Raw genomic sequence first — 69,755 nt, forward strand, 5'->3', positions numbered from 1 at the left:
TCGGAGAAAGGGAGGAAAGTGGCTTCAAATAAGAGTTGGTTGAACCGACTAGTAGTAGCAGGTCTCATCAGAAATCGCACAAAATAACCATATAAAAGAAAGGTTCAACTATGGACATTCAAGAAGAGGTCTTTATTCCATAATTGTATGATAATATTTTAATTGCAAGCAAGGACTGGGATACACAGTTTCTATAGTGGAATATTTTAATAATTAACATGGTGTCATATTAACCCTTGTATCATGTTCACTTCTTGGACTCTGGTACTGTTTGAGTCAAATTTACCCGGGACTTTATAAAAGTACTACAGAAATGTAAAAATAAATACGTACAATTCCTGAACATACTGTATATTGCCTTTTTCTCAATTCTAAACAATATAGATGATATAGATAATATTAATAATAATATTGATTGGTTATTGAAGCGGATTAGCTAAAGATAGCCTGCTAGCTAGGTAATTTGATGGTAACTTGTACTCTTTAAGTAAGCTACTACTATCATCTGTATAGCCTACGCCTATGAGGCTGCTGATAACATTATTATAATATATTTAAATGAGAAGCATTGTGCATTCCGATTCACAGCTGAAACTAGCAGCTTTTAGTTGTTGGTTAATGCAGCTTTGGAAAAGCCCTGATAACACTTTGGTCAAGTTTCCCTCTGATTGGCAAAGCCAGGGGGTAAAATCCTTTAAAGTGACCATTGGTCATCTTATCCAACCGATGGAGACACCATCTGTTTAAGCTGCTGGGTAAGTGAACGCTCTTAGCAGAAGCCACAGACATCCTCAGATCCAAATTTTTGACACAGACGGTTGTGGAGAACGCTTGGGCGGAAATGACTGCTGCTAACTGTTTGTCAGGCTCAAAAAAGTAATTTCAAGCCCATTTTCAAGGATTATATCAAGATTGTTGTCTCCAAACGACTATAATTCTGGTAAATCTGGAGCTAAAGCCATGTGTGTGACCACTGACCAGTTATGCTTTTAGTGTGTCTCTTATATTCCTTCTCATGAAAGCTTTGGCCTCTGCACCACTCTCACAACTAACATCACCTTGGAAAACAGAACTTTCTCTATAGATGAGTCATATTGATTAGTCATGCTGTACCAACATTTTTCACCGACCATGAACCCACGCAAACAAATTTTGACTTTGTGCCCAGCATTACAGCATCACTTTGTTTAAGGGTTGTTGTCTATTGATGTACGTGTATCTCCAGTCCAACATCTAGAGTTGACTATGGTCCTAGGCCTACTATAGGTGCGGTGCCCTGACTGCCTGGTTTCTTACTCAAACTTTATTGGAGTAAGCTCATTCAGTGGGGTCCAGCTCCTGTATATGACTTCAAATGTCCGGAATAATAAAATGAATGTCTGAGAAATGGTGTCACCTTTACATAATTTTTTTTTTATTTTTTTTTACAAATTGCACCCTGCAGAAATGGTATGTGGGTAATGACAATGTTTTAGACGTCAGTAGTTCTAGACTTTAGTAATAAGGTAACTATAAAAGTTTCATGCCAATCTAAGATCAAACCTAAATCAAGAACATCAACAGCAACTAGATTTGCTTTTTGTTTGCCTTGATTATTATTTTGTAGCAAAGCTATCCCAGCAGCATCGTTCTGGGGATGGTATCATCTGTCAGTCAGTCAATCACTTTGGTAGGTAGGTAGGTAGGTAGGTACTGGTAGGTAGGAGGTAGATAGATAGATAGATAGATAGATAGATAGATAGATAGATAGATAGATAGATAGATAGATAGATAGATAGATAGATAGATAGATAGATAGATAGAGAGATCCTAAAAACACTAACACACATGTCAAATGTTTTCAAACTTGTATATAATTGTTCAAAAAAACAATCAAAAAACCTTGATCATAGAAATTTTACTTTTAAAGGCAAAACAAATATGTGGTCACATATCCAATTTCTTCTATGGTTTTCTAGAAAGAAAAAAAAGGTGTGAATATATCAGACATTTTTTGTACCTTGAATAATATAATAGCTGAATCAATTCTGTATTTGTGGTCATTTAACAATCCGGAGTAGAACCATGTTAAATCTAAAGGAATGTGCATTCACTAATTCATGTGTGCCACAACCTTTTCTTGTGAAATTGACCCACGGGATTCCCTTCCTTACAGGTCTTTGCCCAGAGCCTCAAGCAGCAGACATTATAGATTACACATGTTTTCTTTCCACTGGAGACGTATCTGAGATCAAACCCATTATTGAGAAAATAATTGAAACTTCAGGTGCAGTGGAACACTTAACTAGAATCGCCCCTGAGGTGCTTTCAGAACAGGACAAACTGAACCCAGACGATATCTGAGAAAGAAAATCAATAAAAAGATACTAAATCAATGTATGACCTGCTTCAGCATGTAGAAATGTCCTCCCTTCAACAAACAACTAGCTGCTGCTCATTTTGTCTGGCAGAGCAAACTTCACTCAGTTCTCACAACATAATTTCTCGTACAAAATCAACCAATGTCTGTGATGCATATACTGTATGTAAGCGGCATTACAGATAGGCAGGGTGCCAAATGCTGCCAATAGTCCATCGTTTCCACGCTCCGAGTGTCAACAGCCGAGTGTGAAAGAGGATTCATAGCTATGAACCTTGTTGTCACAGACGATAAATCTGTCCAAGAGCAGATTAAAGCAAAAGATAGATAGCAGTGTTCTAAAAGTAATAATAGAGATACATAAAATTAAATAAAAGCTAAATGACTTCCTGTACCAGTCCTTTTTACAGCCGAGCTCAATGAGCCTCTGACTGAAAACACTCAGTTGTCTGACCAGTAGGCTCATTCACATGCGTAGATTTCCCTCCTTTGTTCATGGATGGATGTTGCAGTTTAACATATAGATTATTTAAAAAAAAATCCTATATATCTTTACTATGCCACATTTGTGCATTGCTGTCAAATGCTGTTATATATGACAGTTCCTTTTTCCACCAATGTAGGCAAAATATATTGATCGTAGGACTTGTTTTGGGCTATTCATTGAAGATGAATTGGGATTTCATCATGAGAACTGCCCACCAGTCCCTTGAGCTGATTAAGCCTGTGGTGAACACATCTAACACAGCAAATCCAGTTGCCTTTAACTTTGTGCTTCCAGATATCCTGTGGCCTCCAATGACAGAACATAAGCAGGAAATCTGAACATATGTAAAAATATATCTTAAAAATCATACCGATTACAGAGGGGGATGCCCATAGCCGTCTTTATTGGTAGTTTATTACTGTACATACACCTGCTCATGAGTCATATGTACATATATCTTTCTCTCTCCCCCATACATACATACACACACACACACACACACACACACACACACAACAATCCAGATTATATTAAAAAAAAAAACTTTGTAGGCTCAATCACAGTCTGATATCTACGAAGAACATTTGCATCTGGATACAACCTGTGCACGCACACACACACACACACCACAAATATCTGCATATAGTCTTGATTTACATAGAAGAGACCACGATCAAAAATATTTAAAAAAAGTAACTGATGAATCAATAGGCAACCCAGTGATAATCAAGTGAATTTGGGTATTTTAACATATAATCCAACAGAATGTCTGAGCTGTGTGAGTCTGTAGAATACGTGATTCCTTTACCATCTAAACAAGACGACCACAGATTGGTTATTTTCTTTTAATTTGGGGCATTTTTTAATTTCAAAACTAATTCTTAATAGATTTTACAATTATTGCAGTAAAGTGTGATCTGGGTGGTATGCTTGACCCCCTGGTTTAACTTTGAAACATACCTGACTGTTAGATTTCCCATTGCTACATTTTGTGTTTATCTGGTTTAATCCCCTGAGTGTGACCCATGCGATCACTGGAGCCAAGTGACCTAAAACTGAGTAGCTTTGTTCTATCTCAGTCCCAGGTCGTATACCCAGTAGAAAAAGCTTGTCTTCTACTTGCTGGCAAATGGTTGCATGTTTCATTACATTGAGATGCGCTTCATTATGTATATATATAACATGTCAGCTTTCAAAATAGTCTTTGGGCATTTATCGCAAAGCAGGACTGTATGCTGGATAACTGATCTAAATTATTTTAACGTAGACCTGCATTTCCTGACATTTTATCAATGTATCAAGCTGGTATTAAACAAAAACATGGTTGCCTATTTGAACATCTAGATTCTAGAAGAAACAGAGGGACGATATTAATCATTTGAATTCACTTTTGGACACTTGATTGCAATTTCCACATTTCAACTTCCTGTCTATTTAACTGCTACTCTGTATACCAGCTAGTCTCCACCTTCATCTGTCTGCCGTTTGGTGTAGTGGGGCAGGTAGCATGCAGTGGGTTTATCAGCTAAAAGACGCCGGAATGCTAGGTTGGCTTATTCTCTATAGGCACATCATCAAGAGTAACCCCTTTCACCTTAAACAGTAATTTTGCATTGATAATATAAAAATACTGATCAGTGCAGCTTTGAGTCTGGTTTTTACTCAGTGCACTTATCAAGGTAGCTTCAGTAATCCTGCTTGATGATACATAACCCTGGTATTACCCAATACTTTACCACAGAACTCTAAACACAAAAGTCAGACTAAATCAAAAACAGAAGAGCCACACCCTTAACATGAACACTTGTATAAGTGAGCCAATGTCAGCAGATAAAAAAAGAACGCCATGTAAAGGTGTTAAGGACAAAGCAATTGTGTGCTTTAGTGTTGGAACATAACCATAAAGACAAAAAGTAAACAACCATGGCATTCCTTTACAAAAACACCCAGAACAACTGAGGCGTATTTCATTGAATGCACATCGTATATGCACACTCACGCATTTATAAATTACAACAAAAGTAACAAACATTGGCTATGGCAAAGAAATGCATCAAATACAGAGCCCTGCTTCACGGAGAGTATTTCTTCAGGTCCGATTTGTCTCTCTTTTTTTTTTGCTTATGTCCCGCCCTCTCAGACACATAAAAAACACAGTGAACAAGCATCGACTGCCTCTCTTATACCAAAACAATTAACAAAACTTGAGATACTAAAAAAAATTGTTTCCTTTCTTCATAACTAGTGGCTTTCTTTTCAGCTTGACTTTTTCCCACTGCCATTCAGAAGCAGTTGCTAACCTGGACAAGCATAACATTGATATCAAATTGTTCCAGGTAAACCTTGTAGCATAAAGACCCATTCATACTAGTATGCGGTGTAAAGTCAGAGTGTGTGATTGTCACTTGGTTTGAGTGATGCACAGTGAAGTGTGCAGATATGAAAGGAGGCGAGGAGAAGGATGTCTGGGAATTGATGACAACAGTGACATTACTTAGCTAAGCAGTTCTGGCCACTGGCCCGACATGTTCCTTTATGACTATTCTGTCCGCTGTGGAGTTAATATGGATGGGGGTTCCTTTGGAGTTCCATGTTACGTTGCCTCCACAGCCTTTGAGTAATGTTCTAGAGCACCAAACCAACTGTTACAAAAGCACTGGGGTGTATTTTTTCAAGTGCCACAATTCCAGTTGAAGCTCAAGGAAAACTCAATTTGAGAGTCCAGTCACTAGCTTTAGTTCCAAAAATTCTTAGTGCTGCCCGTGGCTGGATCTCCCCTGACAACCAACAGATTGGTGCCGATTAAGATGGCTAAACAGTGTGCCAGCTCGCCCAATAGGTCACGGTTCAATGGTGAATTCCCTCCAAAAAACAAGTGGTGGGATGCTGGATTTGTAAACAAGGATATATAGAAACTATGTGTGGGACAGCAGGGGGAGGATCAATGCTACCCCGTAAACAAAAATATCAAGAGTATTTGGGGAAGGGTAGATATTCAGGAGCCTTGACAGCCATTGTTGTTCTGTGACAAAGCTGGGCAGCAGTGGAGATTTAAGTTCAGCAGCAGTCCTGCTAGTCCGGTCTGAAGATCGGGATCTTAGGTAAGAACTCTATTAGGATAACCTGCAGGGGATAAGAGACACAATCTGTTAGTGTAAGACCAACGACAACAAAGTAGTATCATTTTACTAACTCAGGATTGTATCCCTGCCTTTTGGCAATATCAACGTTACTCAATTTATGCGTCAATGTGATCAAGTACATTGTCGAGTCAGGTATCAAATCCACTGAGTTATGGATCAAACAAAAAAAATCCATAAGCTGTTTCTCATTGAAATCTAGACAGTATGTACTCTGGCACAATGTATATTACTGTCTGGAAATAAAAACACGTATGCTGTAATAATTAATTAAACTATGTTGAGTGCATCAGGGGTGAGAATTAACTTGTTTAAGAACTTTCAAATTAACATTAGAACTGTGAAAACAACACAGACCCATCATTCATTCTTAATGAAACTACTACTTTGACAATGTGGGGGTCCTGATGCAGAGGGCTCCAGCAAGAAAGTTTTACCTATGCTTAACTTTTGCTACTACGCAATGTGAGACACTGCATTGAATAATCGAATGCATTCAGTCACACATTCAATTGTGTATTGCTTAGCAAAATAGTAATTTCATTAATAAACTTTCCATGTTTACACATTTAATTTTAAACCTTGCAAATTTTGTGAGGGGGAGAAAATGACTGCAGCCATTAATATATTTCTAGTAGGGCTGTCAAATTAATGCGTTAATCTAGATTAATTAATCACAGAAAAATTAACGCAGAATAACCGCACTTCTATATTGCCCTTTGACCCGGTGCAAAAGAGGTGAGACGATAGCGGAGCTGCACGGACACGGCCCGCACAGGATTAAAGAGTAAAGAAAGAAGCAGGGGAAAGGGGCCGAGGGCTCTATGGATGTGTATGGGCTGCTCCGGGCAAATAAGCATGAAGGTAGGAAGTTATCTTATGTTATTCTCCGCAGTGTCTGTGCATTATTGATTTAGTGGGTGCCTAATTAACAATGTAGGTTCAAAACAGTATCTCTCAATCTTCCTCTGTGTCTCACTTCTGTTTGCTAGCTGCGATCGTCTCCTGCTAACGGGCACCCGCCCCCTCTCACTCTTCCTAGCATATGCCTGTCTTTTTTCCTTCTTTGTGTGTGTGTGTGTTTGTCAATATTTTTGGCTATGAGTAGGACGATGTTGAATGTGTGCAGCGCTGTCTGTTGTGGGAGATAGACAGTTGTCATTTAGCCTGATTGTTTTAGTAGTTCGCTAGTAGTAGTTAGCTAGTAGTTCCTACATTTATTTAATGTAGAAACCTGGCTGAGGTGAGGAGACAGAAGTTACGAGAGACGGGGGGGGGGGGAGAGAGAGAGAGAGAGAGAGAGAGAGAGAGAGAGAGAGAGAGAGACGAACGGTAGCCTATACAGTTTGTTTATAAACAGGCATAAAAGTGTCATATAAGTATGCGATTAATTTAGATTAATTAATCACAGAGCCTGTAATTAATTAGATTATTTTTTTTAATCGCTTGACAGCCCTAATTTCTAGTTGAAAAACATTTATCATTGTATTATAAAACCGCTGCCAGGACAACAGATACTCACATATTCCATCATGTTGTTCGTTTCACACTTCCTTTTGCTTAGTCTCCAATGCAAACACAACTGCAAACAATGAACGAGAAGTTGATCAATAACATCTCCTATCAAGGCACACTATTAATTATTAGACACATTTCTTCATGCCTTAACTGCTCACCTTGTGGTAAAGTCTGGTGTTCTCCCACTCCAGAAGCTTCTCTAAAGATCTTCTTGTCTGGAAGGCCACAGTGACATTAAGATCATATTCCTTTCAGCCACCCCTGCCCCCCAATATTAAATAAAAACACATATGCAGTTGATATGGATGGATTTACTTTGATGTTGTCACATATGCAGCACTATCTTACCCTCTTGCTGAGGCAAATAACGGGCCACAAACTGAAGCCCAATGTGCAACAGCAGCAAAGGCATCCACATAGGAGCCACCGCACATTCACTGGCAGCGTCTTCTTTAGGCAGCTGTTTACCCGGTTGATACTGGCTTTGAATTCCTCTGGTGCCACCTGAGAAAGGGCACTGAGAGTATAGTTAATCTGGTAAAATGTATTGTTCTTAGATGGCAGGTTGAAATACTTTATGTAGTGTTAACACCTAATAAGTAAAAATGTTGTATTGGTGAGCAGATAGATGAATGCATCTAGACAACATACTGCATAACAGAATATGTATTGAAATACACATAAGTAAAACGTATGCATCACATTTCCTGGTGGCTAGAATATAATGTACAAATGTGAGAGGTCATATTGCTAGCCTCATCAGAGACTCTGCTTGCGTTACACAAAGGAGAGTCTCAGAGCTGTACATCCGGAAATCTTTAGTGGACTATTTTTTAAATAGCTCCTGCTCTTCCCTATGTGCAGTAATCGCAATAAAACAATACGTATCGGGTAGCCAAAGTTGTTGTCTGTATAGACAGGGGTTTGCCTGTTATTTAATATTGCATAGTTCCCAATTACAGCATTTTTTTCTCCGCAAGAGCCTGAAATTCCTCTCAAATGAAAAGCTGTTGCTGACCATAGGTCTGCTATATTCGGGGGAAAAAATTCCATCCTTTTTTTGCGACACTGTGCCTGAGGTGGGCATGGACCAATTAAAATAGGTTTAGTGTCAATAAAGCTAATACCTGGCTTACAGTGTATCAAAAAAAGGGAACGGAAGTTATGGCCATGAGCATGGCAGACCCATGGGCCAGCGTCATCTTTGATTTGAGAGGAATTTCAGGCTCTTGTGGACAAAAATCCGTTGTTATTGGAAACTACGCAAAATCAAATAAAAGGCAAACCCCGGTCTACAGACAACAACCATGGCGACCTGGCAAGTAAGTAGTACCGTTTTATTGTGATTACCGCACGTATGGGGTAGAGCAGGAGCTGTGAGAAAAAGTTCACTAAAGATTTTCAATGTATAGTTCTGAGACTTGGCTATGTGTAATGCAAGCAGAGTCTCTGATGAGGCTGTCATTTTGCCATAGTTACGATGTATAAATGAACAACAAGACACTCACCTTTCCCGTTAGTGCTGAAGGAAATTCTGACTCAAATTTGTTACTAAGCCCAAACCTGCAGGGGAGAGGGGGAGAAGCAAAGTGTTATAGACAAACAGTATGTGGTATCAGGTCTACCACATGTGCTACCCAACTTTACATGCCACTGAGTAGTAGAAGGAGTGCTGACCGACTAGTATGTAATATGCAAACTCTGTAAGAAGGAAAAATGAGGGGAATCATCAATGCGATACCATAACACTGTTGATTGGGGTGAATTGTGAGGCCACAGTAACACACCGCTGCTAGTCTGGAGCTAACACTGCTTGTGTTTACCTGACTGGATTAGAAACAACATCCAGTTACTTCAGTTCCTACTGCTACAGCAAAATGTATCAGTAAAGTCCAACTACGCATAATAATTAATATCTCATTAATGTACAAGAGTTTTTTTAATTACCCGGTAGAAACACCCATTTCTAGAGATCAGGCTCACTACAAAACACCACAAGGTGTCTAATACCGTGTTGAAGTTAACAGTGATAAAGTGTCCGATCGCTTTAACGTATATCAAATATGACATTACGTGGTAAATACAGATGAAGTAGAGGCATATGTGTTGGGTCATGACGTGGTTCATCTAAAACGAAAGCTAAATCTAAGGCTAATCAGCCACTCCTCGCAGACTTAGCTCTACGCTAACTTTAGCAGCTAGCTGGCTACGCTAGGTCACCAGCTAACTCAGCTAGCAGACAGGTATCCACGGAGCCCAGGACAGCTAGTCATTACACGGCGTCGGTAAACTCCTCTATCTCTCGGTGCCCGCAAGCGTCGCCGGTAGCTTACACAGTGACGTGGCCGGACCCTCGCACCACCACCGGGTCCGGAGCGTACTTGAGGAGCTGCTCCTCCGCGGCCCTGTCCTCGTCCTCCTCTTCTTCTTCCTCCTCCTCTTCGTAGATCTCATCAAAGTCCTCCATCATCGCACGACTCGGCCTCGCGCTTCCCTGGAGAGACTCCGGGACAGACACGATGCCGACGAACAGATAGACCTTGCTGATGAAAGAGCAAAGAGAGAAACGCAAGAGAAAAAAATACGCAAAAATATCAACCAACCCGTTACGGAGACGATATAGTTCACATAGTCCAGCGAGCTCAGAAACAAAACATCAACATCCGCCGCAGTGACCGTACGACACCGGAAGAGTGGTAGACGTGCTTACGTCAGAGGAGTTTTTTCGTCCTAAGATAAAGTTTAGAAAAATGCATTGAAACCTTATCTATGATTGAAACATACTGTTTTTGTAATGTTTCCCACTTAAATGGGAAAATACATAGTGTTTATAAAAAAAGGAAAAAATAGAAAAACTATTAAACCGGCAGTTTAGCAGATTCTCCTTCAATAAGACATGAACGATATAAGAATACGTCTTTAGTCATATCTGAGTGAGTTTTCCGGTCCCTACTGACAAATACAGCCGAGATGAACTAATTAAAACGTTAAGAGTATCTGTTCTAATTTGAAGGGTTATCACCGGAAGTGTTCCATTAGCATTGAAGCCAACCTGTAGCTACTTATCGGAAGTGCTGTTGAACTACAGTCGTGTAAGTGTTGCCTTCAGGTTTTATTCTTTATCGATAACTTTAAACATTAAGTCCTGAGATATTTGGCACTATGACACACACTGAGAAATTTAAAATTATTTCCCAAGTGTTTAAAGACGTACTTCCTGTCCTCACAAGTGGGATTCTTACTGTGGTGCTTTTATCTAGCGTTTTGTTTGGTATCCAAACATATTTCGACTTCACTTCAGGGGTCTTAAGTGTTGGTGCCACTGTTTTTCAGAGTGGACACCTCCACATACTCTTGTTGTACCCTTTTTACCACCGAACCTTTGCTCAGCTCCTCGTGAACATCACAACCCTGGTGTTTCTCAGCGGCAGCTTGGAGAAAGGTTTCGGTACCGTCCGTTTCCTGTACCTGTTTCTACTGCTGTCCATCACCACAGGCTTGTTGTACAGCTTCGTTGATCTTATGCAGACTGACGACAGCCGGAGTCACACCGAGGGGCTTCTTCCTGTGGCCCTGGCGTGTGTAGCTGTAACCACCATGCACACCAAAACGACTAAAGGATTCCTGTGTGGAGTCAGTTTCCCCACCATGGCTCTCCCTTGGGTGCTCCTCCTAGTCACCACTGCCCTGGTTCCTCACAGTGTGCTCCCCTGTAACATCATCGCCGTCCTGGTTGGGTGGATGTGTGGGAAAGGATGGTTCTCCCTTCTGGACTTGTCTGAGGCCAGGGCTGGCGTTCTGGAGAAGATGATGCCTTTCAGGTTGTTGAGGAGCATCAGCGGAGACATGTTTGTCCCTGCTTCCACCGAAGAGCGGAGGAAGACCCTCCTTCCACAAATTAATCCCACACCTGGGTCATACCCAACCCAGGCTTATGCTCCGATGCCCAGCATTAACACTGCTCATAGTCATACCGCTACCAACTCCTATGAAGGCTGGCCAAGTTCGACCAGTGCTCTTTCAGGTCCTGTGCCTCCTCTCCATTCTCATGGACATGGCGTTGGGCAAAGCCACGGACACACTTGCAGCCACAACCACAGTCATGCACATTAATTTGATTGCCTTACAGCAACTGTACAGATGAGCCATATTCCATACTTTTTTTTACACTGGCAGCATCTTTTTTTCCATTGGATTTCATTTCGTTGTATAGTATCAAATGCATTGGACACATTGTGAACCTGATTTAACAGTATGTGGACTGTCTTCCCAACTGTGACATGACTCTGACTGTGTGAATATTATGGGTGACGCTTGAACATACATTTGTACAATTACTGCTTTTGTAACGTTTATTTACTAATTTCTATAATAAACAAATGTGTAAAAATAAAAAAGTCTCTAGGAAGAAGACTCATGAAATACATAATAAACATAAAAATATAAGCACAAAACCTCAAATAAGTTACATAAGGCAAGAAGCTATGAGTGTCGGTAATACTTTTCAAAGAGGAGGAACAGCATAACATGACAACTCGACACACACCAGTCGTTTCTTATAAGTATTCCAAGTATTACATCTATTTAGTTTGATCATTTGGCTTTGACGTCAAAAGGGTGTGATCCGTTTCTGTGTCTTTATGTTTAGTCTTGTTAAGTTGCCTGATGAAGACAACAAAACATTGACGTTTTTTCCCCTGTCTCACTTTAAAACCTTACATTTTTCCAGTTCAACATCTATAAATCCAGTTGGTATACATGCCCCTAAAACAAATGCTTCACTTGCAAAATAATAACTGTTCAAAAACTCATGCTTAACAAGCATCAGTGTACAACTTATTGAACTTGGATCATGGTGTGGTTAACACCCATGTTTTTCAAGCAGGGCTGCTTGTGAACCTACAATCTTGCCTGTGTTCAAATTGTGCTCTAATAGTAAAATGTAGCTTTAATATTAATTTTGACATTTAATTGTGTATTAGTGAAGATGAAAAGGACACACAAAGACAGTTACAATTTGGTTTAATGGACTCACTTGAAACACTTGTATTGACCAGAGACTACCAAATATTCACAACACCTGACGCTAAGTTGCACCGGAACAAAATGGCCACTGATCTGCCAACTGTACTGAGAGTGATGTCAGCGCACAGATCCCATCTATATTCAAAGTAAGGCTCATTCCTCCCAGGTGTCTCCATACATATTCTTTGCTGTAACAGAAGAGATATACAGGGAGGAGGAGTTCAGTCTTTCACAAATGTAAATACAACACACATTTTTTGAATGTCAACCTTTCATTAGTTCCTGGTGTTTTACACATGTCTACACTAACCAGACACTTACTCTCTTTAGTGAATCTCATTGGCTCCTTCTCAGGGGGTGTTTTGAGCAGAGTCTCAGCCTTCTGGGTGAGTGTCACCTCGTAGTTCTCTCTGTTCTTGAGCCTCAGGTCCTCATAGAGGGTTGCCTTTTTCCTGGGCTCATCATCATCCACATATGACTGGACTGAACATGATTGGGCCAAGGAAAGGGACAAAGAGGGTTATCTATAGCCTGGCATTCCCAGACCTGCCACTAGGCGCTGGCAAATTAAATTTGCTGCACCTGTTGGTCTGGCCACGCTCCGTTGAAGCTTTATCAAGAAGACCAGAAATCTGGGTCTCACGTTTCAATTGGTTTTATCTAATATGGGCGTGCCAGAGCCCTTTATATGGTACTCTGGGAAGGACGTAACCGGATGACGACAGTGACGTGCATGCGACGTCGAAGCCGTGATAGTAAACATCAAAGATGGCTGCGGATATGTTGTGTGAGTTTGAGACTGCTTTGGCCTCGACCCTTAACGATTTGGAAGACGGCACTCAAATCTTTCATTAGCAAGTAAGTGGAATGTTCTGTTTTGCCGACCGACAACGGCAAACGTTTAATTTAACAGTTTAACAGCTGTTCGCTAAACGAACGGGGCTTACGTCACCTTGTGCATCGCTCTGATTGGTTGTAGTGCTATCCAACTGCGTGCAGTGGCATTTAAAATGCACGAGTAGGAGCCGCCCCTTGAGTTGGAAATTACTATTGATCGTGGCCAGACACTATCGTTCAAGATATCAGGGTCTGGATTTCCAGGCTAGGTTATCTAGGCAAGCTGAAGGAAAGGTTTCCCAAAAGTATACTTTGCAGTTGTGGGAAGGACATTTCATTATAGGAAAGATACAGTGAAATTGTACAGCACTACAGATCGTTCTCGCAACCCCCAGTAAGCATAAATCCTCTTTTGAATGAATATAATTACAATTTCTGATTTCAGGAAGTAAAAAAAATTAAATAAATGTAATCCAAGTTTGTGGTAGTAGTGCTCCCTTTTCTATTGATTATTTCAGTTCTCTTTTTGGCTTTGGATGTGCTCAATGTTTCATTACACAAATTCTAAACACCAATCATTTTTCTTTTAAGTTTAGAGTAACGATAGGTGCCATAGTTTTGACTTTGGCACCTAGTCTGTTTACAATAGTTAACCGTACCAAATAAATGAACAGTATCAAAAGCTAAATCTGCTGTGTGCCTGAATTTGAAGATTCATTTGCAAATATAATTATAGCTATCACTTAAATAAAAAGAAAAGGAAAGAAATATTTGAATTGCTAGCTCTTCATATTTGCCCCATTATTTGAAGCTTTATAACTTCTATCACTCAAATTATCTGTGAGCCTGAAACACTCATTCATTTGCACAAAAGATGGTCATTATTACATATGACTAAAAAGGCTTATACAGTAATCCTCTGTGGTACCTGGAGCATTGAAGTCATTTGCTTTGCGCATTTGCTCAGGCTGCTCTGGATTGTAGCCATATCCATGCTCTGTAGTAGTGGGCATCTGACTAGGGGCTTCCGCTGCCTGGAACATGTCAACTGGCTGGGTGTTGGGGTCACCCATTTCTGACTGAGGACTCTGGGGACTGGGCATTGAGGAAATATGAAAAAAAAAAATACTCCACAGGGTTAATTGGTGAATTAAACATGTATCTTGATCAAGCGTGTGGGTTACTCACATCTGTGAAGGCAGTCCTGTCCTCTGTCTGAGGGCCTCCCCAAGAGGCGAGTTCTCTAACCTCTTAAACTTCTCCTGGCATGTTTTCATGTATGACATTTTCCCTGCCAGGTAGCCACAGAAGCCAGCAACTGGAGGGGCAAAAATACTCATAATTACCCATGCATCCAAAACATTTTGTATATCAATATTAAATATTTGAATACCCCCCCTAACAATTATGTTACAACATTTTATGACACAACTGCAATGCAGCCTTTGATAGATGAAGTCTAATGATACACTCAGTTGCCAGTTTATTCATAATAATAATAATAATAATAATGGATTGGATTTATATAGCGCTTTTCAAGGCACTCAAAGACGCTTAAGCACAGTAAAAAACAAATGCAGTTATGCCTTCATTAGAATCACTACTATGCTAGTTTTCGTTGATACTGTTAGGGAGGATGAGTCTGTCAAATTTAGTCCACTTTCAACTTGAGTGCGTTCACTCCCAGCATTCCTAACATTGATGAACTTACAGGCCACTTTGGGAAGAGCTCCAAACCTCGGAGACGGAGTCAGAGTACCTGCAGATATGGTTTAAATAGATCATGGTGAATTCAAAGTTCAAGGTGTGTTTGAATTTCATATGTTGCATATTCCTCCACATGATGCATTGCATTACCTCTGACAACAAGGGCTTGAGTGATAGCCATGGTGACCACAGAGAAGGGCACCGCTGTGAAGAAAACAGAGGTGTTAAAGACACATTGCTCCACTATTTAGCCTTGGTTTAAACACAACATAACATGATTTAAGCAACAGACAGAAACTTACACCTGTACCAAAAGCTCTCCTGGTTGCACTCTTTGAACACCCTAGTCTCTTCTTCTGTGGGGGTGTACTGCACGCCCAGTGGGGCCTGCCAATGGACACACACACACACACACACACACACACACACACACACACACACACACACACACACACACACACACACACACACACACACACACACACACACACACACACACACACACACACACACACACACACACACACACACACACACACACACACACACACACACACCTTTTAATGCCTTTAGTTAATTGCCACTAGACGCATTATAAAGTCAGATAGGCCTAGTCCCACCGCACAAACTAAAGAGAAACAACAGGCAACACCATCCTCGTTTGTTTCTTAGCCACATTCAGTCAGTATGCAGTTCACCTAGAGTGCAGGTTAGCAGCTAGCCTGACACGGTAGCATGTGCTTACACAAATGGTGTTTAACGGTGTGTTTACCTGCTTTGTTCCGTGCTGCCGATCCTCCGTGAAGCCTGTGGAGGGTGACGACATTTTGACGGAGAGGTCAGGGTAAATTAAGCTTTCAAAGCATTTAAAATTACAAACTGTTACGCCACTCGGCTGTCTGACTTCTTGTCTGTTTGGTACAATGTCATAGCTCGAGCTAACTGACCCGGATATAGACTTGTAAGTAACTTAATAATACAAAATAAAGTGGCATTTGTAGCGAAAAAGTGATGTTGGTCTAAGTAGGCCTACTGCCTGATTCTGAACACCCAAAATAACTTGCATGGATATTTTTTTATTTTTCTAACTCAAACATTCGTATTCAATAGCCTAGAATTACACCTTTGGTTAAACAATTTTGCGCTGGATCTTTTATTTTGAAATAACAAGAGACATCGAAAATGTCAGTCATCGTCCTCTAGTTGTTGAATAAAAAAAGAAATACAAATAATGCATCGTAATAAAATAATATGCTTTTTGGTTTTCTTACATGACAATACAGCCTATGTTACCATGCCATGCGCTATGTTACTTGTAAGTTATATAGGCCTACCAAGTTACAATGATATCACTGTAACCTAGATTGAATTTTAATTCCATATTTAAGGCCTTGCCTATATGATAGGCCTAGTAGACTTTATTATTATTATTATTAGTTTATTTGTCAGGGACCATGTACAAAGTAACATTAATCTCACAGAGAGATGCATTGTACCAGATTATAGCAGTTATTATCGTTGTAGTATTCTTTGTTTTATTTTATATTTAATAATTATGTAATGTTACTGTGTAGTGTGTGTTATATTACAGAAACTTAACATATATCATATGTGACACTTTATATTTTAATATCTTATTTTACATTGCATTTCAATTCAGTAGTCTAAGTTTTTGTAAGGTGTAGGCCTATATCTAGCATTTTAATGTCAACATACTCACTTTCATTAATTATGTAGCCTAAAAAGGTAAATCATTGAACTAAACATTTGTCTTACTTCATAGCCTGTCTCTTAGCTGCTTGAACATGTCTTATTTACTTTCCTTTCCTTTACAGATAAAAAAATCACAAAATAATTGCAAAGAATTTACAGGAAGATACAGTTTAAATACCTAACCAAAACTAAGAAAATACAAGGGATTGACATTTGAAATCTCACAGGAGGACATATGCCTTTACAAAACCTTCGTATATCTCACTACATTGAACTCAGAAATAAAAGTGCTGGTTGTGTCGAACAATCCATATTTACCCTGAGCATAAAACACAATAACTTATTTGTATCTGATTGAAGTTGCCAATAAGAACAGAATGGTACAATGTTGCATTAGCATCGTATGGAGCCTAGGTGATGCTATTGCACTTCTACACTGTTTTCCACAAAATAATTTGATTGCCTCCCATAAGAGGTTTTGTGAAGAAAAAAACAAGGTGCTATATTAAAAACTTGGAGATGCTTAAAATTCAAGATATCTGTTCTTCCAGAGCAGGTCTATATAGAGAGGGAGAGACAGAGGAGAGGATAAGCGAGATATCACAATCAATAGACTGACATTTAATGATACAACTAAAAAATAGTATGTTTTCCTTTGTTGCCCCAGTTATCGTCCATTACGTTTTAGTGGCATCATGACATGACAGGAAGCGCCAGACTAAAATGTATTTTTGTTGGATTTGTGCCTGTGTGTGTGACAGAGTATAGGGTCATGGTTAATTTCCAGAGGTCAAACTTTGGCAGATCACAGCAGCACCTGGGGAGTAGTTTGTTCCATTAGACAGGCTTCTGGACCTATATAATGGGCACCTGGTCTGTATTGTGCTGCAGAGGTAGCCTGGCACCGCCCGCCTACCTACTTCCGCTCAATTTTCATTTCCCTTCAGTAGGTGTACGATGGTCTGCAGGACCAGGCTACTGCAGAGGGGCACCCGTGACAATAATAAGGGGGCACTTCGGGTGTCAGTTGGGTCACTGTGGGCTCTATCCACCTAACTAACTAGATGGGCATTTGGACCATGCATTTATGCCATTGGTGTGATATGTTGGATCATGGTTGCAAATTACCTGCTGAGCTAACCCCAGATCATTAAAATGCCAGTGTTTATTAATCTACACTGTCCACAACAAACAAACAAACTCTACGTAGACAGTTTATTTTGTCCACCTAGATCAAAGTAGTACACAACCGTCCAGCAATAAGTCCTACCCTGTCATACACACCAGCACAGATCAACTGCGTTCTACTGACAGGTGTTTCTATTATTTTGTCAACTCATTGCAATGAGGAAACGGAAAATAATAGACAACACCTGTCAGTACAATTCAATACAGTTCAACTGTAGGTCAAACTTCAGCCTCCGGGGGCACTCGTGGTGTAGTGGTTAGAGAGCCCCCCATGACGTGTCCTGGATATACAGTTTTACAAAGGGCACTTCAGATATAAAAGATTTGTGCTGGTGACTGAACGTATGTGAGCCACTGCCCTGTTAATCAAACTGTAATGGGCAATTTGTTCATACATATAGATAATGTTAAGCAGCTGACTGAAGTGGTCTGTAAAGTTAATGACATGATATGATGCCAACCATCATGTTTTCATTCAACCTTTACTCCAGATATTATTGAGGGGCGACCCTCATTTCCAATGATGTCGATCATGTCCATCTTACCGTGTATTCCGCAAACTTTCAGGTTGTTTCATATTTGAGTTGCAATCTCTTCATTTAGTGTTCAAAATGTTAAAAAAATCACAATCAAGGCACTGACCGCTATTTCTAAGTTTTTTTTCTTTCAGATATATTACCCAGTCATGCCCTTTGAATATGATAAAATAGCAAACACTTTGAAAGTAAATATATAGCATGTGAGACATATTCAACTGGCAACTGAGTATATGGAGGAGTTTCATCATGACATGCCCTGGATATACAGTTTAACAAAGGGCACTTTAGATATAAAAGATATGTGTTGGTGACTGAACATTTTTTTTTTTTATATATATTTTTTGGGCATTTTTATGCTTTATTGATAGTGCAGAGAGATAGAGGTGAAATGGGGCAGAGAGGGGAGTGACATGCAGAGCGGCCGGGAATCGAACCCGGGTCTGCTGCTGGGCCCGGCCCGGGAGGGGGACGCCTTACCGACTGAGCTAAAGGCGCCCCCAGGTGACTGAACATTTGTGAGTCACAAAGACAGATGATGTTGACTTCGCCTCCTGTCATCACCTAACATTGTCAGGTCACAATTTCCATGGAAATTCAATGCACCATTGTGGCCTGATCAGACACTCTCTCTCTCCTCTAGGGTCCCTCAGCCATCATCACCATCTAGGCCTAAACATAGATCATTGATATTTTGAAGCGTTGAATGGGTAGCTGTATTAGGAGATCAATAGATTGCTACAACAAAATAGTGTGCTCAAAATAGAACAAACCACAAACCCAAGCAGTGCCCATGCGACACAGTGAACATCCTGCTGAAACCAACCCCCACCCTCACGCGGTCTCTCTGTTAGTGGTATAAACCTTTGCCAGGGGAGCCACTCTCCCTGCCAGTCCTCACCTATGGTCAATCTCAGGATCCACCAGCTGGAACGATTATCAGACGTAACAGAGTATTTAGAGATGATGTTAACAGGTACAGGTAGATAAAGGAACTTCTATGCAGGAGTTTTTCTATTTAAAATGGATGGACATTTTGCAAAATCGGACAAACAAATGGAACTTTTAATCATGAATCATCAGCGTGAAAGCAGTAAGGTATTTAGGGAAGGAATACAGGTTAATAACAGCAGGTGCAGATGAAGTTGGATACCACCGACTCAAGACTTATCAGGTACCATGTGAGTTGGATTGCGACACAGCTTGCATAGAGATTACAACCGTGTCAGGAAACTAAGACTAATCAAGGTTTGAAAGGTGTGTTCGGCTTATCTATGGAGGGGGGAGTTTTCCTTTTGATTTGAACATCACATTTCTGTTTGCCTTCCACGGACCCCCCGCCCCCTCACAAACCCTTCCAATACCTGCGTGGAGGCAGCATTTTTAAACCTGAAGCCCATGTGAGCTCAGAACTGCACACGCGGAGCATGGACTCACTGCACCCGCCACAGGTGAGTACAAACATGGCTCCTCTCAATCAATCTGCGTGCCTATTACTGTCACCTGAAAACTTGGGAATGTCAGTTTTGTATTTTTTCTTCTTAATTTTGGATAAAATAAAACTGTGCCTTAAAAGTTCACACAATGTTACTGTTATTGCATTTATTATTAATACCTGAATAGTACACTTACAAATAAAAAACAATATTTGTTTTTACTTCACTATACTAACATAATGGTAAGATTTATACAATATTACAATAAAGTTTGTTGTTACCATCTAAATGTTAATATCGTACTGCTATTATGATAACATAAATATGTATCCTGTTTTTTGATATACAAAGTCATATTTTTAAGTTAAGAAAAAAGCTCAAATGCAAGCGGACCACAAAAAACGTATGTGTGCATGGACTCTAAGTTAAGTGACAAAATGGAAATGGGCTAATAAATGACTGGTAGAAACCATTAATTGATATTCATATTGAATTTAAAATTTTATTTCATGACGACAGAACACTTGCAGAAATGTAGATTGGAAATAACCACTTAAACGCAGTAATGGAACATAAAATAATGATAGATTTTGTAGTGATGCCGTTTTAGGCAGTATTTAATTAATGCAGAAAACAGGGTATTGGGTGTGCTCGTGGCACAGTGGTTGGAGCGTCCAACTAGAGGCTCGGGCCTCTCAGCAGACCCGGGTTCGGATTCGACCCAGGTCAGTTCTTTGCATATCTTCATAATCTTAAAAAAATTAAATGTATGTAAAAAAAAGAAACTAGAACCTTGGTACATTGGTATGAATCAACACTTTGTTAATCAATAGTTAATGAATACTTTCACATAGCAAACAGATTTAACATGTGTTTGCAAATGTTTAAATATTGATTTAGCTGCCACCTTTCTTTCTGTGTCATACTGTTGTGTGAATGGAATTTTACAGCAGCTACACAATGTGACTATAGGATCAATACCCTGGCATGTGAGGCAAAGTGTATGTGCGTGTCTGTGTTTGTGAATTATATGAACCTAATGCCCTGATAGTCAAACTGTGATGGGCAATTTGTTCGTACATATATAGATAGTGTTGGCCAGTGATCGACAATGGGTGAAAAACAGCTGACCAAAGAGGTCTGTAAAGTTTAATGACATGATATGATGCCAACCACCATTTTTTCATTCAACCTTTATTTATACTCCAGAGAACATTGAGGGGTGACTCTATTTACCAAAGATGTCCATCTTACCGTGCATTCCACAAACTTTTAGGTTGTTTCATATTTGAGTTGCAATCTCTTTATTTACTGTTCAAAATGTAACAATTCACAATCAAGGCACTAATCAAGTGATCTTACAGATATACCCAGTCATGCCCCTTTAATATTATAATACAGCAAACATTTTGAAAAGTAAATATATAGAATTTGAGAATGAAATCCGTATACAATGTTTCTTTTTTTCAGACAATGGCTGATCAAACAAAGCACAACGAAGACCACAATGAAACACAAGGAAGAAAAAGGAAAGGTATTTTTCAAATTGTGACAAATGCAACAGAAGGATTTTTCTGATTTACGATATATCAGTTGTATTTAATGTTGACATAGGTGCACAAATAAGACAGTAGATCTATTCAAAATGCTTTCTGCTTCTCAGACGCCAAAGCGAACCTTGCTCAGTCCACTATGGCTTTGATTGAGGAGGAGCCGGAGGACGTAGACCCTTGGGACATGCCGGAGCTAAAGGATACAGGGGTCCCATGGTCAGGTGAATAATCTCACATTATTACCAGTGCAGTACAGTTAAGTCTTATCCTTGTATGTTCTTAAAGGAACATGTATGTAAATCCTTATCAGATGTACAGTGCATGGAAAGTAAATCATACATATACATGACTACTGACGGATTATTAACCACCTACGGTAGATATGTGTCCCACATAACATTGTTACACAACCACAGGAGATGACGAGCACACTGGACTTCACAGTTCAACTTCACATCATAATACTGACTCCCAAGTCTGGAGTAACTTTTACTTTTATTTTTTAACGTGCCTTTTAAACTAATTCACCCAGTTTTTAAGTTTTCACGTTTTTTTGTTTAACGTCAAATCAATGTGTAGATAGAAGCTGTCCTATCAAACACACATACAGGTGATCTCCAGTTCAATACTTCCATTGACTTATAAAACCAATTGGCTTCACCACTTTAAGGTGTGTCCTGTTCGATAACTTTGTTGAGATATGTTTTTGATTTGATGTTAAAGGGTCTGTTGATAACTGTCACAAAATAGCCTCATTGAATGGACTTTGAGTCAAAGTAGTAGAACCATAAAATATTCAGGGTGGTAAATATTTGTTAATTGCACTGTTATTGGCTGAACCTCATTATTTCCTTTTAAATTGGACAATAATCCAATCAGTTTTATAGATCGGATTGTAATGAAGGCAGAGATGTCATAAATGAAAATGGATATGATCCAGACAGTAGCCAGGGACACCGCTGCCTCTGTGCCAATGTGCTGTCGACAGAATGTCAAAGATAAACAGTGACTTTATTTTATAGTAAAAATAACAAGTTATATTTCTGAAACTTACGGCAAGTATAATAAATCCAACTTCTGTTTATAATAAACAGCAGTGTTCTCTATTAGAATAATGTATTTTTGATTAAAAGCTAAATGTTCAGCTTTTGCTGAGTTGGTGTGAGCTGTGTGTTTTGGATAATTTAAGTACCGTTTCTACAAAGTGTTGAAACCGTACTTTTATGGAGTCTGTTTCCTGTTATCATATGTGAAAATGCCTGCAGTGTAAAAGCCCCATAAAGGGAAAATTGGATGAAAGATTTAAAAATGTTAATAGATTAAATTCTGTGTTTAATCCCATTTGTTTCTTGTTTCTGTCTCAGCTCTGGATACCAAAGGAAAGGTGTTGAGGGTGTTTGTGTCGGTGGGGAAGTTGATCATGCTGCTGGCTTTCCTCTACATGTTCATCTGCTCTCTTGACATCCTCAGCTCTGCCTTCCAGCTTGTTGGAGGTAAACAGTAAACACACTCAAAGCCATCTTCATGGGGTTAAGAGGAGCTATGAACTAACATTATTGGCCTTTTACACATACAGATATTCTGAATTGTCATTGTAGGGACACAGGAGACACTCATAACATAAAAAAGCAGCTAAGGAAAATAAGTATTCCATCATCATTTACTGTGAAAAATGTATGTCTTAGCTACTTCAAGTCCAACCTCAATATATATTCTATGCAAACAGATGGGGGGGAAAAAGCATTTGTTTTGAGAATGAACACAAGTTCTGTTCACCTTGTTCAGGTAAAGCAGCAGGCGACATCTTTAAGGACAACTCGGTTTTGGCCAACCCTCTGGCCGGTCTGGTCATAGGTGTTCTGGTCACACTACTGGTCCAGAGCTCGTCCACTTCCTCCTCTATAGTTGTCAGCATGGTCTCCTCTGGACGTGAGCTTTCACATATTAACACACACACACACACACACACACACACACACACACACACACACACACACACACACACACACACACACACACACACACACACACGCGCACATGCACACACCCACACACGCATACACAAGCAGGCAGGCAAGCACGCACACACACACACACACACACACACACACACACACACACACACACACACACACACACACAAACACACACACAAACACACAAACACACACACACAAACACACAGACAGACACATCCATGCCCAGAATAAACGCATGCAGCAATGAGGATGATGATGTTGTGGTTGTGGAGAATAGGGAGGGCTGGTGATGAAGGAAACCTGCTTTTTCAGTGCTTACAGTCCAGCTGGCAGTTCCCATCATCATGGGCACCAACATCGGCACCTCTGTCACCAACACACTGGTCGCCATGACGCAGGCTGGTGACCGCAGCACCTTTCGCAGGTAATCATTTCTGTATCTGATGGGTGGCTTCCGCTGACTTTCTTTTCTCTGCTGTTCGGGGAAAGCCACAACACACATAACAGTATGACCAGTATGACCTATTTTGACCCTGATAAAGGACCTTTTAATGCTGTAATGGCCAATAAATGACATAATAGACCTGCCCAGATACATTTCTGCAATGGTTACAGCCCTCTTTTTATCTTTTTTTTTTTTAGCTTTGGGGCAATTAGTTTTATCAGCCATGAGATAATAAAATATTTTCACTAATTAACCCTTCCCTTTATCTAAAAAACACTCCTATTCCACATTTTTTAGGGGGCCAAGCCCGAGAAGGGCCCGGGACCGCGTTTTGCAGAGCAACGCGGTTTCATAGCCCTGCTGGGCAGGGAACCCTATTGTTCTTGTAGGGATTATTCTTCGGCTGATTCCTTACGTAAAAGTGGTGCTGCAGCCCAAACCGTAAAGGGTTGGGACATGCCACTTGCAGGGCTTATCCAGGTCCGTGCCTGGTACGCAGACAAAAAAATTCAGACATGCCGGCCACTAGGTGGCGCTACAAAATAAGGAAAACGTGTATAACTTCCACACCGAAAGTCCGACAGTCAAAAACTTTATAACCACAGATGCCCACAAGTCAGCTGAATCTTTTGAGATAGGCCACGCCCATTTGCGTATATATTGATTTTTCGCTACATCGCAAAAACTGTGTCAGTCACCAAAACATACTCCTCCTACAGTTTTCGCCCGATTTGGACCAAACCAAAAGCATTATGCTCTACCGACTCCCACAAGCAAAAGTTGGTCAAATATTTTTCTACGACCATCGGAAGACCAAACGCTAGCACTTTAAAGATTCGATTTTTCCATATGGAACATTTCTTCTTCTTTTTATTTAAAATGGTGCTGCAGCCCAAACCGAAAAGGGCTGGGACATGCCACTTGCATGACTAGATCCAGGTCCGTGCCTGGTACACAGACGAAAAAAATCAGACATCCCGGCCACTAGGTGGCGCTACAACAAAGGAAAACGCGTTTGGGGCTATAACTTCCGCACCGAAAGTCCGACAGTCAAACACTTTATATCCACAGATGCCCACAAGTCAGCTGCATCTTTTGAGATAGGCCACGCCCATTTGCGTATATATAGATTTTTCGCTACATCGCAAAAACTGTGTCAGTCACCAAAACATACTCCTCCTACAGTTTTTGCCCGATTTGGACGAAACCAAAAGCATTAAGCTCTACCGACTCCCACGAGCAAAAGTTGGTCAAATAATTTTTCTACGACCATCGGAAGATCAAACGGTAGCGCTTTAAAGATTTGCCGATTAGCTTCCTTGTATTACCTTGTACGTAAGTGATCATAAATCCAAAACTATACATCGTATCAAGACAATATTTTAGAAATATGGTCGTACTGTCCTAATGAACATCCTCAAAAAAATTTGGAAAATGTCGCCAAAAGGGGGCGCCAAAAACACAAAAAGTATACATCTCCTTATCCACTTGAGCATCTTTCTCTGCAATTTTTTTGCCTTTTGGTCTATAACTCCCAACCGAACATCCCACATTCAAAAACTTGACATCCACTTGTTCGGTACGTTGAGCTACATCTTTCCATCTAACATAGTTTTGCGGATGTCATCCATAGGGGGCGCCAAAACCATAAAAAGCAAAGAAAACGCGTGTGGGGCTATAACTCCCACACCAAACATCACACATTCAAAAACTTGACATCCACTTGTTCAGTACATTGAGCTGCATCTTTCTATACAACACAGTTTTGCGAATGTCATCCATAAGGGGCACCAAAACCACAAAAAGCAAAGAAAACGCGTTTGGGGCTATAACTCCCACACCGAACATCCCAAATTCAAAAACTTTACATCCCTGGATTCTGTGAAGCGAGGGGCCGGCGCAACGGACGACGACGCCCGATCCCGAGTCGCGTGGGAGGCTTGGCCCCCGTTCACAACTGCTTGCAGTTCTAGTTTTTTATTGTTATTATTCTTCCGGACAATTACACACAATACACAATTTTCTCTTTGCATATTCACACATATTACTTTGTGTTATCGTCCGAAGGGTGGCAGGAGAAGCCAAAGGCTTATCAGGCTATAATGAATATAAATTATTCAAGATTCAAGATGATTTATTTTGTCATTGTACATGTTTCAGAACAACGATAATCTGTTTACAGTTATACCCCGCCAAGAGACATAGAGTGACAGTAACCAAACATGGGAGACAGGGGAGATACACTGAAGAGTCGTCTAGCGTGCGCTGCGCCCCTTAAAGTAGGAAAGGATAAAGAGAACATCAGGGAAAGACAGGTTAAAAAAATGCTACTCTCACACTCTGCTCCTTATGGGTGCAAAGTGTGTGATTAGTACAAAAACCACCTTGGCATAATAAGCAACATGATAACGCCACAGACAAATAGAACACGTTGATAAGCACAAAGGTACGGGTTAGGGGTTTATGGGACGGTAGGTGTCACAGCCCAGGCACCAGGGGGCGTACGCAGCCGGCAGGCGCCCCGCCCGCGGCATCCATTCTGCAATGACGGAGGGAGAGGGGTAAGGAGACAAGAAGGCTTGTGTGGTCAGGGGTCGTGTGTGCTATGTGTCTACGTGTGTGTGTATGTGTGTTCCGTTTATCTAAATCTGTCCAGACATAACGGGAGTCTTCAGGCGGCAGATGGTTTAGCGAGTCCAAGGAGACAACCTCGAGGCCAGCCAGAGATAGAGTTCACAGGAGATTAGGTCAGGAGTGGGGGTAGAGCGTCTTTCTGCATAAACATCCCGGAGAGAGAAGAGATAACACCTCCAAGGACGGTGTGGGGAGCCGAATCGAGATAATGAATTTGTTTTGAAGAGACTAGGCGCTGGAATGTGGAGCCTGTCTTAAAGTCACTGGTTAGGTAAATCCGAAATATTCCAAATCCAGTGGCCGTTTTCCGTGCCTACGGACTGTTAACGCTCACCCAGATCGCATCCACTTTTCGATTAAGTCCGTAAAGCACCTCCAGCTTGCGGTTCACTTCGCTTAATACTTGAGTCTGTACGTTAACAGCCTGGCACAAGCCCTGAAAGACGGGCAGCTTGTCAATGGCCTGATGTGCAGCCAACGCCTTTTTAACTTTGCGGTAGAACAGGAACCCGCCAACACCAAACAGCAGGAACCCTGTTACCAAAAGCCCAATTATGTAGATATCTTCAGCATCCTCGATGGAAAGTGTTGCCAAACACATCGGGTTCCAACTGCTCCATGCGTCCCAGCTGTATCCGGCAGCAAAGGTTCCATCAGGACAGCGGGCTTCTCCTGAGCCCACTTTTCTCGTTGAGAAAATTTGATCTATTGCAGAGAGACCCCAGTTGATCAGATCCATAATTTAGGTATTCGGAGGAATATGCACAGAGAGTCTCAGGGATAGACAGAGACAGCACAGAGACAGAGAGCAGAGCAGGGAAGATAAGGTTTAGGAGGGAGGAGAAATGCGACCGCCTTCGTTGAGAGCTAGTTCAGAGTTCAATTATATATGTATTATCGATAATGATTGAAAGAATGACAAAATCACCAAATTTGGAGATAGCTGTGACTGTGTAAATAGTTTTACTTAATCACTTCATAGATTACTTTCCATGTACAGCGATAATATGTAGCTCCCATTAGAAAGATTAAAGGTTATATTACTTTGCATTTATCTACCTGCTTTTACAATGTACCCAGGGCGTTTGCAGGGGCCACAGTGCACGACTTCTTCAACTGGCTCTCTGTGCTTGTCCTGTTGCCTCTGGAGGTCGCCACTGGTTATTTGTTCAAAGTCACCAAGCTTATCATCGACTCCTTCAATATTGAGAGCGGAGAGGCTCCAGAGCTGTTAAATGTGATCACCGACCCTCTCACTGAATCAATTATACAGGTAAAATTGTCCCTTGTGCACACCATCTTTGTTGTTCAAATTTGAAGATTTAAAAATTGGCATCGCAATTTCCTTTGGGGAAGGAAATGCAAACACAGACTGCAACTCACCTTTTGATTTTGTTTGGAGGACTCCACCTTCAACATCAGAGTGAATAACAATATGCTGTAATGTTGTTGTAAAGAGCCTCAGATGTAAACGCTGTCAGTGGATGCCTCTCATCTTATAGTTGGATCTAAATCTTACCTTTCACCTCCAGGTCTTTACAAATGATGTTATACATGAGCTTTTCCTATGCAGAGGAACTGCATCATGCAGAGATGCATCGTGTTAAAACGCACATCTTAACCACCTGTTAAAACTGTGAAGGAAGTTCTGTTAAGGTTGGAGGTCAACTCAGGTGGAAGAATATTTCAGGTGACTTGGATGAATTATGGAGCAATATTTATTACAGACTTGGCCAAGGAGAACCGGACTGCAACTCTTGTGACTTGCACTTCAATTCTGCCAAACTCATGCTTAGAGCTGTGTCTTAACCTTGCACTATCTCTAATACCTCCCCGGCTCGGGCACCAAGCGTACCAATGTTTTGGTTCAGAGCTGAACACAGTGAACCATAACATTCATGGAGTAGAAGGAGATGAGGCTTTATCTATACAACTGACCTAAGTGTCTCCTAACAGGCTCCAAGGCTGACCTAGAGTCTGAGAGACAGACACACAAGATAGGCATATATGACCTATTAATCTTTCCCATTAATATTACAACTAAAGACCCAAAATTCCCTCACAAAAACCATGAGAAACCATTAACAAATCAGGAATACTTTGCCACATAATACCAAAGAAATATGTGCATTCCATCGACCACATTTGCATTTCAGAATCTCATTAATGACCAACCACTGTGCGACCCATTTTAGCCTCACATTGTTAGAAGACATAAAAACACTGAATCTAGAGCAAAATGAAAGCTCTTTTAAAGAAATGACTAAAGGCAAAATATGCCAGTAATACAACAATATAAGATGTGTCAGGGTAGTACATTTTTGCACATTATATCTATTTCGCCTTTGATTTAGTTGGACGAGTCTGTCATTAGTGGGATTGCCACAGGAGACCCAGAAGCCAGGGATAAGAGTCTGGTGAAGAGATGGTGCCTAACCTTCAGTAACACGGTAAGACCAAAACATGTCAGCTAAGTGCCAACATTTTACAAACAGCAATATTAAAATATTTTTATCAACCTGCCACTGTCTTTCAGACTTTGATGAACGTTACAGTTCCTGGTCCAGAAAACTGCACATCTTGGTCTTCCTGCTGGTCCGATGGCAACACCACGTTCACAATGAAGAACATTTCTAAAACATACAATCTTGAGAAATGTAAGACCAGTATTCACTTAGTTTATACAGTAAATTATAAATTAATTATGCTATATTTAACTTTTAGGGCCAATGAGAATGAAACCTTTTCAATCTATTTAAGTTCAATCTTTTGGGTTTAACAGGTCATAAAAGTCTTTTTAGGGATGACAGCCATTTACAGTGACCAAAACTTCAGATTAAATGATTCAAGTTGTAGCCAAGTTTATGGTTGTGGGAAGTTTTACAACAGTAATGTTAACAAATAAATCAGACAATGCACCAGCAATTTAGCGATATCCCAAGCAGTTGTGGGCTGGACCAGTCTTGAAATAAAATCCAAGAACCCTTTTCTGAGATTGAGACAATGCCAAGTAAAAACGTGTTTGATTAAGAGACAAGACTGAGACCTTCAAAAAGTGCTTTCAAGACCATTCTCAAAACCAAGAAAGATATTGAGCAATACAGCACTGCAACATAAGACAAGGGCAAAATGTGTGAAGCCTCTAGCTACACATCAACCATATAAACTTTGTCAAGTGATAATATATACTAGGGTGTGTGTTTCAGGTTGTTGTTCTGCCCCCAAGTGGCCAGAAAGAAACGCTCATTACCAACTTGTATCCATCGTGTCATTTCCGCAGAACTTTCATGTGTGTGTTTCCTTGTGTCCACAGGTACACATCTCTTTGCTAATGTAGGGCTGTCGGACTTGGCAGTGGGTCTGATCCTGCTTGCTCTTTCTCTGCTGGTGCTCTGCTCCTGCCTGATCCTGATCGTCAAGCTGCTCAACTCCATGCTGAAGGGGCAGGTGGCTGGAGTCATCAAGAAGATCCTCAACACCGGTGAGCAGAACCAGGCAAAAACACTTTACACTCACAGTGCAAACAAAATAATAATTAAGGTGATTGCATTGGTTACATACAGTAAGTGTTTCATTTTCCTTTTGTGTTTGAAGATTTCCCGTTTCCATTCGGTTGGGTCACAGGCTACATTGCCATTTTAGTTGGAGCCGGAATGACCTTCATTGTGCAGAGCAGTTCGGTTTTCACTTCTGCTATTACTCCGCTCGTTGGTAAGGCCAACCATCCATCCATCCATCCATACATACATATACGTACATAAATACATACTTTTTATTCATCCTTATTGTTTTTATTGTTTTTTATTTATTTATTATTACCTACTCAGACTCAAAACTAATAAATGTAACTTATTTCCTGGTAAAACATGAATGACTATAGCAGCTGAAGAGACAGGGAGAGGGTGTGACAATATGTATATTAACCAGTGTAACATTTGTTTGAATAGGTATTGGTGTCATCAGCTTAGAAAGAGCATACCCGTTGTCTCTGGGCTCAAATATTGGAACAACCACCACAGCCATCCTGGCAGCTATGGCCAGTCCTGGAGAAACACTGGCTAATTCTCTACAGGTACCTTTCATTCTAAATATATAGGCCCATATTTGACTTTTAGGCTCTTGAAAATATTGTCGTAAGTGTTCTACTGGCCTACTGTCAACTGAAAATGAAAAAGAAAAAATTGTTGGAAGAGTAACCTATCAATTAAACATTGTATCTTTAATAGGCTACAAAGTTATATTTTTAAACATTTAGAGAGGAAACTATTAGGAAGTTGTAGATCTCTGAAGTAGAACATTGCATTATCCTTTCTAACATAACATTCTTGAGAAGTGGGACAAAACAGGGTGCAATGTTGAAAAAATACAAACCCTATGTTTAGGCAAATTAAATTACATGTATGTATCCAACATATACTAAGCTACTGAGCTAAGGTTTGACACAACCTCCCAGCTTTTGTCCTTTTTAACAAAATGGGCTTTTTACCTTGCCATTCCTTATCGAAATGGGCTTTTTAGCTTGCCATTCCTTATTTTGTGTCAACACCGTCAGACACCAAAAAAAAACAACGGTGTTGACATATTAACGTTTCTTAAACAGAACAAATAGAGTTTTTCTAGTAGCAGTTTTGGTTTTTCTGTTGATGATAGGTGCTAGTATGCAGTACAAATTTCAAATAACTAAGTCGGTGTTGACTTTCAAGATTTGTAATGTAAAATATTCTAAAACTACAAGACTAATCAGAGCCTGTCTGACTCTAATGTACTCTGCAGAGGTAGAATGTGACAAGAGGTCCTTCATGGTGACAGCTGCCCCTTATTTTGGCTGATTGTATTACATTTTAATGGATTGTCTGACGGTGTTGACAAAAAGTGTCCCCCCACTTTGAAACCATATAAAACATGAATGTGTTGAAGCAAAACAGTTTTTATTGATATGAGAGATTATTTAGTGTTGCTTTTGGTGAAAAAAGCACTTTTTGATTATTAAAGTACATTTTTATCAGGTTTAATTGCATATGAAAGATCTCTGTGGACACACTGTTTTTGACTTTGTGAGAAGATAACAAGTGTCATATATTTGACATAAAAATTATTAAATTAAATTGAAGGGGATAATTGTGCTCCAGACATTCTATTCTTAATCCCTAATAACATCTACAATTTTAAATATTTTTATTTTGGAGATAACAGCAGTTACATATGGAAGACGGCCTTTTGTCCCGGTTCTCAAGAATCACTGAAACAATTATGTTTAAAAAAAAAGTTAAGTATTTTATGTTGAGAAAGATAATAAAGTATATTAATTATGTTATGATTGCTCCAGATTGCCCTCGTGCACTTCCTTTTCAACATCTCTGGCATCATTCTCTGGTATCCGATCCCCTTCACCCGCATTCCTATCCGGCTGGCTAAAGCCCTGGGCAACATAACCTCCTCCTACCGCTGGTTTGCCGCTGTCTACATCATATGCTGCTTCTTCGTTTTTCCGCTCCTCATCTTCAGTCTGTCGCTGGCTGGCTGGCAGGTGATGGCGGGCGTGGGTGTCCCTCTGGTCGTCATATTGATCATCATCATAGTGATCAACGTGCTGCAGAAACGGAAACCCGGGTGTCTGCCTGCAGTGCTGCGATCATGGGACTTCCTCCCTCTCTGGGCCCACTCCCTTGCTCCCTGGGACAAAGTGGTTGGTGTGATTACTGCCAAATGTTGTTGCTGCTGCAAATGCTGCCAGGTTGCCCCTAATGATGAGGAACAGGGAGAGAAAGACTCTATGGAGAAGAAAATTAAGCCCCAGCCAGAGGTGTATGATAACCCTGTGATGAGTGCAGAGAAAGAGGTGGAAAATGAGACAAAGATTGAGCTAAATATTTTGAAAATGACCCAGCTTTGAGATTTTACACATATACATTAGGTGGGACAATGACCAAAAGAAATACATTGTTCATGGCACACGAGCCAAACACATTTAGGAAAACTCTGAACTTTCCATAATATTTATGTAATTGTACTCTAACTGTACAGTGTTAAAGGTGAAGTAAGCGATAGATTTATGTTAATATATGTGTTAAATCGCTCTATTTTCATACAGTGATCACTTATATAGTGTGCGCGTTTCATAACTCCTTTCTCTTAGTCACCCACTCTGCATGTAATCGGCAAATACACTTTTCTGTGATCCCACAACTGATATCCAATCAGAAGAGAGAACGCTACAAACCGGCACGTCTCACCGCTGGTGCACTCGCAGAGCGACAGATCGGTGAGAGTTTATGCGCCGATAATGGCGGAGCAGGTAAAAATCCTTCCCTATGTCTGTTTTGATGTTTTATGGCACTTATGGATCTGAGATGATAATAGATAAATCGCTGCTTGAAGACCGCAGCGCATTAATGTGGAGACATAGGGACAAGGGAGGGGATTGCTAACTGCAGTAACTGACAGGAAGTTAGCTAAAAGAACCATTTCACCTACTGAACATTTAAAGCCCCTGTAGGCCTACACCCAAATCTACAAAGTCCTTCCATGTCATTTGGGGAGTTGGTTGCATAAGCATCTGAAAAGAGTTAGGCATATTTAGCAATGCAAATTAAAAATATTGTCTTTGAAGTTTGATAAACTTTACAGGGCTCAGGTTCTTATGACACAATAAGAATTATGAATCAATCACGGCAGTTCTCTGCGCCAAAGTTCTTTAAACTCAACAATTTTGCCATGGAGACCTTTTTTACAGCATTGCCCACACAGTCCTTTCAAACGAACTTAACAGTAAAAAAGGTGTTTTTCAATCGCGTTTTATAATATTTATGAAGACTTACTTTCGATCAGATTTTTGTAAAGGCTCATTGAGACACCCAACTTTGATATCATATATTGATTTTTACTTTTTTAGACCGGATTTCTAGAGGCTTTGGTGAAGTGGCCTTTTAAATATAAGGATGGCAAAAGTATTTTTTTCCTTCATCTTTGACAGCCTCAAGGCAATTGGCTACTGCTAAAGATGAAAAAAAAAAACAGCTCAAAAATGTATAGCTTATTTTTAGAAATGCAAAATAATTTCCCAGCAAAGGGCTGCCGTAGTTTTTGCAAATATTACTGAAACTTGAGGATACAGTGCCTTCGTTCGGAACTATTTTCAGCAGCTGTTTAATGCTTTATCTCAAGAATATTTCTGGCAGCAGGACAAACACACAGTGCCCATGTTTATCATGATGAAGTCACCTGTCTTACAGTTCACTGGTTTGGCCCATTACTGTGCTTTCAATTTTGTTCAGCCATGCTAGCAACTTAATTCATATTCCCAAAAACATGTTTAGAACTTCATAACAAACCAGAGTTAATAATAGCTCTACAGTGACAACAGAGAATATTGTGAATTAAATAAGGTGTTTCTTATTAATCATAACCCAGATAAATGTAAAAATAAATCATGATATTGTATTTAGGTGATATTCCCATGCTACCTTTCCAAACAGACAGTGGACATGACAAACGTCAATCCGACTTGACATAAGCATGTTAGCATGGTAATGATAGCATTTATCCCAAAGCAACTCTGTGCCCTCACAGAGCTGCTAGCATGGCTGTAGACTTTCAGTAGATCTATGTCATCTAGGAAGGTTCCTATTTTGATTGTGCTTGTTAGTGTGATCAGATAATTAGTATACTAGGTCTTTAAGTGTGTGATTTGTGGACAGTGAGAATATCATTTTATGGTGTGAAAAATGCTAAATCACAACTTAAAGCCTACTAAAATTATGAAACACAAATTAGATATGTAATCTATTGTTAAAAAAAGTCAATAACTAACATCATTCCAATCAGTTGTTGAAAGAGAAGAGCAGTGCAAACAAAGACGGCTGCATTTTGTAAGCACATGCTGTAAGGTTTTATTATACTCTGTGTTGTTAAACTGTGAAAACTCCTATGGAGGCCATGGCATTTGTGAACTTGTATGCATTAGACAATAGATACAGTCTGTCAGAATCAAATCCTGTAAGGCAACGTGCAAGTTTTATTTGAGACACACAGACTCTTTCAGAAAAAAAATGCTCATCTCCTTTACCATCTCTATCAGATTTCATACTTTTATTTTTTAATTTTTTTTACAGTCTATAACAGTCATATTTAGATCCTTAACACATCGTTTTAAGGTGTACAAATTATTTTGTAATTTAGAAGGATAATTGTATTCAGCGAATATGTAGTTTGAATAGATGAATGGCATCTAACAAGGTTTTTAATTTGTAATGCTTTATGTCTATGTATGTATATTGTATGTTGTGTCTCAAAACTACCTATATGAACATTTAAAAATAAAAGATTAAATATTATTTTTACAGAATTCAAGGATTCACTTTTTTCAAAAACTTGTAACCACTCCTGTATTATTGGTATGATAGGAGAGTATTTTATTGCTCTCCTATCAGTGTCTTCTCTGGTAACTAGTTGGGGCACTTATGAACATTTCTGAGAAGCAAAGTTGAGAGTGTAGAGTTCAGAATTACAAATAGTCTCTTCAGGTATCATAAACATTATCAACGGCATTATAATGGTCAGTAGTATTGGCATGTCATTATTCATTGTAATGGCTGTCTTTAAGAGAGAAATAACTGTTGTTTCTTGTTCAATTGTGTGTGGATTCTATTTCATAAGTCTGTTCTGAACACTACTGTCACATGTCAGTTAACCATGTGCAAATAACATAAAATGGATTATCAATATGTCTGTGCTAACAACCAGGAGATCAACTCAACATGGTCAACTAACACTCTCAAAGTATTAATTAAGAAATGTAAGTACTGTACTTGAGTAGATTCTTATTTATTTAAATGTATGTATTGTAGATATCATTTCTGGTGAACAACCTTTTACAACAGTCCATGTCTGTTTTCAGAAAAAATTGGGTTTTGCCCCCTGGGTATAAGTGGAATTTGTCAGTTGGTTGCCAAGAAATATCTATTGCACCATCCAATCCAAAGAAACCAACTGTGTCAACAGGAAGTCTCCACAGCATCAGGAGCTGAACTTTCTAATAATAACAGTTTTATGGGGTCAACTGGATTTAATTGCCTTGCCAGTCCTTAAATGGAGGCATGACTTTTTATTTATGCATAAATGGTATATTATGTATATAATATAATTTAATATGTTTCAGAGAGAGTAGTTTAAAATGAGTAGGACATTTCTTATTATTATGCTAACCAAGCTGATGTTATTATAACATTATTGGCACATAGTTAATGTTTAATCATTTACAATGTTAGGTAACTATTAAACAGCTATCTCCGCACCAGTTTAACCCTCATCATCAACTTTTTGTCATATCTCACAGGTGCTTTTCTCTATCTTTCCAATATTTCTTGACTTTGTCAATACATTTGTCCCCAATGATTAATATATATTTGTTTTCTGATTCCCTTTTAATTAGCAGTTACAAATATTTTAGGGTCAATTTGACCCCAGTCAAAAACGCCCAATTCTGCTATGCAGTTTTAATAGATGGATCTATTTATTGAGGTCATGTTTGCCATGGGTCCTAATTTAAAGTATCACACACATTCAAGGGGTAAGGGGAACTCTGTAATTTTAAAGGAGACAGACACAAATCAGAAGACACAATCAGCAGTGCAATATTTGCTCCTCCTGTCAAGTGCCAGTATGAACAGAGCCTAAACCCCATGTAGACACTATTCATTTTACTTTATGAACAAATTGGAAGTCTTTATTTGATTTTAATCTATTCAGTCTTTATATTGACAGGGGCTCATACTGAGACTAGGGTCGTTCTCTACTTTTGCATTGAGAAAAAACTGTACAATTTAGACATTTTGGAAGTATGAACAATGGCGGGTTAATTATTATTCTATATTGGAGTCAAAATTACTTTGTATGATCTCAGCATATAAATATGATACGTGAATAATTTAAAACTAGATTAAACCAGATTAAAACAAGTTCTAATGTGAATTGTACTAGGGATGAAAGCTTTAAATTGCATTCAAGTGTATATCCATCAAATCCAATATGCAAATTATTGTCTCCTAAAATAAAAAATAATACTTTTTTTATACTCAGATTACATTAATTACATAGCTAATTAGGTTTTGAGAAGAAAAAAGTGAAAATGTTGCTATGATTGTTGTTATTTTCACTACTTTATGCCTAGGGTCAAAATTAATCCAGTCTGTATGAAATAGGTTGGTAGAATGAGGGTTAACTATCGGTAAATATTTAGACATCTCTACAAAACTATTCAGTTTGTGTGATGCAACGTGGTTTAATTTAGTGATGTGTAATTCTTAACCTGCTAAACGTTTTTTCTAACTTGACTAAGGTTAAGGTTAGAGCAGGGGCTATCAGTTCCTGGACTCTCTGTGAGTACAAATAGAACTGAAAGAAGGAGATGTTTCTGTTCTCTGTTAATGATATAACAGTGCACCCAACCACGGGCCGCATGGCCATCCCAGCACGTGATAGGGTGTGCCATTGCTATATAGGCCATCTATAGCCATTTACAGTGATTCAGTGGAGGGCGGACCTAATAATCAGGCCCACGCACTGTTAATCTTATCTTCTTTCTTACTGTTACTGTTTTCATACTTCAGCCTCTTCCTGGGATCATATTTTTTTAGATTGACAACAACTTGATTAATACATCTAATGAACTGAAAGAATGAGGCTTAAAGAAAATTAATGTCGCCGTCCACCACACGTTTGTCTACTAGATGTTTGAGTTCATTGTACAGATTGAGGTAGCCTACGTGTAGGTATAATGAAACCATTTACTAAATCTATACTAAATCTATATATTTATTTAAGGGATTTAATGAACATTTGCTAAATAAGCAATAACGCAATATATATATATATATACAGGTCCTTCTCATATAATTAGCATATTGTGATAAAGTTCAATATCAATATCTGTAATGTACTGATAAACATTAGACTTTTATATATTTTAGATTCATTACACACAACTGAAGTAGATCAAGCCTTTTATTGTTTTAATATTGATGATTTTGGCAAAAAAGTTAAGAAAAACCAAAAATCCTTATCTAAAAAAATTAGCATATTTCATCCGACCAATAAAAGAAAAGTGTTTTTAATACAAAAAAGTCAACCTTCAAATAATTATGTTCAGTTATGCACTCAATACTTGGTCGGGAATCCTTTCGCAGAAATGACTGCTTCTATGCGGCGTGGCATGGAGGCAATCAGCCTGTGGCACTGCTGAGGTGTTATGGAGGCCCAGGATGCTTCGATAGCGGCCTTAAGCTCATCCACAGTGTTGGGTCTGGTGTCTCTCAACTTCCTCTTCACAATATCCCACAGATTCTCTATGGCGTTCAGGTCAGGAAAGTTGGCAGGCCAATTGAGCACAGTAATACCATGGTCAGTAAACCATTTACCAGTGGTTTTGGCACTGTGAGCAGGTGCCAGGTCTTGTTGAAAAATGAAATCTTCATCTCCATAAAGCTTTTCAGCAGATGGAAGCATGAAGTGCTCCAAAATCTCCTGATAGCTAGCTGCATTGACCCTGCCTTTGATAAAACACAGTGGACCAACACCAGCAGCTGACATGGCACCCCAGACCATTACTGACTGTGGGTACTTGACACTGGACTTCAGGCATTTTGGCATTTCCTTCTCCCCAGTCTTCCTCCAGACTCTGGCACCTTGATTTCCGAATGACATGCAAAATTTGCTTTCATCCGAAAAAAGTGCTTTGGACCACTGAGCAACAGTCCAGTGCTGCTTCTCTGTAGCCCAGGTCAGGCGCTTCTGCCGCTGTTTCTGGTTCAAAAGTGGCTTGACCTGGGGAATGCGGCACCTGTAGCCCATTTCCTGCACACGCCTGTGCACGGTGGCTCTGGATGGAACTACTCCAGACTCATTCCACTGCTTCCGCAGGTCCCCCAAGGTCTGGAATCGGCCCTTCTCCACAATCCTCCTCAGGGTCCGGTCACCTCTTCTGGTTGTGCAGCGTTTTCTGCCACACTTTTTCCTTCCCACAGACTTCCCACTGAGGTGCCTTGATACAGCACTCTGGGAACAGCCTATTCGCTCAGAAATGTATTTCTGTGTCTTACCCTCTTGCTTGAGGGTGTAAATGATGGCCTTCTGGACAGCAGTCAGGTCGGCAGTCTTACCCATGATTGCGGTTTTGAGTAATGAACCAGGCTGGGAGTTTTTAAAAGCCTCAGGAATCTTTTGCAGGTGTTTACAGTTAATTAGTTGATTCAGATGATTAGGTTAAGGGCTCGTTTAGAGTACCTTTTCATGATATGCTAATTTTTTGAGATAGGAATTTGGGGTTTTCATGAGCTGTATGCCAAAATCATCAGTATTAAAACAACAAAAGACCTGAAATATATCAGTTGGTGTGCAATGAATCTAAAATATATGAAAGTTCAATTATTATCATTACATTATGGAAAATAATCAACTTTATCACGATATGCTAATTATATGAGAAGGACCTGTATATATATATATATATATATATATATATATATCATCACACTAAGTTTGCCCACACAGATGTGTGAGGAGGAGTTGCTATAGCACTTTCTTTTTCAGTCAGTACATAGAGTCATGCACGCACTCAGCACGCTCTCTTGTTGAATAGATAATTTCCTAGAGATAAAGGTCTGTGCGTTCAGTTGCACTGCAGCACTTTCACCACCGGCGGAATAAAACTGTTACTAGCAGCATATTATTATAAATTTCACGATGATATCAGTTGATGAGAGGATTAAATTATGTATTTTTTAGAGTCAAACCTTGGCAGTGAATGTCGAGGCTGGAGTATCAAACTATTGTTCACCAAATACCATGAAAAGTCAGGGTTTTAGAGAGTTAGAGTCTTCCAGGTTTGTGTGTTCAAGTATACCAATTGGATATGGGATTTAGCCTTGATTTGAGGACTGAAACCGACAGAACACCAGCTCAAATATGTTTGACCAACACTGTCATCTAGTGGCAAATACGAGAACAGCATTAGCACAGAGTCAGTGCCATTTGAAGAACTAACTGCTGAATAAAAGGAGAGAAAGAGACTGCCGATGCTGCCTTTTGACATGTTCAAGTTCATGACTTCATAACATACCAGCATTAAAGTGGCTATAATCAATAATTTCGTATGAATAATGGACTAAATTTGACATGATGATTATGTAAAAGGTTCAATTTGAGACCACAGGAAATGATCACCCAATTCTGCTGTTCACATCAGCTCTCAAGGGCTTTGAAGCATCTTACATCTAATTGTTTTGTTTTTTACTTTACTTTACTGTTTTGATTCATGCCCTCGGCTCTCATTGTGTTTTAGGCCACAGAAGGCAGTACCTGCTCAGCACCAAACAGACTGTCGACATAGCCTTGTGGAGCATTTAGCATTTAAAAAGCTAGCACCCAGTTTGTGCCACTCATCTATTAGCATACATTATGCATACAAATAATGTTACTACTTGTCTGCTGGATGTTCAAAAAAGTGAACATTTGGACCACAAGTTAGCTATATTTCCAGTAGGCTGTGCTAAGGTTGTTTACTGCTTGTTTTGACTGTGCCAAAGTGGTCAGAAAAGGCATTGCAAGAAATTTCTTATATGAGAAGTGAACATATTTAATCATTGAGGACTGAACAACAATTTCGACAAAAACATAATAATTTATTATTTTCAAAACCAGACGCAATTTGTTGTTACACACATTACAGATAACTGATGTGCATTTTAAACACACTGTACACTATCACTACTATCAATAAACTACAACTAAAATGACAGTACCTCTAAGAATTCATTACTACATCCACTACCTACCAGAACTACTACTTCTAGTCAAAGTAAGACTAAATCACGATATAAAAACATCAATACATTTACATACAATACATCTGCCCTTGTAGCACCATTCGTTGAATTAAATCATGGACGTGAGGATTAATTTAACTTTGTGTGGGCTAGCCTACTGCATACTTCACAGGCGTGTGTTTCCATGTGCCTCTCTCTGAAAGCCTGGTGGGGGCTTTTTCATTTAGCTGGTCATTTGTGCAAGGATTTATGCCAAAAAAAAAAAAAAAAAAAAAAAAAAAATTACATTGGCCAAACCATTTTTTTCCCCTTTTTTTGTGATTGTCCGCTTCCTTGTCTGGATTCAGGGGAGCTATTGCATTGATCTGTTACCGAAATGACAGAGGAAACTGTTCATATGTGGATGAAGGAGGAGTTCTTGACTTAGAAGGGGACAGGACCATAATAGGCAGCGTATGCGGCGACGATGCCTTGAGTCTCAGCCATCTCGTCACAGCCATCATGCAGCTCACAAACCTCCCTCAGGCTGGATGGCAGAGGAGAGAAAAGGGATCAGATGGCTTTTCAAATCTCAGAGTTTTAGTCAACTTTTAGTTCTCAGTTGTGTGTTTTTTTAAACCAGAATAAAAACATGCAGGAACTTTACAGCCTAGGTCAAGCCTAACTATATAACAATGTGCAGTGTACATTATTGCTTAGTGAGTCAGTTTTTTCCATTTAGTGTAAACAACTGTACCTTTCCAGCTGCAGAGGGCTGAGGTATCCTGCTGGGGCAGCTCTTCTTCTCCTCAGGAGAACAGCAGCGAGGTCTCTCTTCATAATCACCGGAGCCTCTGTGGCTGTAGCCGCTGTAGCTGTGACTGTGACTGTGACTGTGGGGACAAAACATCACAAACTCAGATTTCCTTGAATTTGCGTTTTTTTACAGTCATACAAAAACACTTTTCAGTTATTCTTGAAATGCTTTGCAAAGATTCTTTCTGGAAGCACAAATGTTGCATACCCTCAACACTGTCTGACTCTGATGAAGACGAGGAGGAGGATGAAGAAGATGAGGAAGAGTCCGAGGCAGCGGAGTCGGACTCAGAGGAAGAGGAGGAGGAAACAGATTCAGAGGAAGAGGAAGAACTGGAGATGGAATCAGATGCTGAAGAGTCTGAGGAAGAGTTGGAGTCGGACTCAGATGAGGAAGAAGAGTCTGAAGCAGAGGGCGAGGCGGACGAATCAGGGGCGGCGGGGTCCGCTGCCGGGTCAGCAGGTGCAGCCTCAGCAGCTGTGTCGATCTCAGGGTCCACCGCAACCTCTGGTTCAAAAGCTGAAGATCACAGCAAGATACAACTTTTATTTACACACTGTATAGCTTATTGCACTGTTCCAAATAAAATAGAGGATAATGTTATGGAAACACAGCAATGATGAGATGAGTTTGTCCTTACCTCCCATGGACCAGCACACTGACAGAAGAGCACAGATGGAGAGGAGAGTCAAAGTCTTCATGGTGCCTTGAAGTTATGGTTTCTCGCTGCAGACAAGTTGCTCTCTTTCTTGATTTATTCTTCTGAGCTTTCCTTGGATGGCTTGCTCTGTTTCTTTTCCCGAGAAGTTAGTGGTCAATATATACTGTAGTCCACCTCCTTTTTCAGACCAGACCCATGAAGTGGGATATCCCTCTGATTGGCTGGGGAGTCAAATGTCAAGGTTCCGCTTCCACTTGTCGTGAAAGCTCCCATAAACACCCACGCTACTGCTGGCACAGAGTCCAAAAATTCCATCACTCGCGCACACACAAACTTACATGGCCACAAATATTCCTGGCATTTGACTGTACGTACAGTGCATGTACTGTATGAACCTATACAAAAGTAGAATACATCTAGGCTTTCCTTTCCAGACATTAAAGTCAGTCCAAGACAAACAGAGTTACCTGAGGTAAAGGGAAGGGGAATCACCGTCTCCACGATTCGCACACACACATACACACATGCACGCACGCACACACATGAAACCACACACGCACACGCACACACACACACACACACACACACACACACACACACACACACACACACACACACACACACACACACACACACATATTGGACCTGTATTTTGAAAGAACACACTATATGATCCATAAATTAACCCCAAATTGAATTACTTAATTGGCATCTTTTAAAAGTGTCTCCCTCTCAGGTATTTGGTACAGTATACTTGTTTTGTTTACCAATCCTGTAAATCCCCTTCAATCCTTACCCATTATCACTAGAGTATAAATACTTTAATACAAGAGAACCCTGAAGGTCCTAAAAACTAGCTGTGCAGATCTATCTCTATAAAATACAATGGGATTGGGAGACCCGTAGCAGGGTTGTTGTTGTTTTTTTCATCCAGGTTGCCAGCCTTGCCATTGCTTGTTATGTTATACTCTTTGCCCCAGATGTGATCTCCAACCCCCACAAACCTCAAACTATAGCCTGAGCCGACCACAAGCTACTAATCGAGTGACACGTAACGGCAGTGAGCCTCATTATGCAGCAGAATTTAATTAGAGTGTTGCCGAGTCCAACCAGAACCGCAGTCAGTCACTATTTACAGATCCATCTCGGTACAGCTCCAGGCCAGATCCAGGCACGGCTCTGGCTTACCAATGCCAACTAGCGGCCCAATGCACAGCCTTGTTCGATGTATTTTGGAGTATATACAGCTAAATATAGGCAACCCCCTGTGTTGGATGCACAGCGTTATGCATGTGGCTTTGGATGCAGCTTTTTGTTTGTGGGATACAGTTCAAGTGTGGCTTTGACTGTGGTTTGTGATAGAAATTGTATTTTTTTGCAACTTGGACCCAAACTTCATCTTAAATACTGTCTGGATAAACCAATCTTTTAGGCACACATATCACTTCACACATATATATATATATATCTCAGAGGGCCCCCATGAGCAGCTTCATCTGTCGCTAGCGAGACTGTCAGTGCTGCTGCAGAGTGACCTCGGTGTCCTTAGTGTTTCAGAGTCTAGCGTTTATTCCTGGTGTCAGGGATTTATCTTGGACCGTGTGCCATGTAATTTCAATGTCTGGTTTATGGATGCTTTTCAGTGTGTTGAAGACTATAGGTCAGAGAAAACAATACCCACAACCTCCCTATATGGGCAGGGAATCTACCGGCTGGATCGTTTCTGCTCAGGATCACTCTGATATGTTTCTTGTTGCATCTTGGATTTGCAAGCACAGAGGCACATACTGTGTATAATAGACACAATTCTGGGTTAGATCATATCACTAATAATCATGTCTTCTTCTATATTTGATGATCTGTTGTCCTCACATGTCAAATAGAGTACCGGTGTATAGACTCTTTAGGTCCTATATTGACTTTTTCCGAGTGCTGACCAGGAACAGGACCAGGGGAATAGAAAATTTGATCAACAAACTTATTTTTAAAGTTTCTTTGACTTTAAACTACTACTACATACTTTTTTCTTTTTTTAGTAACTACTGCATAGTTTTTTTTTGCAATGCATAACTATGTATTAGTTACTAAATAGAATTATGTAGTATTTACTAAAGAGGTTATGTTTTAAAAACCTATGTACTATAATGCATAACTATGTTGTAGTTACAAAAAAAATATGTAGGAGTTACTAAAAAAAACCTATGTAGAAGGTAAGGTGTAGTAGTTACTAAAAAAACAAAAAAAAAACTATTCAGCAGTTACTAAAAATATCAAAAGAAACTATGTAATGCATAATAGTAGTTACTAAAATGTTGTATGCCTTATTGTAAAGAGTTACCAACAAATATGTATTAGTTAATAAAAAAAATGATGCTTTGGTAATGCCTAACTAGTTACTACAATACCTTATTGTAAGTGTTACAGAATGTTTTGCGGCCCTAAGTTACATGTTTTATTTCTTCAATTATTTAATTGTATTCGTTTTTTTATGTTTCATTGTTTCTTCTCAATCTTATTTGTTATGTCTTTTGTCTATTTTATTGGTTTTATTATTTATTTTTTATTTCTGTTTCTAAATGGCATTAGACTTCAGTTGACCTTTCATTTGGTGGTTCAGATCTCCTTCTTACCATAACCCTTTTCCTTTAACCCGACTACATGCATGGACGATCTTACAGAGAAATACACAGAAAGCATCACATGACATGCAAAATAAAGTTTAATTTATTTTATAAACATGCATAACACAGATGGGAAACTTCAAAAGGGACTAGAGTAAACTTAATGCTCACTTTTTTTGGGGCAAGTCTTACTTAGAGAACAGTTTTAGATGAAGATTTACTGTATATGTTTTATTCTGCGGTACTGTGAGAGCCAAGTTACTGCTCGGTTTAGACCAACAGGACCGTGAGTTCTCGGGTTCACTGGTGTTTTGGAGAAACAGTCTGTTTTTGTGTTGAGCAGGAGTTGAAGGAGTTGAGTTGCTTGACATGTGACATGTCGTAGAGAAAGGTGTGTTTCAACCCATGTCAAAAGTACAAATACTAAAAATCTGACACTACAAATAAAAGCCCAATGTTCAAAACGTTACTTCATCAAAAGTTAGTCACAGTCATTGCTTTACTGTTATACATCATGATTCTTGATTAATATTACTTCTGCATTAATGGGTTTGTTGCATTTTTATGCTGTAGATGTTTGAGGTTGAGTTCATTCTAACTGCTTTATAAACTGATTGACAGTTTATTCTACAGCAATGCATTATATTCTATAAGATCATCAAATGTGTGTAGCTGTGTCCTCTAAGAACCATGTATGCTTTTGTGGCAGAACCTTTGTTTTTATTTTTTATATACTGTATATAGTCAGTATATTTTATATAATATCTTTTAACCCATAAATACGCATTGAATCCTTTGTACATTCCACCAATGTTTCTCATCATCAGCCTAGAACAATTGATATGAAGGTTTTAAAACATAAATATAAGCAATAGCTCTCACAAGTACAGGTAGGACTTTATCTGGAAAATGTATGTGTGCTCGATCAGACATGGAAAACATTATCCTAAGTTGCTTGTTTCTGATCCTTAATTGTTAATAAAAAAAATCATATTTAATACGTTGAAATAGCATCAAATGGAGATAAAGGTTGTGCAACACTTTTTTTTACTTTGCAATTTGATAGCAGATGTAATCAAACCTGAAAGTAGGAGCCCTTTGTAAAATTACAGAAATAATTTGTTAATGAGCAACAGAACGATTTTCTTTAATAATCGGTATGAAGTGACCATGTTGTTTCTATTATGAGCTTGCTAAACTATTTCAAATCTGTTGTTTTGCGACTAACCTTGCGATAAAGGGGCATCATCATTTGATGGTATGCAACTAAAACACAGGGTCAACTTACCACCACCCAGAGACCCCCATCAGGGCTATATGTAACACTGTCTGGCATACAGTCGTAAACCAACTCAGACGGCAGCCGACACTTACTGTATAATTACATCTGGTCTCTGAGAAACATTCACCTGCCAGGCTTATCCAATTCCGCCGGATGTATCCGCTTGGCAATACAACACCACTAATTATACTGATCCCAGTCTGGGCTTTGAAATTCCCTCCTCGCTTTAAAGGATTTTTTTGTGGACAAGCCCAAATTGTTTCACTATTGATGTCCACAGCCCATCTGCTGTTCCTTTATAGAGCTTTTATAGCCTTTATTCTTCCTTTTATCCACACTATGATGCTTTCCAATTACTACTGGCAATTCCTTTTCATGTTAGTTTATCCTGCACAGAAGATGAGTTTTTCTCTTTATTTACATGCTTTTTTATGACCGGGATTAGTCATATGAGAAACTGCTGCGTCTCCAGAGCCTTGGTCCTCAACTCCTTCGTCTGCTCTCTGTCACTCTCTCTGAGGTCGGTATGTTGTGGCTCTGACAATAACTTTAGTGGACAGACTAACAAACTCCGCCAGATCTCTGCAACTCGTGGCCGCTGACCTGTGGTCTGCTAACCCTACCGCAGGCGGGCTCATACTTGTGTATACAGACAAAACACAGCACACAATGGGTAAATGAGTGAGGATACATGATATACACACATACACACACAAACATGAAAATGTTCACTTTGCATAGTTTCCTTTGTGTTGGAGGGAAGGAATTGCATGGCGACACAAGTTATATACGATTTTCAAAGAATTAAGATGCTGCTTTTTCATTCAGTCTTTTATTTATTTTATATGAATTCCTTTACATGTGTTCTCTGACTCCTAGAGCTCCGTTTTAGCTTCTGCTCCTGCCTGCTTCACCTCCTGAAAAACATAGTGCATGTGCAATGAGTAAAATACAGCAGACAATAAGGGCACAGAGGGAATATACTGTATGACACTTTGTCGCTTTAAACTTGTATCTACATCAAGTTTATTTGTGCAGCGTTTCACAGACACCTGGAAAAAAGTTTACATTTCAGCTCATTGCGTTCGTTTAGGAATTAACTTCATCCATGTCAACACTATTGGTACATCATGAGACGATCTTTGATCTTTTTCTTTTGCACTGCCTTATTTCAGGTTGTATCTGTTTCATGGGGAATATAAGAAAAACACAAAAAAAAACACAAGGGTCTAAGGATGGAATGTGTTGTATACTGTTGTAGGTCAATGCAGGAATTAAAAAAAGAAAAATTACAGACTTTGCCATTCGTCCTCCAGGAATAGTCCTGTAAAAAGCGTAATTCGAGCTTGAGGCAAATAAGCAAAATTGCAACTTCAAGGTTGAAATATTTTGTGTTGTCGCCGATCTTGTCGATAATAGTGCACAAGCTGTTGAAGAGGGTATTTTTTAAATAAGAGCCAGTCCTCTGAGTACAATGAGCAACATCTACATCTACACCAGCTGTTGCTGCCAAGTGTGGCAGATTTTAGGTGAGACATAATGGCTGCTCACCTTCAGTTCCCCTTGTAGGAAGGACTGGCAGAACTCTCGAACTCGTTCAGTAGAAATCTCTCCCTCAGGCAGCAGCCACTTCATGTCAGAGTCACCATCATAGATACCAACTCGTGGGAGGTCCTTGGACTTGAGGCCGAAGTAGCCCAATGACCTAGAGTTGGACTTTATTGCTCCATTTATCTGCACAAACAAGAACTGGAAGACAGTTTTTATGTCTTAATCACACTCGTCGTAGATCAGATCAAGTAACCACAGAAATGTGAAATCACTTAGTTGTGTTTTTTATTTGTGACAGAATGTGAATAAATATTACAACAATGCATTTTGTGTAGTTTGATGGAATCCATGTGAACATGCCCCAATCTGTAAAACACACAACACGCAATGGTTTTTGTGGGTGAATGAAGTTCCTGAAGGTACTCACTTTGCCTGTGAACTCAGGGGCCAGAGCTCCGAGGCGATCCCTCAGCTCAGTATATTCTTTAGTTCCTCTGTTTGTGAAAAGCAGGAGGTGGGTCTTGACCTCTGAATTGAATAGGCCCACTGCTGACTGAGGAGAAAGAAAACAGCAAATAAAAAGAATTAGGGTTAAGAGAGGAGAAGATTTAGGCCACAAATTATCTCCTTTTTCAAAGCAAACATCGATCTTCAGAAAGATTTTCAGAGAGTAGAGACTCACAAAGTATGAGAAAATATAACCCTTGCTAATTGCTCTCCACCTTCACCTGAAAACCCCAGTCAGAAGAGACACCACGCCTCCTCATTACCGACCTAACGGTACCTCCACCTGTGATAAGCAAACCCCAAATGGCCCTTGAATCTAACTGTCAGTCTGCATATTGAGCTTGTGGATGTGACCTACCACTTGGTTGTACTCAGTGATGTATCGGATCTCGTTGATGGTGAAGAAATTGACGAGACCATCAGCATCTAACTTCTTGGCCTGGTCCAGCACGATGTTCTCCTGGTGGTTATCCGCCTGAACAACAAAACCAAACATCAACATTGTCATTATCACAAAACTGACAGCACCCATCATCACACATAAAAGTCATGCATGGTCATGATAGTGAAGGCTACCTTTCTGAAAAGGGCAATGGTGTCCGAAGAGACGCTGTAGTTGGCCCACACCTCTTTCTCAGTGCAAAGGGCCACGCGCACTGAGTCCACACGCTTTGAAGCTGCCACGAGCTCCTTATAGCCACGAGATTCCTCTCCCTGAGACAGCAGAGGCAAAGAAAGAGTGGTACACTTTTACCTTGCTTCTCCTTATTTATATTTCCATTTTGTACCAATTTATACAACGGCTTCCCTTTTTAGCCACCTCTACCTGAAAACATGTGTTCTCATCTTATGGGACAGGCTCTAAAAAGGAACGTTTCAGGCAAAGGATGAAAAGAGGAGATATAGTAATAGCAATGAAATTTTGGAACACTACACAATGAAAACTGGTTTTACTAGGAGCCCAAATTACAAATTGGAAACTGAGCATAATAAGTGACCTTTACATGTTGTTGCAGCAGTGATAATAATTTTAAATAAATTATATATAAAAAATATGAGAGCTTATACTATTTTGATACTTTTACTTAAGTAACATTTTAGAAGGATTTTCACTCTTGTTGAATATAAATGGGGATGTATGTAAAAAAGTAAAAGGTTGCAAAAGTCCAGCCTATTGAGAAAAGGAAAACCTGCACATCACCAGGTATACATCAGCAGCACACACCAAACACTGTCAAAGAAACACATGGGGCAGATCATGAAGTAAAGTCAAGTGCTTGCTTAGACTGGTATTACGTGTGCCTTGTGTAAATAGAAAGCTAAGCTTTTGATTCTTCATCCTCAAGGGCATAAATGTGACATCATCGTCGAAATCGACGGACAACTTAAGAAAAAGAAAGCTTATCATTAATGTTGCAGAATTTCTTGGCATTATTGACCCTTTATTTATGGTAATATCATCAAAACTTCAAAGGTAAGTATGTTTTTTACTATAGCTTACCCATGGAGAAATTGTTGGGCATCAAATAACAATGCAACGTTCTTTTTATCTCTTTAAATCAACCATTTTTCCCTTAAGAAACTTTAATGTGAAACAAATGCAGAAGCCAGAGGGAGAGAGTTGGAAAGGAAGTAATGTACTGTGGAGAGAAATACGAGTGACTCAAAGTAAGGTAAATCATGTCTATTTCTGAGACAGTATTGCATGAGCTCTGGCGATCCTTTTGATCATATTGCAGCCTGTAATATGTGTTCACCCCGTTGAGTCACAGCGTCAATATTTTGCTCTCTCTCTCTCTCTCTCTTTGCCTCAAGCATCACGGTCCAACCATGTGTTATCCTCATGTGCTCTCTGCCTCTCTCTCTCCTCCACTCTCCTCCATCTGCTTGCACTTGTTTTCAAGAGGGTCAATGGAGCCAATCCCACAAGTCTTCAGATACACATATATTTCCGTTCGAGTGAAGCCCGCCATCTTCCCCCGCACAAAGAGTCTGGCCAAAGGGCTCGCCTCCTTGGGACAGCCAGCCACCCTCTGTCCTCAAACCACCCGAGCTGCCAAAGGTGTGGCCACAGGAAATGTATTCTTCTCCAAAATCTATTCATGACAGCAGCATCATTGAGACCCTTGCGGTCTCACTCTTAGCTAATTTGCCCGATCGTGTCTGGTTTGCCGCACACGTGTTAGCATAATAAGCTTAGCCATAAAAACAGCCACCAGGGTCTTGTTTAAATGATGTCTGAAAGTTTATTTGAGCCTGTGGTTGAGACTTTTTACTCTACATGCAATTTTAATCTCTGACCTCCAGGAATCCAATGACCACCACTTCAGCAGAGTCGATGAAGGCCTCAGCGGCTTCGGTGTCAGCCAGTCTGGGAAGGGCGATGTCTGAGAAAGAGAGACACGAGAGAAACAAGACACACAATTCACATAGTTTGTGCGGTTGACTGAATGCTAAAATCTGCATCTTAAGATCCTCAAAATGAAAACGCTACCATGCTGAAGTTTAGCAGGTTCAATGGTTACCATGTTCACCATCTTAGATTAGCATGTTAGCAAGCTTACATTTGCTAATAATCGCTAAACTCAGGGGATCACCAAAGTCTTAAGGATTCATCTTCTGGGAATCATGATTTTCTGCACTATATTTCACCCAACAATTTTCAAGACATTTCACCAGGATCTGTCATCTGGGGACTATTAACGATCAAATGTACAAAATTATACAAATGTTGAGGGAATATGTTTAAAGATTGACCGACCAATCAACGGACAGACTGACAATGGGATCCATAATGACGCTATGCTTGAAAACTGTATAATAGCAGAGTTGTAACACTTTGATTAAAATTTAAAGCACAGATCTTAAGTTTGATTTCCTGTGTTGAAAGCAAAGAAAATAACTCTAGAAGGAAACCAAAAAGGAGCAGTTCACAAATTTACCTTTGTCTGTTGCAATGACAGAAGACACCAGGAGGCAGACAATCAAAGTGACCAGCATCTTTCAAGTGATTCGACTGACAGGGAAACAAACCGATGAGTGCCCAGAAGACTTTGTAGCTGTATGATTCTGGACAAAGAGTCGCGTCACCTCTGCTGCGTCTCTGGTGGTCGCCACATGGCTTCTGCAAACTTTGCTGGGACGTGATTGGAGGCTTCATGGGAAACAGCCAGGTGCTGTTGATAAGACTGGGGGTGCTGGGGCGTTGGACTACGTGTCAGTATCAGATGTGAGTATGTTTCTGCACTGTGGTTTCTGAGACTGAGAGGGGCAAATGTGATACAATGAGTTTGGAAAAACCCAACACACCTTTTCTTGTGTCTCTTTGCACCGTCTTAACTCTCAAATGCCTTGGGCTTCAGTGTGTGTCATACACCTGTTGTGGTTGAAGGGCTCTGCCGACACAGCAGCCAGGTTAATGCTCATGCTTAATGCAAGTAGGAGTGTGAGCGCCTAGAGACCTGAGATAAACTGGGCTGAATGTTGGTGCATTCACCACAGGAGGGACACAGCTTCCACCAAATCCATTCATTATCATGTAGACACCCAGTCTAAATTCTCCCTCACAGCAGGGACATCAGTGGTGTTTTTAAGCGTGACAGTTGGAGACACATCAGAGTTACAATGTGTTTATGTTTAGAAGCTATTACAAAAGCCCAAAGTGAAGATCAATATGTTATTAGCTTGATTTTATTCTTTTAACTTTTGTTTTAACATATTTAAACTCTCTTTTTTCTTTCAACTTTTTTTCTTTAGAAACCTAACCCTTTTAATATATTTGAGTTCATTGCAAAACTAATTTAAAAAAACTGATTTATACGATGTTACAATAATTTTACAAAACAAACCATGATGTGGTAACAAGATTTGTCCGGATCAAGGGAGGAACTTATAGTGATCTATGATTTTAGACTCATGGTACCATAAAGTCATGCCAGTCCTTGATAGGAACGTGTCTGATTGGACATTATAATAACACAACGTGGATATGCTGGTAAACTATTGCCTTGAATTTTTTTATTTTTTTTGTTAACATTGTTTAAGAAACCATACAGTGGTTAATACAGTCAGAGATGTGTATATAAGTAGAGTAAGTTCAGGGAAAGTGCTCTGTAATTTAATTGATTAAAAACCGTGATGTTACCAAGATACCAAAAATTATAATGACTTAAAACCTAAAACTGTAGTTGAAAAAAAAACATAAACATAATATATTTTCTCAGACACAAACAGCAGCTGCCACAACCACCACAGAAATGTTGTCTAATTTGTTGATGTTAAAACAGGAACTGAACTCCTCGCAACGGCATATGTATTTATAACAGCACCATGGTAAATATTAAATTAAACCCCAGAAGAATGAAGTTTGTGGTTTTTGACCTGATGTTAAACATTTTTCCCACCAAAACAAAAGGAATCTGCTCAAAAGTTAACCGCAGAACAGAAAAAAAGTCAGCTGGATGTGCAAAAATACAATGAACTGTTAAGGACAACAGTTTGGCTCTGAACCCTGTGAACTTTGTCAGATGAATCAAGAAAAACAAATAATCAATATTATTCTAAAGTGATAAATATGTATACAAATTAAAATAAAGGTTATTCTGATTGTGAAACCAAAATATTTTCCACTTGTAGTTGAACGGATTATAAAAAACACTCTCCTCATAAAGATGTGTCTAAAAGGTAAATATCCTAATGTGGTCAGTGCAATAAAAAAACAAAACCCCTTAAAGTCATAACTGTGGTAGTTTGTAAGGTAACAAAAGAACAAAAAAGAAGTGGAGCAATTCATATCGTGTGAGAAAAATTTCTGTAGTCTAAATGATCAAAACTAAAATAATCATACATGTAGTCTACAGGCAAACAGCTATGTCAGGCAGATGTACACTGTTTAAAACAATACAGGCATTTCCATTTAGTGGAGGTATTATTACTTTTGACTCTCATCAACACGCGTGGTTTGACGTCTTGTTTACAGGACTTGTGTGTGTATGATGTAAATTCACATAGCGCTTGAGGGATAAGGGTGACACTAATACCTAAAATCAGGGCAACACAACACCTTATGTCATAGACAGATGACTTCTGTAAAAAAAGACATACAGACGTCAGAAGTATGACCGTGCAACTCTACTCAGGTTGGAAAATAAAGCTCCTTACAAACACTCATTCTGTTCTGTAGAGTCACAGTCAAAGGTAAAGATTCAGAATACAGAACACACATTACTGTCATCCTTATTAAGTGTTCACAAGGCGTTGATACAAAATATAAATTATATTTATTGGGTACCTTTATGTTAGTAGGGGGGAAACAAATGGTCAGGAAAGAAACATTGCTGCGATAAACAAATGTTATTGCAGCACTGAAAATCAAATATTTGAACATTTTCTTTGTTTTTTTGTATCTCTGTCCTTTATTTCATGCTTAATCCCATTAAAAGTGGCATCTTATTGTCTACATACGTGTCTCATTTAAGATATTATTTGCTGCTTTTGTCTGGCTGCATTCTAAAAGTTAAGTTACTGCACTGACACTATGATTTGTGGTAAGTCTGCATTTATGGCACTCCTGACCCCAAAACCAATGAGAGAATGGGTAGAAATGGCAAGGGAAGAGCGTTTTTCTTTTTTTAAATAGGAAGGACAGAAATACATTTTGCATTTTCTCACTCATTGCAGACAAATGCTAAGTGTTCAGTGTTTAAGTGAAGATGCAGTTTAGGTTCAAATTACAGGCCCAGTTGCTCATATAGTGGATGCTGCAAATAAATAAAGCAAAATTGATGATTACAACATGCACAGGGGAGGATATTTAAACATGAATGTTGTTATAAGGCATAGTGGTGTTTTTCCCATAAACAGATTCTCAGAAAAGTCAGAACAACATAAAGGTCAGATAAACAACAAGACAAAATGTAACAATATCGCTTAACTCTAGTTAAATCAACCCAGAAGATCATTGGGTGTTTAGACAGTATTTGAAGGTAAACCTGTAAAAAGATGAAAGGGCTTCACTTTTGTGATGCTTGGCAAAAGCCTGCTGTCCTCGATCCATCATCACTCCTTTGTGCAGCACTGAGTGTGTTCTATGAAAAACAGCTAGTGATGTCACATGATCACCAGGTGACAGAAGCCCACCTGGCATCCGGTTCATCACCACAGCTGTATTATGAAGTTTGCTGATCATGTTTCATTGAAAACTCAACCCATTATTTCAAAACAAAATACTTGGAGTCAGAAGGACGGTCCATATCATCCGCTCCTTCACTAATATTATTAAATCTGAAAGAAACAGATCATTCAGACGCCAAGCACAGCATGTTACATAGCGGCAAAAATGATGTCTTGAGATCTGTAACTTTTATAGCTGCTGTTCTACTATTATCATCATCATCATCATCATCAAGATATTTCTGGTCTTATCATTCCTATACGATTATTAAGTAAAGGCTGCAGACTGTCCAGATAGTAAAAGTTAATATCTGTCATAATCATGAATAATTCACATGAGAAATCAGTTCAGCGTCTTTTCCTATTTATTTTTGTGTTGCACACTCCCATAGTGGTCAAGTTACAAATCCACAAGATAGGAAAAATAGAAAAGGGGAAATTCCAAGTAATTTTTATTTTTTGATGCCTAAAATAAAATAAATTTTATTTGCATACAATGCAAATTGTTGGTCAGTCATTTCACTACCCGCAAATGTTTAAAGAATCAGATTTAACAGAAGAAAAAAAAATTGTTGAGGAAATTCTCTGCTTCTTGATTTTTGCATGTACCTGCCTGCAATAGTATGAGTTAAAAAAACTTGTATAAGTTTAAGTATAAACTTCCACGAAAAACCTTGGCATTTACTTTTGAAAGAACTACTGACAGGACCATTTTAAATGTCATAGAAGCTCTGTACCAGTTGTATTCACATTAAAAGCATCTCAGACTCTTTATCTATGATAAAGCATGTTTTGATTTTTTTTTTAACTTAACTGGATAGATATAAGGTATCTGATATCATGCTCTATGGGGGTCTGACAGATCAGCTAGTGTTTGTGCTTCTACTATGTTTACCAGCAGCCATGTTTGTTTGTTTTTAGATAGTGTTGACTTCTGTGATGTAATGCAGGTACACCTGAGATTGATGGATTATTGGTATTAAGGTTGAGGACAGGTTAAAGTGGTCCCTGTTTTAGTGCCATGAGTTCAAAACACGTCCTTGAGAGGCTTTGACAAGGCCCCCGGTGTGTAAATGGTACATGTGTTCATTTAATCCTGCCACCATGGTGCTGATCTTCTCCTGACTCTGCCAGTATTTCACTAATGCAGTGAGCACACGCAAACATTTGTCAGGAGATTTAGGAACATTAAGAAACTTATATAAAGCGATAGAAGAACAAGATTATTGAAATAGTGACTATGAAAGGGACTGTTTCCCAAAAACATACTGCACCAGCGAAAAGACAGAAGACAAAAACAACATTTCACCACTTTTTGGAAACAAAACTACATACAATCAGCTAAATAATCTAATTTGTAATATTCTAGAATAAATCTTTTTATTTATTTGTTGTCTGAATTGTCAAACCGAGGCCTGAGGATTATTCTTATATTAATGTGTCAGCTGTGTGGGAGTGTTCGCAGTATACATTTCCTGGGTGGGGTTTGAAACAGCTTAAAGACTGTCTGATGTATGTGAGGGTTACACAGAGGATGGGAAAGCCCTCAGACACTTTGATAAACCACATGATACTATATAATATTTAATCTCTGTAGGAGATACTGAGTCTATGTGGTGACTAGAAACATCCCAAAACTATTAAATGGTTCAAATGAAACTGCAGATGTGGAGAAAAATAAAATGTAAGTTAATAAATAAACCCTACCAACTGAGCTAAGGGCGCCCCCGGAGTTTAGTTTTAATGTTTAATCCATGTTATATTTATGGAGGTGGCTCTAATTTTTCAGAATCCTCGAAGCTACTATTGTCTGTGAATTGTTTGCAATATTTAGTAATTAAATAATCACCATAATTTATTGTTTAGATGCATAAATATAATTTATAATGCAATCGTTTTCCCCCTCTTATTTTGTAATCTCTGATTACCAGACATGGTGGCCAACTTTAGGTGTGGTTTAGCTGGATAATCTTGGCTAACTCTCACGGAACCCTGCTTGCCCACGCTGACCCATATGGACAAGCCCCAATCCTATTATGATCCTATTTTTTGCATACTCTCAGCCTTCAGAGCTGTTTTTCTTTTTCTAATATATTTACATTTTAAGGTTGAAAACTTCAAACCATTTTCTTGACAGAGACAGAATAGTCTCTGCTAAAACTGAAGAAACTTGTGTAGAATGAAATTAGGCCATAAAATAAGGCACAGAGTGGGATTAAGTCAAGACAATTACTTCACATGTTCAGTCTGCAAAATCTAATCCTGCAGTAAAAATACACGCCGGAGGATATTTTTACTCCCGATGCCTTGAAATGCACATAAGGGAAGTTAAAAAAAAAGCACTTAACTCTATTTAATGGAATAATCTCTCCGGAGCTTTCTATGCTTTTGTTACTGAAAAGCAAGATCATTTGTTTGACATCAGAGAAAACGTTTTTTTTTTTTGTTTGTTTTTACTTTACCTATGCCTCTTCAAATCCGATGACCTTATCTCCCGCCATCGCCCAGTAAATCCATGGGAGTTTCCTCTATTAACAACTGCAATAGTATTAAACAATTCCCAGTCTTAACCTCTGTAGCCCGATAATGAAGTGACCAAAGGTTCTGAACGGACGTTCGTCCTATTGATGTCACATGGCATGAGGCACTATCCCCCTAACAAAAATTGTTACCAGGGTATCCTCTAAATATAGAATTTATTGGTACTGCAGAGATTTTACCTGCAAAACCTATATTGAGCAAAATAAATGCGATTGTTAAAGATTAATCTGTGCATCAGTGAATCAGTTTACTGGAACTAAATACAACAGCAATGCAGTAGTAATGATTTATGCACCAATATACAACACACATTACTAGTATTTTTATTTTCTGTTTTCAAGGATATTTAGAATTTGAATGCTTCTTCCACCACTGTATAACTGTATATACTGTATGTCGGTTACATCTTAACTTGTGATTCCTCTCCTGCCTGCGTTCACATGTGACATTTTTTGAGGTTGTCAAGATGATTTGATTATCTCTTGTTAAGTTTCTTGTCAAAGTTTTCAGCAGTTAACTTTAGGTTTGTAGGTCTTCAACCCGATGTGACCTTTCGTCACAGTGTCTGCGTCGACATTAAAATGGTTAATCTTCTCTGTCAAACCTCTCTCTTTACTCAAGGGGAAAAGAAAAGACTCCGAACTCTGTGAATATGCAGCTTGTTTGCCATGGCAACACATCTCCAGTTCATTTTCCCTCACCTTCTGGCCATGAATTTTTTTTTTAACCATTTGAGTGAATAATATCTTCATGTAGTACTAAAAGAATGGTGGCAGATTAATCACACTTCTATAGTGCCCTTTGACCCGGTGCAAAAGTGGTGCGCAGCTCGGCACCTGTAGCTTGCGTACACAACCCGCACGGGTGAAAGGGAGAAAAGTAAAGAGAGAAGCAGAGGAAAGGGCGGGGCCGAGGGCTCTATGGAGGGTTTATGGGATGCTTTGGGCAAATAAGCATGAAGGTAGGAAGAAATCTTACTTTATTCTCCGCAGTGTTTGTGCATTATTGATTTAGTGGGTGCAACAATATAGGTTCAAAACAGTATCTCTCAATCTTCCTCCGTGTGTCTCAATTTTGTTTGCTAGCTGTCTCATCTCCCGCGTAAACGGACACCCGCCCTGTGTGTGTGTGTGTCAATATTTTTGCCTATGAGTACGACGATGGTGAATTAATCGGCATAGGCATATGTGGAAGTGCAGCGCTGTCTGTTGTGGAGACAGAAGTTACGAGAGACGGAGAGCGAGAGACAGAGAGCGAGAGAGAGAGAGAGAGAGAGAGAGAGAGAGAGGGAAACAAACTGTAGCAGGCTATACAGCTGTTTATAAACAGGTATAAAAGTGTCATAAAAGTATGCGATTAATTTAGATTAATTAATCACAGACTCTGTGATTAATTAATCTAAATTAGATTTTTTTTTTTAATCGCTTGACAGCCCTAGTTAAAATCATTCAAATCAGTAATAGCGACAATAGGAAAGACACAAAGATATATGCTCTATGGAAAACATGAACATTTATTGTGTTTATGCAATTGTTGATCTGCACTGACAAAATAGACTTTTATTGAGGAGAGAGTGGTGAATTGTAGATTGTCTTAAGTCAGTTTGGATTTGGATAATACACAAAGTAATTTTATGTTCATGTTGGATCAGCAGCATTGAAGAGAACAAGTAGAAAAGAACGAGAGTAAAACAATCCCACAACAGATATCAAACCCTTTTTTATATTTTCAAAGTATACAAGGAATTTGTTTTGTTTTTTCCCATTTGTGGAAAGTAAAACTCACCACTTGTTACAAGAGGCACGAATTGAAGAAGAGAGTTTCAGGGCAGGAAAAGTAGAAGACGACAATGGAGAGTTGGTGGAAAGTCAGGGGCAATTAAAGTGCATGAGCTGCATCCTTTCTGAAGCGCACAAGAAAAACGCTTTCAGCTGTAAGGTCAACAGTTAGAATACATCAGGGACAGTCGTGGGTAAAGCCAGGGGGAAAACAAGTCTAAACAATTCCATATTTCGCCAGGTCGCTGAGCTCCATGTCTCCGAAGGCTTCCCATGGGCAAACCACTGTGATGTCTGTGCCAAGACCCTCCATGCCGGGGATGTCGTCTCCGAATCTGAGTGATTAAGACAAAAACGATTTGATGAGCAAAAACGGAGCGATACAAGGGGCGAACGTAGGTCTGAAATGGGCAACTAAAGAAAAGAAGCCTGCGTAAATTTGTGTGTTTGACCTTAAGTCAATCTCACCCCTTCTGGCCTGGTTTGGGTGCCTTGCTCTTGAAGGTACGGGTGGTCCTTTGCTTGAACTTGGGAGGAGCCTTCTTCTCAGCGGGAGTTGCAACGTCTGCCATTTCGATTGGTTACTGAAACAAAAAAGAGGGGGAAAAAAGAATAAGATCTCCTGTTTTAAACTGAGGGTTTAAAATGTCCAGTTGTCCAATGCTTTGTATCAGGGGTGGACTGGGACAAAAATTCAGCCCTGGCATTTTTGGCCATGGCAGCCCACCATGATTATTTATACGATATGTGGAGGCAGGGGCATTGCACCAAATTCTGGGCCCCTATACAGGATGTCCTGATGGGCCCTCTGAGAGGCGGTCTTACAGTACAAACATGTAAAAGCTATGTTTGTCTATAGTCCAAAACGTATGAGTGACTGGTCCCTCTCTGAGCCAGATAACAACACAATGTTTCTATTGATGAATGACCAAAACATTACGCGTACTTGAACACAACCCCTGGTCTAATGACTCTTAATAAACATGCACACACACAGTGTTTCTCACAAGAATTTGGGAGACTGTGTCGTGGACCCTGGACCTTCTAGGGGGGTCCGGGGGAATGCTCCCCCGGAAGATTTTTTTTTAAATGTTAAAGTAAAATTCATCAATCTGGTGCACTTTGAGGAGAAAACTAAGGCTAAATCAACTGTTTCCTATGTAAGCTATTTAGTACTATTTTCTGGAATAATTTATAGACACAGAATGACCAAAAAGCAGAAAGAAGAAATGTACATGTTTAAAAAATCCAGTCAGCTTCGTGAATTTTTTCCCTTCGTTTGTATGTTTTAACGGCCCAATATAGGCCCCTGATCTTCGTAGCCCCGAACAATGTTATTTAAAAAATAACAAAAATTTACTGACGAATGAAAGGCCCCTGATATCTGTTTTTTCCCCCTAAATAACATTTTTCTGGGCCTTCAAAGACCAGGGGCCTATATTGAGCCAGTAAAAATAATAAAAAATTAAAAAAATAAGTTTTTATTTTTTCGGGTGCAGCCCCCCTCTGCCTTGGGCCCCCCCAAGCCTGTCCGCAGTCCAACGGCCCTGAACGTAACTGACCATCGTCAGATGCTCATAATTACCGAGTAGAAGTTGAATGCGATATAATACAATTCAATGCAGCCTCTGAATGGGCGGCCCTCTGCTGTGTGTGTGATTGGGCCAGGCCCAGCCTAGAACCAATCATAATGAGTAATGGCCTGGGACAAAGTTTTATTTTACTTTCAGGTGAAGTTGACAGCCTGCACGCACATTTATATGTCCATGGCACTCCCGAGAGGGAAGGGACCTCGGCCATCGGCTGTGTGACTTGGCCGGGCCGGGCCGAGTCACACAGCCGAGGGTCCATTGAAAAAAAAAAAAAATAATTGATTTTTTTATTTTATTTTTTTAATGGACCCGCCCGGCCCAAAATGCCTGCCGGCCCACCGGGACGATGCCCGGTATGCCAGATGGCCAGTCCACCCCTGCTTTGTATGAAATTACATTTGGGACTATGCTGCACTGTGTAACTTTTATTACATTTTAGAAGATTGTTTAACCCTTGATTGTATTTGACTTTTCTGCTTGCATGTGTCTTTGTCAAATGCCTCATGTTTCTTTCAAATTTTGTATTGGTGCTCATTTTGGCTGCAAGAATCAAGAAAAAACAAAACTATGAAGCCAATCCTCTCTGTCCTTCTCTACTTTACACTTTTACATGTTGTCAAAGCAGTGAAAGCCTTAGCTGCCTGTACCAGAGAAGAGAACACTGCAGGTGCATCTTACCTTCGGTTGAAGTCTCAGAGGGTTTGTTGATGCTTTCTCTTGTTTGCTTCTGCGATGCTTCTGTACGTCTGACTGTCCCTTTTTCTAGTCCTCTGTGCAACCAATCCCCTCAGGTTTCTTGTACTTTATTCATGTGCCAACTTTGCCCTGTCCTCTCATGCACCAGCTCAGCCGCAAATAAGATGAGATAAAGGATGACCACACGTAGACACTGTTAGGCTATTTCAAGTTACAGTCATCTGTCAACTTGTGAATGTATTTAAGTGTTTCTGCCGACCATAAAACAGAGCATCTGATTGTCAATCAGATTTTCTGTTGTCTGGTCGGTATAAACCCAAGTAGTTGTTTTGTGGATATCTTTATGGAGGTAATACAATCACTCCAATGACCAAGTTGTTTACTGCAAAAAGGGCTGTGACTCTCGATTTTCAATCCACATCGGGATCCGCTTATCCAGGGTCAGGTCATGGGGGCAACAAATACAGTAGATGACCAAATTAGGTCTCTTCATTCCGAGGTTCGACTATCAGCCAATCCCTCCTTTCCAGCACCTTGCAACAGACGTTACCAGGGAGGCTGAGAAGTGTGACACCCCTGTAATTTGCACACACATCAGAGACAGCCACTCTTCACCTAAAACCTTCAGAAGAATGTTATTCTGAGCATATCATGGTACTAAAAAGTTAATACTTGTCTGTATACAAGAGCATTTGAGTAAGGTTATTTATTACATTTTTATTTTATTTTAAAGCAGTGCTCAACTGGCAGCATCCTCAACTGTCAATAGAGATCCCACCGGGAGAAAACATGTTGGAGATAAACTGCAACCACCCACCAAGACGTAAATCAGAAAGGCCATTAAGTCTTAAAACGGAGGAAAGGCAGAGGGGCCAGACAATATAAAAGCCTAATGCAAGTCACTTGAGAGGAAGGAAAAGTCCTCATATTGAAGAGATGCCATCATTAAAACTCCTAAGAAAGGGGACATCAGGGAGTGCAAAAACTACAAAGGAATAATGTTACTTTCAACACCAGGGAAGGTGCTCAACCATATCCCGCTTTAGAGGCTTCAGGAGGTGGTTAATGAGAAGCTGAGAGAAAATAGGCTGGCTTTAGGCAAGGCAAGGCAATTTTATTTATAAAGCACATTTCAGGCACAGGGCCACTCAAGGTGCTTCACAGGGTTAAAATCAAATAAAGAATACAAATACAAAAAAAGGAACACATTTAAAACATGGATACAAATACAACATTTAAATAAAAGAATTAAAACATTTTACCAAAAAAAAAAAAAAAAATACAGGTTAAAAGGGAAACAAGAACGTTTTGAGACCCGATTTAAAACAGTGTATCCTGTGGATACCAAATAACCACATGGATTTTAATCGTGTAATCCATTAAATGTAACTCCCCTGTCTTCATTAACTTAATTGATTTTGAAAAAAGCTTTTGACAGTTTGGATCTGTAGATGTATGCACTATGTCTTTTTCATGTATTTTATCAGCATCATCAAGAACACCTACCAAGGTATGCAGTATCAGAGGCATTTGAGGTCATCTGTGTGTGCAGCAGGGATATGTGTTCCCGCCCCTCCTCTTCTGTCTCTGCATTGACTGGACTTGAGCGCAGAACTGTCATTACATAACCTGCCTGACATAACAGCTTGAAGATCTGGATTGTGCTGATGATTTAGCACTACAAATACAACATGAACAAACACCAATATTAATTGATTAAAATCAGTAGCTAGTTTCACAAAGCTCAAGAGCATCTCAACTGTATAGACGTTGGAATAAATACTATTGTATGAGTTTAGCTGTGACAGCCCTGGTGTTTAAATCTGGTTATCCTTTTATGTCATCTTATTTGTGGCTGAGCTGGTGCATGAGAGGACTGATGGGATTAGCACCGCGGAGGACTATAAAAAAGGCACCGTCAGACTGATGGAAGCATCGCAGACGCAAACAAGATAAATCTACAAACCTCTGAGACTTCATCCGAAGGTAAGATGAACCTGCAAGTTTCTCTTCTCTGGTACAGGGAGCTGAGACTTTTAATACTTTGACAACATGTCAAGGTTTACAGGACAGAAGGAGAGACAGATTATTGGCTTCATAGTTTAGTTTTTTCTTGAGTTATGTGGTTTAAATGAAACTGAAATCAGACCTGAAATGCACTTCACACCAAGCAGTTGTTTGTCTTGCCCGGTCTCTATTTCTTCATAATATCCTCATGTCTTTTTATATGATGGATTTGGATGAATCCACAATAGTTTTGAAAAAAAGTCAGCCCTTAATGCATTTTCTCTTTAGTGGTGTGTCTGGGTGAATGATTTCAATGTTATGACGCCTAAAAGGGAGATTTTTGGGTCGATGGTATAACCTGGCACATTTATTTGTTAACTACCTTTTAACTGCAAGGGAATTTAAAGTGTTTCACATGTAGCGTAAAAGAAAATCAATGCAAAATATGAAATAAACATGAGGCATTGTGGTGGTGGACAACAGAACAATGTAAAGTCTCAAAACAGGAGAGTCTTTAAAACAAGAAATTTAATATATTTAGTTGTTTCCTTTTTTGTTTTAGTAACCAATCGAAATGGCAGATGTTGCAACTCCCGCTGAGAAGAAGGCTCCTCCCAAGTTCAAGCAGAGGACCACACGTACCTTCAAGAGCAAGGCACCCAAACCAGGCCAGAAAGGGTGAGATTGACTTAAGATCAAAAACACAAAATATGCAGGCTTGCCCATTTCAGGCCTACGTTTGCCACTTGTATCTCTCCGTTTTTGCTCATCAAACGTGTTTGTCTCTATCACTTAGATTTGGAGACGACATCCCCGGCATGGAGGGTCTTGGCACAGACATCACAGTGGTTTGCCCATGGGAAGCCTTCGGAGACATGGAGCTCAGCGACCTGGCGAAATATGGAATTGTTTAGACTTGTTTTCCCCTTGGCTTTACCCACGACTGTCCCTGATGTATTCTAACTGTTGACCTAACAGCTGAAAGCCTTTTTCTTATGTGCGTAAAAGAGGAAACAGCACTCCCTTTTGTCTAATGCACTTTTATTTCCCTGCCTTTCCACCAACTCTCCATTGTCCCCTTCCCAATTTCCTACCCTGAAACTCTCTCTTTTAGTTCTCGCCTCTTGTAACAAGTGGTGTGTTTTACTTTCGTCGAATTCACATAGAGGAAAAAAAACGAAACAAATTAAATGCAGTGCATTTTTTTAAAATTATTATGGAGGGTTTGATTCCCTTTTGTTGTACTTTTTTTCTCTACTTCTCTTCTACCTTTTCTCCTCTCCACATGAACAGATATCTATTTTGTGTATGAGCCAAATCAAAATGTTTTTTTATGAAAATGTCTGCAATATTCCTAAACAAAATAAATGGTCATGTTTTCCATAGAGCAACGTTCTTTTGTATCTTTCCTATTGTTACTATTACTCATGTAATAATTATTTTAACATTTCACACTCAGTTAGTATCAATAAAGTTCAATTAAAAGCATCAGTATACTCAGAAGAATCAGCATCATATTTCAGAGGGAATAGCTTTCATGCTTTCCAAAGAAGCTCAGAAGGCTCTTTATAGCTGGGAACCTATCAATTCAAGGATCATCACAGCCATTATCCATAGTAGCCTATGCGCAGAAAAAAAACATTAAATAGTACGATGCTATGCCGACACATACAATGCAGAAGATAAAACCACAACCACTTATACAACTAGCTATACCACATACATACAGACAAAGGAAGGAAAGCACCTCATGGTTTTGATGGGTTAGGGGTCAGAGAAAAGAGTGAGACGTGAATGCAAAAAAGGAGGATACAACACTGGCTGCGTAAGCTCTCAAAGCTCTTCAGCTAGAAATGCCTTACTGTCTGGGCTGCCTAGGGCAAGTACTAGAGGTATACAAAAAGGTCAAGAATGCTGCAGCCAGGTAATTAACTGAAACTAGAGAATTTGACCATCATCATCATCATCATCATCATCATCATCATCATCATCATCATCATCATCATTATCATCATCACCATCATCATCATCATCAACATCATCATCATCATCATCATCATCATCATCATCATCATCATCATCATCATCATCATCATCATTTTCACCCCCTTCGAGTCAGGTCGCGGGGGCAGCAGCTCGAGCAGGGGAGCCTGGGGATAAAATCTATCCACCTAGTCCTGGGTCTTCCCCGAGGCCTCCATCCAGCTGGACGCTCATGAAACACCTCCCCAGGCAGGAGCCTAGGAGTCATCCTTACCAGATGCCCAAACAACTTCAACTGGCTCCTTTCGACACAAAGGAGTAGCGGCTCTGCCCCGAGTTCCTCACGAATGACTGAGTTTCTCCAAGGGAGATGCCAGCCACCCTTCTGAGAAAACCAATTTTGTCCGCTTTACCCACGCTCTTGTTCTTTTGGTCATTATGACTATGGTCAGCCTTTATGACCATAGGTGACGGGTGGGAAAGAAGATCGACCGGTAGATCAAAAGCTTTGCCTTCTGACTCAGTTTGTCACAACGGTTTCCTGCTGAGTACCATGCCCTCAGATTTAGAGGTGCTGATCCTCATCTCAACCGCTTCACACTTGGCTGCAAAACCAATCCAATGAGAGCTGAAGGTCACAAACAGATGATGCCATCAGAACCATAATCCGCATACAGCAGCGATGAGATCCTCAGCCCACCGAACTGCAACCCCTCCCCATCATGCCTTGAAATCCTCTCCATGAATATCACAAACAGGATTGGTGATAAAGCACAGCCCTGGCGGAGGCCAACCCGGGAAACAGGAAACAAGTCCGACTTACTACCGAGAACCCGAACAAAGCTCTTGCTTTGAGCGTACAGAGTTTGGATGGCCCTGAGAAGGGACCCCCTCACCCCATATTCCTGCAGCACCCCCACAGTATCTCATACGCCCAAATCCACAAAACACATGTTTTGACCATATTACACCAATTTTAGCTTCCCTTCATTGGTCCCTTATCAATGTCAGATGAGACATTTCACGGTGCTGCTTCTGACCTAAAAAGTTCTAAATGGGCTCACACCTGCATTTTTTTGCTTTATTGGGGGTCTGGGGACTCAGAACCAGTCAGTATCTGGTGTGACCACCATTTGCCTCATGCAGTGCAACACATCTTCTTCGCATAGAGTTTATCAGATTGTCAATTGTGGCCTGTGGAATGTTGGTCCACTCCTCTTCAATGGCTGTGCGAAGTTGCTGGAGATGGCTTATGGTGGAGAAATTAACATTCGATGCACGAGCAACAGATCTGGTTGACATCCTGCTGTCAGCATGCCAATTGCACGCTCCCTCAATGCTTGTGGCATCTGTGGCATTAAGCTGTGAGACAAAACTGCACATTTCAGGGTGGCCTTTTATTGTGGACAGTCTAAGGCACACCTGTGCACTAATCATGATGTCAGATCAGCATCTTGATGTGGCACACCTGTGAGGTGGGATGGATTATCTCAGCAAAGCAGAAGTGCTCACTATCACACATTTAGACAGATTTGTGAACAATGTTTGAGAGAAATGGTACAATTGTGTATCTGGAATGAATTTTAGATCTTTAAGTCCATCTCATGAAAAATGGGAGCAAAAACAAAAGTGTTGCGTTTATATTTTTGTTGAGTATATTTCCTTTAAAAGGTATACTTCTTGATTACGGCACCCATAGAGCATGTTCTGTGTAATCTTACTCACAGAATGCTCAAAACGCTGTTAACGCGTCAATGCTTACTTGCATGTTTCGTGCTTGTAAAAACTTGAAAATGTCATTGAAAAACCTTGACACAAAATTGATAAAAGCGGAGCAGTCCAATTTAGAAAATTATCAAATATCTTAACCTTAACATGATGGCAATTTTTGCCATGTACACTTAAAGAAGTCTGTTGGTACAGTGAATCGCACTACAAGCCATAATGTAATTTATGGTACCAACACCACAAGCAGGCATGATAATGACTAGCCTCCGAGCCAAGCTTTAAGCTAGCCGCTAGCTGTCACTGAACCAGGCCCTGACCCTAATTATTCATACTTTTAAACCTCCTATAGAATAAAGTTTTCATGAAAAGAGAACTTAAACATATCAGACCAAAACAGTTTTTGTAAATATGTTGAATTCTGCTTTGAAATTGGGAATTTCAACATCGGAGTCAATGGGAGTTTGCTTCTTTTTGGATCCAGCCTCAAGTGGTCCCTCGATGAAATGCAAGTTTGCACGACCAAATTGGCTTGAGGCGGAAGTCAAAGAGGTTGGCGTTGGTGCATGAAACAGGTCTTATTTTAATACATGCCCGGACTTTCCGTTCCATGTCAAAGGTTTTTTTTATAAAATGTTCAGGTTTTTACAAGCACGAAACATGCAGCGTTCCGAGCATTCCATGAGAAAGAACACAATGTGCATGCTCTAAGGGTCCCATAACCAGGAAGTATCTGCTTCAAATGTCAACATGCACCATTGAACAAAATTCCAAATAAACAAATAGGACGGCATTTTTCAATTCAGCGTTCTTCTTATAATAAGTCCATGGTCCAGACTGATCCTCAGGAGAGAAACAAATCTGAAGCTTGCGAGATCAGGCATATACCATAAGGTGCAATAAGACTTGACACATCGAAGGGAAGCTAAAATTGGTATAATATTGTCAAATAATTCCAGTTTCAGTTAATAACCTGGCTGCGGCATTCTTGACCTTTTATAAACTTCTAGTACTTGCCCCAGGCAGCCCAGACAATAAGATGTAACGATAATCTACCCTAGAGAAAACAAATGTGTGTATTAGGATTTCCGCATCAGCTATGGAGAAATATGACTAATTTAAGCTATATTTCAAAGGTGAAAAAAGCAATCCTGGTGACTTCTTTAATGTGATTAATGTATCAAAGAGTAAGGTGAAGCTTACAACCGATATTTCTTGCTGAAGAGCTTTGAGAGATTATGCAGCCATTATTGTTTCCTCCTATATTCATGTTCATGTCTCACTACCCTAACCTTAACCCATCAAAACCATGACGTGCTTTCCTTTCTCTGTCTGTGTGTCTGTCTGTGTGTCTGTCTGTGTGTCTGTCTGTGTGTCTGTCTGTCTGTCTGTCTGTCTGTCTGTCTGTCTGTCTGTATGTATGTATGTATGTATGTATGTATGTATGTATGTATGTATGTATGTATGTATGTATGTATGTATGTATGTACTGTATGTATGTATGTATGTATGTATGTATGTATGTATGTATGTATGTATGTATGTATGTATGTATGTATGTATGTATGTATGTATGTATGTATGTATGTATGTATGTATGTATGTATGTATGTATGTATGTAAAATTATTAGCCCCCTTATGAAAATTTTACTTCAGAAGAACTACCTTCAGAAGACCAAAGTGAACGTTATTGAATGGCCTGCCCAAAGCCTTCACTTGAATCCCATTGAAAGTCTGTGGGGTGGACAGAAGACCAAAGTCCATGCCAGAAGACCATCAAATCTGGAGGAGTTTCAGAGATTTGCCAAGGAAGAATGGTCTGGGATTGCTCAGGAAACGTGTGTGAGACTTGTTGAAAACTATAACAAACTACTAGGCTGTTATCCAGCAAAAAGGATACACAACTGACCTTAAGCATCAGGGGGGCTAATATTTTTTGTTTTTTTGTGAAATAATTTTGTTTCTGTGTGCAAAGTAAAATAATGTCATCATCCAAAATAAAAGTAGGATGTTTGGAAAAGCTGTGTTAAAAATTCCAGCTTGACAGCTTGTAAAAGTGTAAAAGTGTTCCTTGGTTTTATCATCTGCTTTTTAATGTGATAGCACATTGTCCTATTTGATGGATGTTGTTTTTGTGTGCGTATTATGGAATTTGGCTGTGATGATCCTTGAGTTCATGGGTTCCCAGCTATACAGGGCCTTCTGCGCTTCTTTGGAAAGTATGAAAACTATTCCCTCTGAATGTGGTACTGAATGTTCTGGGTACCAAGTGATGGACTGTATATGCTTTTAAAATATCTATACACAAACAGACCTGATAGGGATCTGAAGCATTTGCTGATCTGAGCCATTAAGTGATCAATTGATAAGTGGCAAAAATAATTAAAGCACAATTAATCAAATTTCTGCACAAATGTACATAATGTGCATTTGGCACAGAGTGGAACATTTTAAGATAATTGTTACATGAGTAATAGTAACATTAAGAAAGACAGATGCTCTATGGAAAACATGAAAATTTATTGTGTTTATGAAAATTGTAGACCTTCTCATAAAAACATATTTTGATTTGGCTAATACAGAAAATAGACATATGTTCATGTGGAGAGGAGAAGAGGTCGAAGAGAAGGAGAGTAAACAGTACCACAACAGGTATCAACCCCTCTTTCATATTTTCAAAAAATACACAGCATTTGATTTGTTTTTGTTTTTTCCCCTTCGTTGAAACTAAAACTTGCCACTTGTTACAAGAGGCAAGAATTGATAAAGAGGCTTTCAGGTCAGGTAAGGTAGAGATGGACAATGGAGAGTTGGTGGAAAAGGCATGGACAATTAAAGTGCATGAAACAAAAGAGAGTGCTGCCAGGTCATAACTCTAAATCATCAGGTCAACAGTTAGAATACATCAGGGACAGTCGTGGGTAAAGCCAGGGGGAAAACAAGTCTAAACAATTCCATATTTTGCCAGGTCACTGAGCTCCATGTCCCCGAAGGCTTCCCATGGGCAAACCACTGTGATGTCTGTGCCAAGACCCTCCATGCCGGGGATGTCGTCTCCGAATCTAAGTGATTAAGACAAAAACATTTGATGAGCAAAAACGGAGAGATACAAGGGGCGAACGTAAGCCTGAAATGGGCAAGTAAAGAAAATTATTTATATTTATATTAATATTTTGTGTTTTTGATCTTAGGTCAATCTCACCCCTTCTGGCCTGGTTTGGGTGCCTTGCTCTTGAAGGTACGGGTGGTCCTCTGCTTGAACTTGGGAGGAGCCTTCTTCTCAGCGGGAGTTGCAACGTCTGCCATTTCGATTGGTTACTGAAAGAAAAAAGAGGAAACAACTAAATATATTAGATCTCTTGTTTTGAGACTTTAAAATGTACTGTTCTCCACTGCTTTGTATGAAATGGGACTACGCTGCACTGTAACATTTAGTAGATTTTTTACAATCCTTGATTGTATTTTA

The 69,755-nt window shown here is 39.6% G+C and overlaps 7 protein-coding genes across 7 annotated transcripts; 2 read left to right on the forward strand and 5 right to left on the reverse strand.

The window, feature by feature from the left end:
• Positions 1–3,298: 3,298 nt before the first annotated feature.
• Positions 3,299–10,131, reverse strand: chic2 (cysteine-rich hydrophobic domain 2). Its single transcript, XM_080030041.1, has 6 exons — positions 9,838–10,131; positions 9,013–9,067; positions 7,853–8,008; positions 7,663–7,719; positions 7,509–7,568; positions 3,299–5,969 (listed from the first exon to the last, which is right to left on the reverse strand). The coding sequence occupies exons 1-6, from the start codon at positions 9,972–9,974 to the stop codon at positions 5,919–5,921; spliced, it is 516 nt and encodes a 171-aa protein (XP_079886167.1). The 5' UTR covers positions 9,975–10,131; the 3' UTR covers positions 3,299–5,918.
• Positions 10,132–10,582: 451 nt separating this feature from the next.
• Positions 10,583–11,840, forward strand: rhbdd2 (rhomboid domain containing 2). Its single transcript, XM_080030158.1, has one exon. It carries the CDS (start codon positions 10,667–10,669, stop codon positions 11,615–11,617), a length of 951 nt encoding a protein of 316 aa, XP_079886284.1. The 5' UTR covers positions 10,583–10,666; the 3' UTR covers positions 11,618–11,840.
• Positions 11,841–11,965: 125 nt separating this feature from the next.
• LOC307252485 (OCIA domain-containing protein 1) lies at positions 11,966–16,003 on the reverse strand. Its single transcript, XM_080030159.1, has 8 exons — positions 15,846–16,003; positions 15,376–15,460; positions 15,224–15,277; positions 15,078–15,125; positions 14,555–14,684; positions 14,295–14,461; positions 12,851–13,012; positions 11,966–12,717 (listed from the first exon to the last, which is right to left on the reverse strand). Exons 1-8 carry the CDS (start codon positions 15,897–15,899, stop codon positions 12,683–12,685), a joined length of 735 nt encoding a protein of 244 aa, XP_079886285.1. The 5' UTR covers positions 15,900–16,003; the 3' UTR covers positions 11,966–12,682.
• Positions 16,004–22,919: 6,916 nt separating this feature from the next.
• On the forward strand, positions 22,920–32,450 carry slc34a2a (solute carrier family 34 member 2a; the record flags this gene model as incomplete). Its single annotated transcript, XM_080028946.1, has 10 exons — positions 22,920–22,992; positions 23,285–23,428; positions 23,791–23,902; positions 27,638–27,830; positions 28,912–29,007; positions 29,094–29,214; positions 29,871–30,038; positions 30,152–30,268; positions 30,505–30,629; positions 31,884–32,450. 10 exons carry the CDS (start codon positions 22,920–22,922, stop codon positions 32,448–32,450), a joined length of 1,716 nt encoding a protein of 571 aa, XP_079885072.1.
• A 7,754-nt stretch (positions 32,451–40,204) lies between these two features.
• bglapl (bone gamma-carboxyglutamate (gla) protein, like) lies at positions 40,205–41,951 on the reverse strand. Its single transcript, XM_080029733.1, has 4 exons — positions 41,814–41,951; positions 41,381–41,692; positions 41,114–41,249; positions 40,205–40,903 (listed from the first exon to the last, which is right to left on the reverse strand). Exons 1-4 carry the CDS (start codon positions 41,872–41,874, stop codon positions 40,801–40,803), a joined length of 612 nt encoding a protein of 203 aa, XP_079885859.1. The 5' UTR covers positions 41,875–41,951; the 3' UTR covers positions 40,205–40,800.
• Positions 41,952–46,612: 4,661 nt separating this feature from the next.
• Positions 46,613–50,795, reverse strand: erp27 (endoplasmic reticulum protein 27; the record flags this gene model as incomplete). Its single annotated transcript, XM_080029442.1, has 7 exons — positions 46,613–46,654; positions 47,289–47,486; positions 47,716–47,841; positions 48,154–48,270; positions 48,372–48,509; positions 50,097–50,182; positions 50,738–50,795. 7 exons carry the CDS (start codon positions 50,793–50,795, stop codon positions 46,613–46,615), a joined length of 765 nt encoding a protein of 254 aa, XP_079885568.1.
• Positions 50,796–58,502: 7,707 nt separating this feature from the next.
• On the reverse strand, positions 58,503–58,857 carry LOC307252322 (retinal cone rhodopsin-sensitive cGMP 3',5'-cyclic phosphodiesterase subunit gamma-like; the record flags this gene model as incomplete). The annotated part of the gene is made up of 2 exons (XM_080029959.1): positions 58,503–58,620; positions 58,754–58,857. The coding sequence occupies 2 exons, from the start codon at positions 58,855–58,857 to the stop codon at positions 58,503–58,505; spliced, it is 222 nt and encodes a 73-aa protein (XP_079886085.1).
• Positions 58,858–69,755: the final 10,898 nt, after the last annotated feature.

Source organism: Ammodytes marinus, assembly GCF_949987685.1.
Source record: "Ammodytes marinus genome assembly, chromosome: 6".
NCBI classification, from domain to species: domain Eukaryota; kingdom Metazoa; phylum Chordata; class Actinopteri; order Uranoscopiformes; family Ammodytidae; genus Ammodytes; species Ammodytes marinus.

What these genes read in the sequence shown, in the direction of transcription:
- bglapl (XM_080029733.1), bottom strand. Translation starts at nt 41,874, where the DNA reads ATGAAGACTTTGACTCTCCTCTCCATCTGTGCTCTTCTGTCAGTGTGC. An exon ending in AGTGTGCTGGTCCATGGGAG is followed by an intron (nt 41,693 to 41,813) that starts GTAAGGACAAAC and finishes TGTGATCTTCAG; the next exon opens with CTTTTGAACCAGAGGTTGCG. An exon ending in AGCCCTCTGCAGCTGGAAAG is followed by an intron (nt 40,904 to 41,113) that starts GTACAGTTGTTT and finishes TCTGCCATCCAG; the next exon opens with CCTGAGGGAGGTTTGTGAGC.
- rhbdd2 (XM_080030158.1), top strand. Translation starts at nt 10,667, where the DNA reads ATGACACACACTGAGAAATTTAAAATTATTTCCCAAGTGTTTAAAGAC.
- LOC307252485 (XM_080030159.1), bottom strand. Translation starts at nt 15,899, where the DNA reads ATGTCGTCACCCTCCACAGGCTTCACGGAGGATCGGCAGCACGGAACA. An exon ending in GGCAGCACGGAACAAAGCAG is followed by an intron (nt 15,461 to 15,845) that starts GTAAACACACCG and finishes GTCCATTGGCAG; the next exon opens with GCCCCACTGGGCGTGCAGTA. An exon ending in AAATGACTTCAATGCTCCAG is followed by an intron (nt 13,013 to 14,294) that starts GTACCACAGAGG and finishes AATCATGTTCAG; the next exon opens with TCCAGTCATATGTGGATGAT.
- chic2 (XM_080030041.1), bottom strand. Translation starts at nt 9,974, where the DNA reads ATGATGGAGGACTTTGATGAGATCTACGAAGAGGAGGAGGAAGAAGAA. An exon ending in CTTCAGCACTAACGGGAAAG is followed by an intron (nt 8,009 to 9,012) that starts GTGAGTGTCTTG and finishes GCCCTTTCTCAG; the next exon opens with GTGGCACCAGAGGAATTCAA. An exon ending in CGAACAACATGATGGAATAT is followed by an intron (nt 5,970 to 7,508) that starts GTGAGTATCTGT and finishes TATCCCCTGCAG; the next exon opens with GTTATCCTAATAGAGTTCTT.